This window comes from Physella acuta, unplaced genomic scaffold, assembly GCF_028476545.2.
Source record: "Physella acuta isolate Inbredline_101_S28 unplaced genomic scaffold, ASM2847654v3 ptg000418l, whole genome shotgun sequence".
In the NCBI taxonomy this organism is placed as follows: domain Eukaryota; kingdom Metazoa; phylum Mollusca; class Gastropoda; family Physidae; genus Physella; species Physella acuta.
The window spans coordinates 438,721-495,613 of NW_026731937.1; the positions used below are offsets into that span (position 1 = coordinate 438,721).

Consider the following 56,893-nt stretch of genomic DNA (forward strand, 5'->3'; position numbering starts at 1 on the left):
CGTAGAACAGTAACAACAGTGGTAAATAGTTCGATTAATTCACCTGTTAAATATAGAGTAAACTCCCTTTGTTTGTCAACGATTTTGGGTAGACTTAATGAAAAACTGCAATTCACTATCAAGGCAACAATTATAGCCTAATGCGAATGAGATCATGAATTATGGTATTCAGTAAAAAAACAACATTATTTATCTTAAAAAGTATATGATTTCTTTCGACAAACAGTGTAGATATGTAAATAGTCCTAATTAGCGCTGACATTAAGCCATATTTTTCAAACTACTAATAAAAAAATAGTTGCCACTTGTAAATAAGGCCAAATATTATAATATATGCTATCAAAATATCAAAATATAAGCACATTTTTTAAAAGAATGAAATATAGTAGATGAACTTAATGTTCATGTGAACATTTTTCAAAAAGATTATGCAGAGGTAGGTCTACTGTAAAAAAAATTGAGTTATAATATTATACAATTACTTGAACAGATGTTTCCTAACTATACAGAAAAAAATTATCAAATATTACTGACAATGCATTTAATAAAAAAAAAATAGCTTAATTTACCTAATTTAAAATTTAAATAACTTGGAGTTTAAACTCCAAGTTATTTAAATTTTAAATTAGATAAATTAAGCTATTTTTTTTATTAAAAGGTTTGAATTTCAGATTAAACGTTGAATCTAACAATTAACACAAAACATTGTAATATTGTTTTAAATGGGACGATATTTTAGCAGAAAGTCTTACGCTAATTGTTACACTGTACCCAACGCCCTGCTCCAGTTACTTGACCTTGTTACACTAGTTTACAGTTTTATAGAAAGCTATTTCATTTTGACTACATATTTTGCTACGACAACCATCTTCCTAAAATATTTGTTCTTCATAGATTAAATATTAGTAAAATTGTGTTTAGTTTTTTGTTTACAGTAGTCTGTCTTGTCAGGCTAAACTTTTTGTGATCCATAAAAAAATAAGTCCAAGTAAAATCCCTTTGTAAATAAGGTAGAAGGAAACCAATAAGCTTAGGTCATATGGTTTAACTGATTACCACATAAAATAATGAATGTCTATTAAAGATATATAAGCTATTTACAGATGAGTTATAATAATTCTTGAAGTTAAATAGTATTTTTAAAAATAATTTCTTTCTTAATAAGCAACACATTTTTATAACATTTAACACGTATTAGAAATTGTATAATTCTTACCTTAAGCCTACATAAATAATTACAATACAAACCACATTTTACAGCGTATAGCAGATTTAAAATGTGTAATTTCACATAAAATTATTAATATACATGAATTATTAATTTTTAAGAATTATTTAGGCTACAGTTTGCTTCTCTAGGTTTTCACTTTCTTTCTCATCAAAGCTCACAGACGTTTGTGTTTCTTCTGAGTTTTTCTTCCCCCTGAACCAACTCAGCCCTTTCTTTTTTGACTTCCCCTCTTTTTGACCAGAGTTACTGTTGATGTTTTTCTTGAAATTTAGAATAGAAAAGCCATCTTTCTTTCCTTGTTGTTCAGACTGGATTCTTTGTATTTCCTCTTGTCTTTCCTTCTCTCGTTCTTCTTGTGTTTTCACAAGGTCGAAGTTTGTTATAGGCTTGTCACTAATAGGAACCTTCAAGCCGTCCCTTTGTGCTATCTTTAAAGCTTGCATGAATCCCTTTCTGTAGAGTCTCACCTGTGGTGCAATAATGAGTCATAATTGGAAATAATTAGGTAAAACTAATATAATGTGCAATATTTAAAATTATTGTTGAAAACTTGTGAAAAAATTGATCGATATTATTCAATTTAACTTGCAAGCAGTAAACAAAATACTAAGTAATAGAGATTTTCTAAGTTTAATTTTGTAACTCTATACTACTATGTTCTAACTTGAACTTACTAAAGAATATAATGAGTAGAATATATAATACTAAACAAAACTTGAAAAAAAGTGGTCATAGGTCTATTAGGGTGAACTTACAGTTGGGTTATGCAGAAGTGTGTAGGTGACGTGCCAGTTAAACCTTGCAGCAATATTCACTGGTCGTTTATCTAGTTTATAAATTAAAATAGCAATTAGCTTTTTTATTACAAATATAATCTTCGTTATAATGGGACTAAAAGAATCCATTATAAAAACATTATGTATGCCTATATGAAAATAGTATTTGGGAAATAAATGATTTTTTTTCTGTGATATAAATATGAAAGGTTGCAAATTAAATTCCATTTTCATGAAAATAACAATTAGCCTTTTCGTTACATATATAACATATAATATTTGTTTTATGGTGACAAACAGAATCTTACAAAAAATGATATATATTATTTTATTATATGGTATTTTTATTTGGGATATAAAATTGACATTTGTATGTGACATTGATTTGATAGATCATTAATTAAAGTCCAATTGTATAGTTTATCATCAAAATAATAATTAGCGTTTTTTTTAAATATTAAAAACAGAAAATATAATATTCATTATATTGTGAATAAACTAAACTTTTAAAAAATATTTCATATTATAAAGATTCTATTTGTGATTTAATATTAGATTAATTTTTCTGTGACATTAATTTGATAGTTTACGAACTAAAATTCTTTTCAGAGAATAAAATTTCTAAAGAACTAAAGTAAATCTTTACAGAAGGAAATTTTATGATTTCATTTAACAGCCATACCAATTGCCTCACTGGCTTTCAACTCCAACTTTGTTGTGTCATCAGCATCTGGCATATCGACGAGACTGTATTTCTCTTTCTGGGTGGCACGTGACTTGCTTAAGCTAATGAGGAGTCTAAGGAACACATTCACTACTGGGTGGGTGTGGGCCGCCTCCATGTGTATGTAGCCCTGATAAGCTGCAAAGCCTGTTCAAAGACATTGTAAAAAATATTGAGAAGAACGCTTAAAGATAAAGTAGATTAACTTTCTTCTATGTGTAAAAGATAAGCGAAATTTTAGATGACAAAAATCTTTTATATTCACAAAATTGGAAGAAATAAAAATACGACTGTTTTTTTTATAAAATAAAAATATTAAACGTTTTAAATTCAATTAAAAAAATATTGTTCTTACAGTAATTTTAAAAAGTAGTTGATAATATTAAAGACACTGAACAGTAAATAAATAACATTCATTTAAAACATTAAACGACACAAAAAAAAGAACTATAAATTAGTAGTTTAATACGTTAATGTAATTTTGAAAAACTTAAATATTTTACAGTTTTAAGTATCTAAATGCTCATAAATTTGGAATATTTCAAGATAATTTAATGTAGTAAAAAGATACCCCAATAGCCTAATATGTATTATTAAGATAAGTAGCTAATGTATACTAATTTAGGGTACTGTGAATAGGCCAAAAATTATTCGGAAAAATATTAATATTAAATTTAAACATTTAAATCAAAGAGTGCTTTAAAAAGCCAAACCTGGGTCGAAAAATTCAAATTTCCGGGGCAAGGTGCTGTTATCGAGTCGAGCTAAAAATAGCGTCCCAACCATCATGGCTTTGATTATTCTTAACAGGCAGGAAACCAGTCCCAGGAAGATGTTGTAGAAGAACATGAAGTAGGTGAAGATGAAGAAGAAATTCCTGGGATGGTTATAGTAAAACATTGTCATTGAATGTTCTGACAAGTTCTTCTGTTACTTAACTTTAACCCTTCACTCGTAATAGATACAAGTAACTGAGACTCACCTGTAACACACACACACCTGTAATCAACCCACGTGTAACCAACACACCTGTAACAAAATACTCACCTGTTGTCCAAACGCAAGTGTTGACCACGATCTTGAAGAAACAAAAAAGTGGCCAGCAGTTTTTGAACAATCACCAGACCAATAGCCACGAGAACACTGGGCCTGTTGAAAAGATCAGCTTTAACAGTTAAAAATGGGCATATTCTCGAAATTTATAGTTTTAATTGTTAACAATGGGCCTATTCTTGAAAGTTAAAGATTTAGCTGTTAACAATGGGACTCTTATTCAGAGTAACATTTTTAAATGTACCTGTTTGTTTAGGTCATAGTTTTGACTGTTAACAATGGGCCTTTTGATAAAATTATAGTTTAAACTATTTTAATTTTAAAATTAGTCTAGTAGATGAGAACCACATTTTCTTTAGTCGACACCTTCAGTGCTTTGATATCTGATTTATGTTACTAACATACCTTTATAAAAAAAAAAACAACGACATAAATTGGTAAAGACTAAGTTAGGCCTACATATTTTTACCACAATCCCACCTATACGAGACATCTTGACATAAGTAAAAGCCTTTGAGACTAAAACTTACCATACTTGTAGCACTTTGTTAACTAGCCAATCAGTGTAGCCTTCCATAAGTACCAGTATAAATACAGCAACAATCAGACAGATTATGAACAGGATGACACTGCTGATCAGGTAAGCTTTTGGAAGACATGATATGAAATCATTGATCTTTTCATCGAAAGATTCAGTTTTCAAAGCATATGATGAGGAGAATAAAATAAATATACAAAGTACTGAACTGTGATAGGCTTGTATTTGTTAAAATTAAACAAAGATTTCTACCGAGCATATTCAGCATTAATTGTAACATGCTAAAACACAAAATGCACGCTGTAGACAAATGGATGATCTTACTACAAGCTTAAATTACAGATTTTACACACAGATAAAATGTGATTTTTTTTACACATGTGGTAATGTAACATGGGATGCCTCAGTCGAACGATCGTGTTATCGAAAGCTAAAACGAAAGTCTCGAGTTCGAATCCTGGGATTCTATAGAGCGTTCCTGAATCCACCCAGCTTTATTTAGTACTTGACCCAGTTAGGGGAAACATTGTGGCTGACTACATTATCCCTCTCTATGTCGTGTTCTTGAAAACTCTACTTCATCTGCTCCATGTGAGTAAGGCACGAACGGGAAAAGCTGAATAATGTATCCAAAGAATAGCAAGGAAAGTAGTTAATTTTTCAATTAGTTAGTGAGTAAAACTCTCTACAGTGGTGTAGGCTACTCATCCCACACAATGTAGGCCACTCACCCCACACAATGTAGGCTACTCACCCCACACAATATAGGCTACTCACCCCACACAATGTAGGCTACTCACCCCACACAATGTAGGCTACTCACCCCACACAATGTAGGCTACTCACCCCACACAATGTAGGCTACTCACCCCACACAATGTAGGCCACTCACCCCACACAATGTAGGCTACTCACCCCACACAATATAGGCTACTCACCCCACACAATGTAGGCTACTCACCCCACACAATGTAGGCTACTCACCCCACACAATATAGGCTACTCACCCCACACAATGTAGGCTACTCACCCCACACAATGTAGGCTACTCACCCCACACAATATAGGCTACTCACCCCACACAATGTAGGCTACTCACCCCACACAATGTAGGCTACTCACCCCACACAATGTAGGCTACTCACCCCACACAATGTAGGCTACTCACCCCACACAATGTAGGCTACTCACCCCACACAATGTAGGCTACTCACCCCACACAATGTAGGCTACTCACCCCACACAATGTAGGCTACTCACCCCACACAATGTAGGCTACTCACCCCACACAATGTAGGCTACTCACCCCACACAATGTAGGCTACTCACCCCACACAATGTAGGCTAGCTACTCACCCCACAAAATGTAGGCTACTCACCCCACACAATGTAGGCTACTCACCCCACACTATGTAGGCTACTCACCCCACACAATGTAGGCTACTCACCCCACACTATGTAGGCTACTCACCCCACACAATGTAGGCTACTCACCCCACACTATGTAGGCCACTTGAAACCCTCCATACTTGATGCTACCTAGCTGTAGATACAGTAGACATGTACACATGAATGATGGTATTATCCAAACAAATTATATATGAAATAAGTTACTAGTACAACATAGACAATAATGGGACAATCGTTGTAGGGAATACAGCAACTTACACACAAAGAGGGAGCACTCTTTGTAGAGGCTGGTGGGATGTGACTGTTATCTCCTCTGTACAGGGCATACAAATTTGTTCTGAAAATAAAAATTCAATATATGCATACATACATACAAACATATATACATAAAATTAGACGGATATAGCTTCAAATTTTTAAAATTTAAATATTTATTTTTTCCTTAATGTCTGTATACAAAGGATTTGGTTAAAATAGACTGCTGTGTAGTTTTGAAAAAGATAATCAACACTTTCTTTTCTAACATACTGATTTGTTAGATTTGGTTTAATTACAAAAAAATAGAGAGATTAGTCTGGCTATATATATATATATATATATATATATATATATATATATATATATATATATATATATATATATATATATATATATAGAGAGAGAGAGAGAGAGAGAGAGAGAGAGAGAGAGAGAGAGAGAGAGATGTGTAACATGCAGAGGGATATACATCTGTGTGTGTGTGACATTTATATATATATATATATATATATATATATATATATATATATATATATATATATATATATATATATATAGTTATATTATAAAAAAAATTATATACTAATTTAAAAAAAAAGAAGACAAATTAGTCACCTTTGAAAGCTTTACTTACCTGAAAGATGACATCATGTGTAAGATATTTATTATACTGGTGATACATGCCAGACTAATGGCCACTATTAAAGACCCTGTAGGTAAATGATTACAATGTTTACAGTAGAACATCATTTTCTTCTAGTGTTGCTAAAAGATTACATTATTTACAGTATATAATTGTCCTCTTGTTTTGCTGAAAGTGCTAAAATTACCGACCAACTGTATAAATGCAAAACAAAATTAATGATTATTTTTATACTGTCGAATCAATCCAATGCTTACAATGTAGGGTGTATTTACAAATAAATAAATATATAAAAACTGATAATTAATTAAAACTTAAAAGTAGGAACCATAACCGAGAAAATATCATACATAGGAGAATGTCAGACAGAGTTTTTGCCAGCTCAAGATTTTCTTCCGCAGCGCTCTCCTCGTCGCTTTCTTCGTCGTCCAAAAATCCCAGCAATGATTCGATGATATCCGTCATCATTGAGAACAGGATTATAAGCCTGACGAGTATCTCTACTGTAAGCTGCAGGGAAAAAAATAAAACAACCTATTAAATGTAATAGTCCCTGACGGTTCCAGGGTGTGTGTGTGGGGGGGGGGGGAGTGAAGTACAGAGTTTCATCCATCTACTACCTCCCCACCCCCCCACCCCCGAACGAAATGGATTTTATATAGAAAATATATTCTTTTAACAGTGTTTGCCCCCCCCCCCCCCGGAAATTTTAGTCCGGCCCCACGAAAATGTCAAGTGCCCCTAAGGAGAAAAAAGTCTTGAAGAAACACTTGTGAAGTAGAGTTCATCTGTTTCTTTAATGTCAGCGTATGAAGAGAAAGCATGGCTGGGATGCTTTATCTTCCTTGGGTGGACTCAGGGACTGATTTGAACCCGGATCCGAACTAGAGACTTTCGGGTTAAAAGTCTAACGCTTTACCTCTATTTAATGTAGGCCTATGTAAAAATTATACCCAAAAAAATCGTATAAACACAATTTTACTTTAGGATGCCGAGGAAAACAAAATGTAGGTTAGGTGCCAGAGAATGGAAAAAGGGATTTTTAAACACATTTCTTGGGCAGACTATTGTTTGAAGAAATAATTATCTACAAAACCTAACCACACTAAATAAGTTTCCAATCTTGATTGGTTTTAGTGTCGTCCATAAAAGACGCCTCACTTAAAAGATGCGACAATGTGTAAAAGGCGGTGGGTGGGGGTCAGAAAATAAGAACATACACTTTTGCATTTTAATACGAGTTAGTTAGCACTGTGTTTTGTTAACTGTAATAGAAATTGTTGAATATACTTAATGTTGACAGTGCAGAGGAAATGTTTTAGAAAGAAATCGATGTTTCAAAAAATAAAAATCACTGCAATATTGTGGGAAGAGGGGTTATAAAATGAGGTGTCACGTAGTTTTAGAAGTGGGAGGGAGGGGGGAATAGTGTAGCTTATTATGGTGATTTGTGACGATTGGGTCAAACAAAAAAATATACATACCACATAAATGACACAGGTAGCTACAAACATCACCGACATTAGACGTGATGAATATCTAAAGCCTGAAGAAAAAAAAAATTACATGTTTTTTATATGCCAAATTTTATAAAAAGTTAAAAACAAATGAAATAATCAATCTGACAAATAAAACTATGACATTTAACTAATAAATTAATAGGAAAAAAGAACAAAAAAAAATAAAAAAAAATAAAAAATAAATTTAACATGTTTTATTCTTTTGTTATCTGAGTTAGAGATTGGTGATATTCACAACATATGGAAATATTATGTAAAATATTTGGGGGTGGAGGGGGGGGGGTTTGTACTTTTGCACTATTTTATGTTATGTGTTGCTCTAAAGCCGAGTTTATTTAGTTTTTGTTTTTATTAATTTGAAATTATTTAAAATCTGCGTAAGACTATAGAGTTGTTATGGGAAAGGGAGGTCAAAGAGTAGAGTAGTCGACTGTTGTCTCGAGCTCTGGTGTTTGGCTAGAGAATTAGCATTTCCCTAAGTCTATCTAGCTCTGATGGGTACCTGACTGAAAGTGAAGGTGGCTGGGCATAGTGCTGACATTATCGGTTCATATACTAAGGTAATAGAAATATATGAGCTCTACTTCACCTGCACGTAGGTCGCCAGGTCCGAAAAAGGACAAAATAAAAATAAACATAATTCTTATACAGCTGTATACATGCTGAGGTGTTGGGTGCAAAATGTGTGCAAACCGCACGTAACAAAATACAATAAAAAACTTGACATAAAACTACTTCACCTACCTGTCTGTTTGTGATATATAAGCTCATTAAACTTGTTGACAATCATTCCTTTTATCTTGTTCTTTAAACCAAACACTGCTCTAAACAAATAAATATGCGAAAAGATTATCATCATAATATATATATATATATATATATATATATATATATATATATATATATATATATATATACATATATATATATATATATACATATATATATATACATACATATATATATATACATATATATATATATATATATATATATATATATATATATATATATATATATATATATATATATATATATACGTACACAAAACAATGCTAGATTTCGGATCGCTGGCTCGATTCCTTTGTAAAAACAAAGTCGTCTATGTTTTTTCTTAGCTACACTATCCATTCAAGGTCACAGAAACAAGTGAAATATACTGTACCTACCCCTAGGGACTCCGAATTCTTAAGGGTGTTTTAACCAATGTTTACAATATTTAATAAAATAATGCAAGATCTCAAGAATAAAAACAAAATTCAATCAACGAAATCATCATGGCTTTTTAGTTTACCCAGCTTTAAATTAAGATTTGTGTGTATTGATGAAAGTCTTCTTTACTAATTGAATGATGCTACTATCTAAATACATAGTTCTCTGCATGGGGACCATAGGAGACACCACGCAGCTTAGCCGCCCATACCCCGCTTTCTAGGCATATCGCTACCACTGGCAGGTGCACTATTGTTCACCCCGAATGTTTACAATAGTAGAGCTGGAATAAGTGACGGCTATTAATACGTTTTGCTTGATATTTTCATTGTCGTCTGTTAACGGCAGCGTTCACTGGGCGTGGTTTGGGTGGGGGGTGGGGTGAGTGAGTGGGTGAGGCAGGGGGGTGGGGTAGTTTCGAATTCACAAATTATGAATTGTTGATAAGTAGAAAATAAAACAACTCTGCTACTTCGCGGGTCAGCTCGTAACACGTATTTCAGAAAAATAGAAAAAGCATTTATTCCACTTGATACACAACATGGACAAACAAGTTAGATAACCTAATTCAAGGGAATGAATTCTGTTCTATCAACATCCGAAGTGAAGTTACAAGGGGACGTAATAACTTATTTTTAGAAGTATCGATTGTCGGATGCTGGTTAAAAGGTTTATCTAATTTTCCGTGATGGCATGACTCACTGAGCTGCGTATTGCGCTGTGTTGAGCTTGAGCTAAAAATATGAAGAATGTGTGTAGGATATTTGGGATTTTTAGTTCTTTCTTGTTGTGTATTCATACATGCATAAATAGGCCTACGTGGAGGAAATTTTAAAATTTCTAAATTTAAAAAAAAAAATTGTTTGAAAAAGTAGTATTCTAATATGCATTGTATAGAAAACAAATAATGATGAGCAAATACTGAATTGACAGTAGAATTGTCTTAACTCGATTGTTTCGATTCCTAAGTAGTTTTCATCTTTTCAGTGAAATCCACAAAAACAGCCGTATATGTCCCCTATTTCTTCTTGAAAAATATTCATTAGCTAGTACAGGGGTCTCCAAACTACGGCCCGCGGGCCGGATGCGGCCCGCGATGTCCTCTCATCCGGCCCGCGGAGATCTTTTTGTCCACGGAAAAAAACGTTTGTTGGTGATGGCTGAGAAAATTTACCCAGAAAAATCAATGACATGCATGGTAGAAACTGGCCCCCGAATTGAAATTTTATAGTTAATGCGGCCCTCGGACTGAAAAGTTTGGAGACCCCTGAGCTAGTAGATGGCAGCTGAATGAATAGACAGACAGCAGAATGAATAGACAATCTCTCATACCAATGGTATCAGCCGCTCAATATATGGATATTAGAGCTAAGTTAAGTCTAAGTAAAGAAATAAGTTAGGTCTAAGTAAGAAGTAAGTTAGGGCTAAGCTAGAAATAAGGTCTGAGTTAGAAATAAGATGGGGCTACGTAAAAAAGTAAAAAATAAGATAGATCTGAGTTAGGCCTGAGTTTGAAATAGCATAGATCAATTGAGTTGGTGAGACTTAGTTGCTGTAAGCTTCGTGTTATGTTATTTACCCTAATGTCGAGTATTGGTAGCAAAGTTGTGTGATCGATTGTTTTGGGGGTGGGGGGGGGGGATTCTGGTAAGATGGCTAGTAGCAAAGTAAATGCCAAAGCGAGAGGAAAATAACGTGCCAAAATATTGTGTAGTTATTGACATTGGGTTCTCACTAGGCTTTTCTTTCCTTCTAGTGTGTACCGCACATACCAGTTTAGACATGGAGGTGGAGGGGGAGGGGGGGGTAGATCGATCGAAGGCCACTCATCAGGGTACCGAGCGTGCGTTCTACCGCTATACCAATTCTTCCACTTAAGCCTAGAGGCATAGCGAGGGGGGGGACATATGTCCCCGGGCGCCGACCTTAGGGGGGGGCAAATCGAAAGTTTGAGGGGGGGGGGGGGTGCAAATCGAAAGTTTGTCCCCGGGCGCCGGGAAGGGTCGCTACGCCTCTGCTTAAGCCAAGCGTGTTATGCACGACAAATAGAATTAGGGGGTAACAATAGGTAGACAACTTCACTCACTTGTTCTGTTCAGGTTTTTTCAGCAGCGCCCTGACATGGGCACCCTGGTAGGACTCCTTGATGTCCTCCAGGGTCTCCGTCGTTGGGGGTAGGTCAACAGCTGGCAGGACATACTGGCCTCTGTAGCAGGCGATGCCGAACCGCAGCGGCAAGGAGATGCTGAGGTAGGACAGGCATAGCAAACTCGGTAAGGCGCGGACCAGCAGGAGTGTTCTAGACAGCTGCAATACAGGTGGTGGGCATTACAAGACAAGTGGGCATTACAAGACTGGTGGGGATTACAAGACAGGTGGGCATTACAGGACAGGTGGGCATTACAAGACAGGTGGGGATTACAGGACAGGTGGGCATTACAAGACAGGTGGGCATTACAAGACAGGTGGGCATTACAAGACAGGTGGGTATTACAAGACAGGTGGGCATTACAGGACAGGATTATGGCATTACAAGACAGGTGGGCATTACAAGACAGGTGGGCATTACAAGACAGGTGGGCATTACAGGACAGGATTATGGCATTACAAGACAGGTGGGCATTACAAGACAGGTGGGCATTACAAGACAGGTGGGCATTACAAGACAGGTGGGCATTACAAGACAGGTGGGCATTACAGGACAGGATTATGGCATTACAAGACAGGTGGGCATTACAAGACAGGTGGGCATTACAAGACAGGTGGGCATTACAAGACAGGTGGGCATTACAAGACAGGTGGGCATTACAAGACAGGTGGGCATTACAAGACAGGTGGGCATTACAGGACAGGATTATGGCATTACAAGACAGGTGGGCATTACAAGACAGGTGGGCATTACAAGACAGGTGGGCATTACAACATAGAAGCTGGGCATATGACACAGCACAAGTTTTGGGCTAAATAGCTACGGCTGGATCGTATACCATGTAAAAGGATTTCGTCTACATATACTCTAACTCTATACTTAAAATAGAACTTATTCCTACACCGAAGTCTACTCCTTATCTTAACTTTACACCTAACCCAAACTCTACACCTAAGCCTAACCCTACACCTAACTCTCCAACTAATGTTAACTTTACACCTAACCCAAACTCTGCACCTAAGCCTAACCCTACACCTAACTCTATACCTAACCCCAAAATAGAAACTTATTTCTACACCAAACCTAACCCTACACCTAACTCTCCATCTAATGTTAACATTTTTTACCTAACCCAAACTGTACACCTAAGCCTAACTATACACCTAATTCAAACTTTACACCTAACCCAAAGTGTACACCTAAGCCTAATTCTACACCTAACCTAACCATTACACTTAAGCCTAACTCTACACCTAACTCTATACCTTAACTTCCACCTATTCCTGTACTTAATAATGCATTACCTTAACTGTACATACAATTAGTTATAACCCTACTAATAACTCTAGGTCTGCTCCTAATGCTAATCCTACACCTTAACCTGCACCAAACATTAACCGCACACCCAACCCTAGCCTTGTCCCTATACAACCAGACAAGCCCTAACGGTTCTTACACCATCCATCTGGCACTCTGCGACCTTGTAGATCTCCAGTGCCAGAAACATCCAGACGTACAAGGAACCCAGGCTGTAGGAGAACGCCGTGCCCAGCGCCAGTGAAGCGAACACGGGGAAGAACGTCATGCCGTACATGAACATCGACAGCACGGCTATCAGAGCTGTGGGGAGGGAAAGCATGTGTTTTATATAAATGTTTCGCGTGAGCACATTTAAAAAAAAATGTTTTTCTTCACCATCATATATATATATATGTATATGTATGATGAAGAAAATAATCTTATATATATATATGTATATATATATATATATATATATATATATATATATATATATATATATATATATATATATATACATACATACATACATTTTCTACATATATAAATACATACATTTTAATGATATTGGTCCATTGTACTCGATAGCAAATTTCCTCTCCAACAAGATGGCGTAGACAAGGAAAGCTGTAGCACCAAAAGCACAGCAGTAAGACAACCTAGCTGACCTGGTCAGTGTGTCCATTGGGCTGTTCAAACAGACAGAAACTGGCGGTTTTTTCAGGACATATATCAAAATAATGAATGAAAGCTTAGCAATTACTGCGCCGCAGCATGGTGCCTTGGGCTAGATTGTGAGCACTTTGCGTTTTCGTTTGCTTTTGTGTTTTCTCTGTGTTGTGGTTGGGTTTGTGTGTGCGGTTGGATTTGATTTGTTTTCGTTTGCTTTTTTGTTTGCGTTTGTGTTTGTGTTTGTGTTTTCTTTGTTTTTGTGATTGTGTTTGCGTTTATGGTTGAGTTTGTGTTTGCATTTGTGTTTTCGTTTGTGTTTGTATTTATATCCGCGTTTGTGTTATGTTAGGGTTTTGTGTGTGTGTGTGTTTTGGTTTTGGTTGGTTGTGGTTAGGGTGGGCAATGCCGGTTATACGCTGATTACTAAGCACGCATGTCATGGTCCTTTGCAGATAGGTTTTCAACAGAGGCCAGTGCAGGGCCTGGCCGGGACGGCTAGTTTTAATATATAAATAATTTTTTGTTTTTTCGTGCGGGTGTGGGTCCGTGCTCACTCAAGTAGGTAGGGGAGCAGCGTTTAAGGGAAGATAGTGTGGAGGGAAATTGTGGAGGGGAGAGTGTGGAGGGGAGAGTGTGGAGGGGAGAGTATATGTGGGTAGAGTGTGTGGGGGGGGGGGGGAGCTCCCCTCTAGAGACGCCCGAAAGAAACTGTGTGAGTCGGCTCGCGCAATCTCTGCAGCCTTATCATGAAGGTTTGGACTATTGATCTTTTTTCGGATAGAAGAGACGCTGTAGATCAAGCAACGCAAGCATTGCACATGATGGTAGGTGGCTGTGAGAGTTTTAAACACAGCAAGCCATGGCTTAAATGGTGTTATTCGGTGTAGGGTGGTATGGAGTAGAGCAACGTTGAACAACAGTGAATTTGATTTTCTTGACACTTACTTGTTGCGAATAATCTGCTCTTTTGGGCTTGATTTCGCTGGTTACATAAGCTGACGTAACTTCAGCTTCTTATTTCAATACACGAGTACGACTTGTGTGGCAGTTCTTAGATGTCGGAAATTATGACGTGACTCGTTTTTTTTAATAAATTTTTATAGTCAAAAGTTCTGTGTTCGAGTGTTTGTGTCTGTATATGTTTTTTGTGTGCGTGTGTGTTAAAATAGTGAGAAGGTTCTATAAATATGAAATAATTTAAGTTATGGAGATTTGCGGAGTCTTAAATAAAAATTCTTAATTTGTAGAGGTGGGTCTGAATGTTCTACGTTATAAAAATATAAACACGCCTAAACCTCTTTGAACCCTTATACAACTGCTCTATAAAAGTTAATAAACCATTGGATGATTGTAAATTATAACCTAAGCACCAAGCCTGGAGCCTAAGTTGAGAGAAGCCTGATGTTGCCCATGAATTAGGCCCCCCTCTCTCCACACAGCTGATGGACCCAAGCAGAGGCGTATCCAGGCTTTCGTTGTAGGGGGAGCAAATAGAGCAAAAAAAAGGCGCCGAATTTTTAACACGTTCTATATACACGTTCTATATTATATATATATATATATATATATATATATATATATATATATATATATATATATATATATATATATATATATATATATGTATATATATATATATATATATATATATATATATATATATATATATATATATGTATGTATATATGTACATATATATATATATATATGTATATATATATATATATATATGTATATATATATATATATATATATATATATATATATATATATATATATATATATATATATATATATATATATATATATACATATATATATATACACTACAACCAAAAACAATTAACGTAACACAAACTGTTCTAGAATTCTTGTAAAAAAAATTCTTACATAATAATTCCTGGGAAATTACTTAAAAGACAAGTGAAATAGGGGAAATAATCACTCTCTTAATATAAATGTGTACATATCTACACATTTAATTATAAATGTCAAAACAAATAAATAATTACTTTAGAATATATTGAAATTGTTTAACGCTATTCGTGTTTACAAAATTTTTTTGTCTATAATCAGAATTTAATATATCGTCACCATAAATGCTAAAGTATTACAGCATAATGAAATTTTTAAAAATATAGTTGGTATAAAACCACGCTTTTCAATTGAATAGAACTGCATCCAGAGTAACCGCCTACATTCAACTAAATATCGGTCTTTTAGATCAGTTCATATATTTTAATTAACTACGGCTTCTTTGTGTTCTTTAAAGATCATTTTTTAACATAGTGATAGGTATGGGTTAGATCACTGTATTGATCACACACCTTTTTACTGGTAATTGCAAAAACAATATTTACAGAGTTTTACGTTTAAAAAGCTAAATTTATGGCGGCATGGTACTTTGGCACATCATTACGCGTTTTTCTACATGCACTTAACAGATCAGTGCGGGGTGAGTCTGGGTGGGTGGGTTCAACTTCATTCACCACTGTCCGTTCACTTTAGGTCAATTATCCAACCGGCCGCCCCCCCCCCTGCTCCCCCCCCCCCTGCGTACGCTACTGGACCCAAGGGACAGGGCGTTACCTGTACAGCAGGAGTTGGCGAAATAAAATCAGAGTTGGTAATCCCATGGCCTAAAAGTCTCCATTCCTGTTTTAATTTTGGATTTGTTTTCTCCTAAATTAGTTGCTGTTCCCTAGGTAACAAGCCACTTCTGCTGAAGGTTTGAACTTTGAACTTTCGGTTTCAGCAACCATGCTCTTACCTTACCAACCACTCCGAATCGAAATGATTTTCAAACAATTAAAAAATTTCCAACAAATACCTCGGTTAAGATTTAAAAAAAAGACAAAAATTCTGTGGTAAGAGAGTCTTAACTTTTAATTCATGATGTCGACAAAATATAGAAAAACCCCACCAACAAATTCAACTTTGTGGCCTTAGCACGTGCGATCTAATGCGCATACCAGGTGAAGCTGAAGTGGGTAGCGAATGAAGTTTTAAAAAAATCAGGATGGTAAAATTTGTTATTTTTAAGCGGTTTTTTTTTCAAGACGTCGAAATTTGGAGATTTTTTTAACCAAGCTGTTAAAACGTTTTTTTTTTTAGAGTGTTGGGTATTTTTACATTCTTGATAGAAGAAGTTACGGTATACATTACATTTTTTAAACTTCCTGCTTTCAAAAGTTTAGCATTGACAGCAATTGGTTTTTATTATCTTTTTTTTTTAAAGCTGATGTTTAGTGTTTCTCCAATGTTGTATTTGTATTTGTTGATTACTTGAATTCAATTTTGGTCTACTCTTTGTAAGTAACTTACAGTAGTACATACACATAAACATTGTGTTCGTTGGTTTGTGTGTTAATGTATAAAGCAATAAAATAGAGGATGGGTGCAAAAGTTCCAGACAACCAGATGTAAATATATACAGGACTCACTAGACTAGACCAGGCCGGCCAGTTAGAACGTCTAGAAGTTTCTGTCTGCGTCTTTTGGTGGCGGCCATGAGTAGGGTCAGGACAACCTGGGGAGGGGCAGAAACGTGACGTCAAATTGACAGGTGAGGTCACATTGACAGGTGAGGTCACATTGACAGGTGAAGTCACATTGACAGGTGAGGTCACATTGACATAAACGTGAGGTCACATTGACATAAACGTGAGGTCACATTGACATAAACGTGAGGTCACATTGACATAAACGTGAGGTCACATTACAAGACAACACCCTGCTCCTCCCACAAGACTGTTATATACTCCACCCACTTGACAATCCCATGTCCCAACCACAAGACAACCACTTCATCGACACAGGAGACAACCCCTTCCTCCACCCACATGACAATTTTAGGCTCCACTCACTTAACAATCCCAGGTTCCACCAACAAGAAAACCCCATACTCAATCCACTTAACAACATCCATTCTCCACCAAGAAGACAATGATAGGCTCCACCCAGAAAAAAAACCAATCTCCACCCACAAGGAAACGCGAGAAAACCCCATGATCCACCAACAAAAAAACCATAATTAACCCAATAGAAATAAAAAGAAAATTTAACTAAGCTTACCGCTGGTATGATAGAATATGAGTAGAAAGCGTAGTGGTTGATGTCGGAGACACAATGCCTGGGGAAAATTGATTAGTTGGCATGATGGAATAATATACATTACGTATATATATATATATATATATATATATATATATATATATATATATACATATATATATATATATATATATATATATATATATATATATATATATATATATATATATATATATATATATATATATATATATATATATATATATATATATATATGGATTACACATTTTCGTAAATTTTACGCATATATTTGTGTAATGTAGTATGGTGAGTATGTTTCTTATATATATATATATATATATATATATATATATATATATATATATATATATATATATATATATATATATATATATATATATATATATATATAAAGCTATTCTATGTACTTACGAATCATCGTCATCATCCGTCTCATTCTCTTTCCTTTTCTTAAAAAAATTTCTGACATCGTCGATGAAATCTGTGCTCATTTTCGTACACTCCGACTACCTTTTATTGTATTTTATTAGATGTATTTGATTTTATTAGTTTATAGATTTCTTTGATATATTGAACTTTATCGATACCAGTCACAAGATTAAACCATCTAGTTGACCCTCAACAATTCATTTATTTGACCTGTAAAAACAAGTTATAATTGTTAAATTCAACATCTCAACCAGATCAAATCGATTCATATAAAAAATATAGTATGAAAAAAGGTGTCAAATTAACATAAGAGATGGATGGGATATCACATGCTGGAAATATACAAAATAAAGCTTAGGGCGATATGCCGGGTGGAGGATGAAAAAACCGCATTTTTTAATTTGTGCATGAATCAGCTGGAGCAATATTCTGAGGACGCAATTTTTAGCTGCCCAACTTTTTTTTTTCCATTTTCTTGTGTGTGACTCTTTTTACGACATTTTATTTGCCTTGTTCATTTTTAAATATTTTTATTATATGACTCTACTTTTAGATTATTTTTTTGTTGTTTTATTGCTTTTTACAGTAATTCAAAGCAGCTAAAAATTTTATTGTACGCTATGTTAGGTCATAAAAAATGTATTTTATGATTTTGAATGCGTTTTACTCCGTATAAAATAAGTAAAGATTCATCTTTAGACCTAGCAATACATTGGGCAGACGAAGTAGAGTTCAAATGTTTCTCAACCTCGGCATATGAAAGGATGGTGTGGTCAGCACTATGCCCAGCCGCATTTACTTTCCTTCACGAAAATCAGAGCGGGGTTGATGTTATTATCATTTTTCTAGTTATTTCATATTAAGGATTAAGAGTCTAGGGATTATTCTTCTGGGGATTAAATTTTAAAGGGATTAAGTATCAGGGATTGAGTGTCGGGCATAAAACCTCGGGGATTAAGTGACAGGGTATCATGTTTTCTTTTAAATAATATATAAACAATTAATCAACGGGGTTCACGAATGTATAACAGCTGCTAAGACTGAACAATTCATGTTTCTTATTGAAAGGTACAAGATCTAAAGATAGTCCCACTTTCTATGCAGATATTGTTGATTGAAGTGATACCAAACAGAATAAAATCACCATGTAACATTAGAACTTAAGAGACTCGTATATACATTTATGTCAGTCTGATGGATGTAAAAATTGCTTTGGGTTACTACATTATAATTAATGCTTTAATTGTTTCCTTTTTATTTAGTTACAAAAATCAATTTACTTTATTACGAGAATAACATTACATTAGAAACAATTTTAAGGCTTTTATTGTATTCAAAGATGGAATATAAACATAAATGTAAAAGTAAAGCACCCCATACAAAATTGACGGTCTATGGAAGAAGTGGAGTCCACCTGTTTCTGTTACCTCGGCATATAAAGGGATAGGGTGGTCAGCACTATGCCTAGTTATCTTTGCTTTCCCTAACATGAGCTAAATACCTGTCACAGCTGCTAGGGCTCAGAGACGGTCTACTGACGAACCTGGATTCGAACTCATGACTTACGTTTTAGCAGTCTCGCTCTCTGCCACTAGACCATTACGTCCCAAAGATGGAATGAGGTATCTGCTATTGCTCTATTCCTGCATCTAACGTCCCCCCCCCCCCTTTGCCGTAAATACAAGAAAACTATAAACCATCCCTACTCCCATCTGTGGTATAAATACACGAGGCTTTGCAATAAAAAAAATTAGGATTATATGTTTGTGTTTTGGTATGTTGATGTGGTTATCCTTTCTTCTTTAGATTGTAGGCCTACTGCTAATATAAAGTAAGCAGGCCCTATCAATGTATCATTGGATGCACGTTTGTGGTTTGATGTTTCATTATATTTTGTGACTCATGTTCTTTTGTTATTTGGATGTCTAGGACGTCCGTATTCCAAAAACAGACCAACGGTGTGGACCTTCAGTGAGAATACGTTTTATAGAACACCAGTAAAACACACAAATTTCATGCCAGTGGATACTATGTTGGCATAGTGTTAGCTGTCACACTGACAAACGTGACAGTAATAGCTAGCACACTAACAGTGGCATTCGATACACCGAGCACTGACCGGTACGAAGCCACAACCATTCGCATGTGCCGTTGCCATAGCAACGTTTAGAAAATCGCAGCGCGGGGGTGGACAATGGCTACTCTCGTGAGACGAGATATGAATACAAAAATAATAATAAACTAATCGTCGACCCGTTTAACTCGACGTTCAGTTCGGAAATATGATTCATAACATGTTAAAATATAAGGCGTTGTAATCGAGTGTGGCTGGGCTGCATCAATGCAAAATTGTAATGTGTTTTAAAGACTGCTTTTCATAGAGCAGGATTTGGAATAGTCCCCATGGGATATAGGGTGGGGGTTTAAACATGTTAAATGCCCATGTCGTTAAAAATTAATATAGTTAAGTGGTTTATTTGAAATAGTTGTTAAGTTGTTCATTTCAGATACTTGCAAAGTGGTTCATATCAAATAATGACTAAGCTACACATATGGGCCTACTAGTCAGTGCTATAATAACTCTGGTTTCTTTTTTCTTCTCTTTTTGGAGTTGATATTATCGATTAAAAAAACTGACTAGGCCTACATCTTAATTCAAAAACATTTAAAGCAGTTAAAAAGACTAATTTTGTATAAAAATCAAAATGCATAACAAACGTATCAACATTTTCTTGCAAATATTTTAAAACAGAAATTTTCCGCCGATGACGGAAGAGTGACAGATATATCAAGATATATCAAGATAAATACTATTCAAAGATATTTTTTTTAGCCTGTAGTAGGCCTACTACTTCACGACAAATCAATCGAAATTTCACAGAAACTAGTGAATAAGATCTCATACCTTTGTGTGTAATTTCGTCTACCTACCTGAAACGGTGGGACGGAGTGGTCTATCGATAGAGAGCTGGAATGATAACCCGTAAGTCTCGAGTTCGAATCCGGGTTCAAGTCAGTAGACCGTACCTGAGCAGTGTTTCTTCCAGACTTTTTTCTCCAGGGGGGGGCACTTGAAATCTTCGGGGGGGGCGGTAAACTTTCTTCCGGGGGGGGGGGGGCGGACACTGTTAAAAGTATATATTTTCTATATAAATTATATAAATTTCATTTCGTTCGGGGGGGCGGTAAAATTTTTTCGGGGGGGCTTCGCCCCCCCCCCCCCCCCCCCCCGAAGAGATGCCTGGAAGAAACTCTGTACCTGAGTCCACCCAACTCTGATGGGTACCTAACTCACGTTAGGGGAAGTAAAGGCGGCTGGGCATAGTGCTGACCACACTAACTCTTCATATGCCGATGTCACAGAAACAAGTGAACTCTACTTCACTTGCCCCATAGACTGCCAGGTTTGAAAGGGAAATTTTTTTTTACCTGAAACGGTACTCAAGTTATCGGTATTTTATAAATCAGGAATAGAGTAAACAACCACTCATCGATATTGGCGGTTACTTTAAAATTTGAAAGTAATTTAAGCATAATATGCTATACTTACATGAAACAGCACTCAAGTTATCTAGTTCCCTAGGAAACAAAGTACCACTTCCGGTTACCGGAAATCTTTCAAAATTTGAAAAAAATATTTATCGGCCTGTATAAAATTTCTTCAACACAACTGAAACGGTACTCTAGTTACCGTGTTCACAAACAGACATATACACAGACAAATTTGCAAAATTAGGTTTATCCGACTCAAGGAGATTAAAAATTCGCGATTGGATAACATCTCGATGTAGTTATTTATTAATTTAATTATTATTTTTTTTTTGCACAATGACGGCATTTTCTTTAAACTTCGTATACGAGAAAATCAAAACAAAAAAAGCCTTTTACCTAAAGCTATATTAGTAAAGTATACTGGGATAGTAACATGAAGATTAAACTAGTTGAACAGATTACCTTTATAAGCTAACAATGAAAGAATCGATAAATCACACTAATGTCATCACATGTTACACATACAGTAATCCAATTTAAAAAATAAACTCAGCGGAAAAACTATGAAATTCTGCCCAGCACCTGCTTGTACGGTGTGTAGGCGAGCGATGCGGATGACTGGTCTCGGTTCTCGCTCATCAGTTAGTAGTCAGCGCGAGCTAATATTGAGCTGAGTAGTATTTAGGTCACTGGGTCATTCCTAAACCGTGAGTCGAATACGCAGAGAGTGATCGGTATTTCAGCAGTTAGGCTGGAATTTGGGTTGTCTCCCTTATTTTTATCATACCTCAGTTTGTGAAGACCGATGGGGATATGGGATATTACAGAGATCAGTAGTCGGAGACAGCTGTTCTCTCTACAGACCCCACCCCTCCCCCACCCTAAATAGTTCATATTAGTTCTTCTCATGTGTTCATACATGGTGCCAATATATTACCTGTGATTTTCACCCAAACCCGGTTTTTAGCTCTCACTCAAGCAATAAAATAAAAAGTACTCTGCGTTACATTTCGTAACCTCATAACCAAGTAGATTAAAATCTATACGGCATACCCTTATCCCTAGCAATAACAATTATGGAATATTTTTTTTTGGACTATTTTGTAATTATTTATTTATTTTATTTATTATTAAATATTTATTATTTTATGACAATCGTACTTAAGCTTATGCTGTCTCTTTTAGACATATTTCCACATGAACCAGTGCCAGATTCCCCCCCCCCCCCCCCCCCCACACACACACACACATACACACATACGGACAAATAGGATTTTCAACAAAAAAAATTATGTAGAAAATATAGACGTTGTATACGTTAACAAATGTGCACCGGAAGTTTCCAGAGCCCCCCCCCCCTCCCCCACAACCCCGACACCGGAGAAAAATGTCTGAAAGAAAATATATGCTTAAGCACGAACATAGTCCCAAGTATAACTAAAACCTTAACCAACATACTATTGTTTAGCAGAGCTAAGAGAAATGTTTTACGATTTTCCATGTAGTTATTTATTTTCTTTGTAGCTTTTATCTTAAGTAAAGAACATGCATCGACCTTGGGCAAATTTATACGACAAAAGATAAGAAACCGCCATGAACCATAAACCCGATAGCATGTTCTCATGGTAATAAACACTTCAACCACCAACTTAAAAAAACACAATTTATTCATCATCATCATTTTCCGTTCGTGTCAAAGACACATGCGGCAGATGAAGTAGAGTTGATACGAGCCGACCCGCGGCGTATCACACGCCGCTATTTAGTTTTATTTTCTACTTTTTAGTAATTCATAATTTGTGAATTCGACAGTACCAATGCTGTCACTGAAAATATTTGCTTTATATTACTGAAACCCTCCTTACCCCACCCCCCCCCCTCCGTGAAGGCAGCCTCCTCTAAGCTTATTATATCATCATTAGAAACGTTTTAAAAAGTAATGTGAAAGTCAGCGGTATAAACTGGTTCGCCCAAACATACAAAACAGCAGAGCAGATATTGGAGAACTTATTAATAAAGCAGAGGTGTAGCGTCCCCTCCCGGTGCCCGGAGAAAAACTTTCAATTTGCCCCCCCCCCCCCCCCCCCCCAATAATTTTTTTTTTATATTTATAATTCACAATAGCAGCTAAAATGAGCTTATTTTGGCACCCCTAGGGTCGGTGCCCGGGGACATGTGTACCCCCTCCCCCCCCGCAGCCCATCCCCCACCCCGTCGCTACGCCTCTGTAATAGAGTAAACAGAAAAGGGCTATGTAATGTACCATTGCTATATACGACCGCCACTGTTTTTTATACCAAAATAATTAAACACATCCTTATTCCTTTCGAGTAATGTAATTTGTGCATGTTCACGTCTCTATTCATTAAGGAACGATACTGTACTGCAAATCAAAAGCTGATGAAGTAAAACGGTATACGAAACGAAGAGATCATGGCAGTGGCGTAGGCAAGGGGGGGGGGGGTTAGGGGGTATAACCCCTCCCATGGACTCACACCCCATTTATATATATATATATATATATATATATATATATATATATATATATATATATATATATATATATATATATATATATATATATATATATGATTTTATACATATGGAAAAATATTTGAACCCCTCCCATGACCAATTCCTGGCTACGCCACTGGATCAGGGAATAGCAGTATAGAAATAAATTATTATTAAAATGCCAGACGTAGACATACGTAGTCCTAGAAAAAAAAAGTCGTTTTAGCCAGAAAGGATCCGAACCCACCCCTCCACCACGGCACCGAATCGCCTTACCTGCCGTGCCTCGGGTCAGAAGAGTAGAGACTATGATCGTACACATTCATAGTCAAGGAAAAACCACACAAATCTAGCTAACATGCACAACGAGGTCAGCACTTACTATAAGTCTGCATCCATGTCGGTATTTTATCCAGAAGACGTACTTGTATTTAGACGCTTCCTATAACGTAAACAAAACGAACGACTACTGCTCAGCGTTAACACAGTGGTAAGAGATTCTGGTACACAGGGGAGAAAAAAAAAACAAATATGGCGGTCGCTTGCATAAGAGAACAGCCCGAGTTCTTCCCCCTCTCTCCGTCTTCACACACAGCCATAACTTGACACAATTTTTAGGACAAGGGCGATGACTGGGGCAAGGGCGGTAATTTAGATAAAGTACGGTGGAGCATGGAGAGGGGAATTAGTTCGTATGGATGTGAAGTCGTGTGTAATTTGAAATGATGTGTAAGGATAATTGTAAAGACTTGTTTAGGTTGTAAAGAAATGTGTAATTTGTAAAGACGTTTGTAACATGTAAAAATGTGTGTAATTTGTAAAGTGATTTGTAGTTTATAAAAAATTATGTATATTTGTAAAGTCATTTATAATTTGTAAACGTGTGTAATTTGTTAATCTCTAACGATATATGCAAATATATAAAGATATGTATATTTTGTGAACATGTTTTAAAATTGAAAATATATGTTTATATTGTAAACATGTGTAACTTGTAAAGAACTGTGTAAATTGTACATATGCGTGTATTTTATAAAGAGGTGAATCGTTTTTAAAGATGAGTGTATTTTGTAATGATGCATGCAATTTTTAAAATTAAGTGTAATTTGTAAGATTTGTGTCATCTGTACCGAGGTGTATAATTTGTAAATGTAGCCTGTCATTTATAAAGCTGTGTATAATTTATAAAGTTCTCTTATAGTTTATGAAATAGTGATACATATAAAACTAAAGCTAATGCGACAAGCAACGTGCATCGACACTTGTACTGTAATCAAATTAAAAAAAGGACATTGTCTAGCTCAGTGTCGTATCAAATTTACCCCTGAGGTTTAACAAAAACACTACACATAAGGTACAACACATCCGGTTTTGTGAATGTATCATGTGAATGGATACTGTGACATGTTCTGTGTCCAGTTACATATCTGTTCGCCAACTCAGAGTCAGGTACCCATGAGAGCTGGATAGACTCAGGGAGTCTAGGAGCAGATTTTCAAAGAAGCCATTTCCGTAAAAAATATTTGTAGTAGGTGACAGGATTCCAATAAAGGAATATTAGACTACTAGACTACAAGCGGGTTGTTGTACAACGTTCTTACTCTTCCTAAACAGCATAGCGTAGAATAACGATAAAGACCTATGTCCTCGACGCTAGTATCTTGAACCTATAACAGTAGCGTAGCGAGGGGGGGGGGGGGCGGGGGGGGGGGGACATATGTCCCTGGGCGCCGACCTTAGGGGGCGCCAAAATGGGTTGGAAAAATAAATTGAAAGGTTGAGGGGGTGCAAATCGAAAACTCGAGGGGGGGGGATGCAAATCGAAAGTTTGACGGGGGGGGGGGGGTGGTGCAAATCGAAATCTTGATGGGGGGTGCAGATCGAAAAGTTTGTCACCGGGCGCCGGGAAGGGTCGCTACGCCTCTGACCTATGATAGTGACGACAATTTTATCTTCCGAATTGGTATGCTAAGCAAATTTTACCACTAGGTTTGTTGTATAAAATAAATACAAATGTCAATGAAAAATAAAATGTTAATGTTATTCAATGAAAACATTTTGTTTTTTCATTTTATAACTTTTTATTGAAATCATGTACAGCGTGTACAAAAACAAATCTTAAAATAAAACAGTAGAGAAGAGGGTAAAATATCTTTGCAGCACAAACTCTAAAAGTGATAGTTTTTCTTGAGCAATCACTGCTTTTAATAATATACACATACATTATAATTTACAATTACTTGCCGGATCAACAAGAAAGCTTTAGATGAACTAATATTTTATCATTATTCAATCAACATTGTAGAACTATACGTCGTAGCCTATAGTGAAAAAGACACATTGAGTTACTGGCACACATTTGAATATCATGTACAACATTATTTAGCAAAAGGAATGTAAAATTATTATTATTTTGTTAAAACAAATTATGTAAGGCATAGCTTATTGTAAACGTGTAATAAAGTTATTAAAAGATAGGGTTTGTTTTTAAAATATATGATATTGCTGTTACTTATTTTTATAATATATGATATTGATGTCATCTATTTTTTATAATATATGATATTGCTGTTACTTATTGAAAGTAAAGTTAGTATCGAGAGTAAGAAGAGTGGTGGTATAACATATTTAAACGAAGGTTTCTGCTTCAGTATGGTGGGATAACGTATTATGACAGTAGGGATTGTGGATATCAGGGATTGCGAGTATAAAAGATGATGGTATTAGGGATTGGGAATAGCAAGGATTTGAGATGGAGGGGATCGGCGTAGAAGGGATTGATGTAGAAGGGATTTGGGGTAAAAAAAAATCGCGGAAGCTTAGAAGACGTTAGTTGTGGTGCATGTATGAATAACCTGTTTATTAAATTTAATTTTTATATTGAAACAATTCATTTAAAATCTGGTGTTGTAATAGTTTTTTTGTGTGTGTGTTAAGCCAAGAAAGGATAAAAGAAACAGTAAAGAGGCACCAGCCTCTGAGCATAGTAATGAAAGCCCAAGCTTAATTAGAGACAACTACACATAATGATACATATATTAAAGCAGAGGCGTAGCGACCCTTCCCGGCGCCCGGGGACAAACTTTTCGATTTGCACCCCCCCCCCCTCGAGATTTTGATTTGCACACCCCCCCCCCCCCCCCCTCAGTCAGAGGTTAAATTTTGGAATTAATTGAGTAATAACCAATGAAAAAAGTGACACTAATAGGTATACAATAAAAATAGTAATTAGTTTAATCTTTTTCCTTCACCCATTTTAAATAAATACATTTCATGTTATTATATTTTTAGAATAGGCCTACTAATTAGGAGGATTTGTCATTCAACTTCAGCATAATTATAAATAAACATAAACTATAATAAATAAAATTAGCTAACAGCTTTATACTATTCATGGTTTAATCTGTCAAACCAAAGTAATTCTATTTCTTTCTTTAAAAATATGAAATATGATATTTATCTAACAATACTAAGTTAACGAGGAATAAAATAACGATACAGTGAAGCAGGAGTCAGAAAAGAGATTATGCCAATATCTCTAAATATTTAGTTTTCTGACATGCATTTTCATGTCTATTTAACTAGTTCAATAGAACGAGTCTCCACCGGGTACATAGACAAAGTTAACCCATTAAAAATACAGTAAAATTATTTCACCGAAGTAAACAAGTTAATACCCACAAGGAGAACAGTAACAACAGTGGTAAAGAGTTTCATTAACTCTACAGTTAAATATAGAATATAGAGTAACCTCCCTTTGTTTATCAAAGCGCATTTTATTCCACTAGACTTGGTGAAAAACTGCAAGGTACTATTGAGAAAAAGAAATGTTAGCTAGTATAACTGAGATCATGAATTAAAGGTATTCACTAAAATAATAGATTAGTGTGTCTTAAAAAGTAGATAATTTCTCTTGAAAATAGATTAAGATATGTAAACAGTCCAAATTAGCCACGACAACAGTAGTAAGCTATAACTTTAATCAGCTCAAAAAACACAATGTTGCCAAGGCTAAATAATATATGCTTGTTGTTGTTATAAACATAACATTTTTATATATTAATAACAACATATAAGTACACTTTTAAAATGAATTAATTATGTTAGAAATGCTCATAACATTCATGCAAACAATTTAATGAATTATGTAGAGGTAAACCTACTATTTAAAAAAAAATATTATTTATATACTACATATATTTTACTTTAATCAAAAAAAATTATCTTGATTATTGAACTAATTTAAAAGTTAAATTACTTAGCATTTTAAGGGTGTACATTGCAAACTAAACATTGAACCTTACTATTAACAAAAAACATTGTTACAATTTTTTAAATGGGATCATATCAACACTAACTCTTACACTAATTGTTATAATGAACCCAACCATATGTAACCTCCTACCTGATCTTGTAAAATAATTTACAGTCAAGTTTAATCTAGTTTTTTTGGAAATTTATTTCTTCATACAACTATAGTAGTGCTATGTGTTTTTGAACATAAATAGTCAAGCTTTTTTGAAAATCTATTTCTTAGTAAAGTAGCGTTATGTGCTTTTGCACATAGATGAAATAATACATAGTCAAGCTTTGTTTTGTATGTTTATTGCAGTCTATCTAGTAAAACTAAACTTAGCCTAGGTAAGCTATAGGAAAAATAAGTCCAAGTAATATCCCTTTGTAAATAAGGTTGGAGTAAAACAATAAGCTTAGGTTAACATTTTATCACAGACAATAATGAATAGTTCTATATTGTATTTTAGTTGATAAATAGCTTTTTAAACTAAAACGCTTTTTATAGTATTTAGCAGATTAATGGACACGATAGGCCTATTTTATTTTCAAGATTGCAGACAAAATTATCCTGTAAAACACTATTTTTTAAACAGTTTTTAGCAGATTTAAAAGGTGAAATTTAACAGATATATGTACATGAACAATAAAACTGTAAGAATGATTTAGGCTAGAGCTTCTATAGGTTTCTCCTTTGTCTCAACATACTTTTCAGATTTTCCATCCGCATCGCTGAACTCTTCATTGGTGTCTAAACTCTCATCGTCATCCTGTGTCGTCAGAGATTTGATGTCGTTTTCCTTTTCATCAAAACTCAGAGACTTTTGAGTTTCGACTGCATTTTTCTTCCCTCTGAACCAGCCAAACCCTTTCTTTTTCTTTGTCTTTCCTTCTTTGTGTCCAGAATTACCTTTGCTGTTTTTGTTGAAGTTCAACATAGAAAAGCCATCTTTAATTCCATGTTCAGACTGGATTCTTTGTATTTCCTCTTGTCTTTCCTTCTCTCTTTCTTCTTGTGTTTTCACAAGGTCGAAGTTTGTTATAGGCTTGTCACTAATAGGAACCTTCAAGCCATCCCTTTGTGCTATCTTTAAAGCTTGCATGAATCCCCTTCTGTAAAGCCTCACCTGAGGTACAATAATGAGTCATAATTTGAAATAATTAGGGGCCATTTTATAAACTGAAAAATTAAATAGTATGGTAAAGAACTGCTGTATGCAAAAATTGTCATATTGAAATACAGTTCCCACTAGTATACGAAACACCTTTGAAATGGTAGGGTTAAGTTCTATGTTTAATGCTTTAAACTTCGTTTCATGTACCCAGATGGGAAAGAGGGTCGAATGGTAAACTATTAAAAACACTTTTGAAATGGTAGGGTTAAGTTCTATGTTTTATGCTTTAAACTTCCTTTCATGTACCCAGATGGGAAGGAGGGTCGAATGGTAGAGCATTAGATTGCTAACCCAAATTATCCGAGCTCGGATCTCGGGCTCGAGTAGATAGGATGTCGCCGAATCCACCATGCTGTGTTGGGTACCTAACTCATGTTAGGGACAGTAAATTAGGCTGGGCATAGTGCTGACCATATTAAACTGAGCTCACTAAAACAGGTGAAATCTACTTCACCTGCACCCTGGACAGTAACGTTCGAAAGGATACTTTACTTTTCTTTTTTTGCATGTAACAAACTCTAATAGGTAATGTTTCAAGAGTAGTATAAACAGATGAATATAATGCTGAAAGTACTTTATTGTCATAAATAGGTCTATAAAATTGACTTACAGTAGGATTATGCAGAAGTGTGTAGGTGACATGCCAGTTAAACCTTGCAGCAACATTCACTGGTCTTTTTTCTGTTTTTTATTTATTAAAATATTAGTTCGCTTTTTTAATTATTTATTTTAATTAAATTTGAAATCTTTAAGCAAATATGTTAATGGTTAAATATGGTATTTGAAACATAAAATGAAACCATTTAATGACTATAATTTTGGTAACAAGTTATTAAATCCATTTTGAGTGTTAAACTATTTTTAAAAAAAAACAACGAATTAATCTTTGCATAAGGAAACTTAAGACTTTTAAAAACCACGTGTTTAGAGTCTTACCATTGGCCTCTTTGGCTTGTAACTCCAATTTCATTTTATCGTCAACATCTGGCATATCGATGAGACTGTATTTCTCTTTCTGGGTGGCACGGGACTTGCTTAAGCTAATGAGAAGTCTAATGAACACATTCACTACTGGGTGCGTGTGGGCTGCCTCCATGTGTATGTAGCCCTGATAAGCTGCAAAGCCTGTTGACAAAGAGTATAAGAATAAATATTTTAAAACAAGAACACAAAAGATTATTTACATTAATTTTCATCCATACATGAAATTAAAAAGAAGTTGTTATGAAAAAATTCTTTTCATCATGATCGCAAACTTTACAAATGACAATTCATACACTATTTATTTCATACATAATAACTAATAAATATTATAATACAATAAAATATTATTCTGTTTTATTTTTACGTTTACTAAAAATTGAAACAAATTTGAAATTTATTTACAAACAGAAGTAGTCTATTAAAAATCGATGTTAATGTAAGCTATTTTATTTAAATGTTATTTTAAAAAAATGTGTTTCTGTTGTTAGTAAAAAATATCTTATATGAAATTTAAAAAAAAAAAAACAACAGTAAAATTTTAAATATTTTACTAGAATACCCGTCATCCGTTGGATAACTGTGGGTTTCGGGGGTCATCCATAAAAAAACATCACGTCTGTCACTCAGAGGCATAGCGACCCTTCCCGGCGCCCGGGGACAAACTTTTCGATTTTAACCCCCCCCCCCCCCCCCCAAGATTTCGATTTTCAACCCCCCCCCCCTCAAACTTTTGATGTGCACCCCCCCCCCCCCATTCAAACTTTCGATTTGAACCCCCCTCAACCTTTCAATTTATTTTTCCAAACCATTTTGGCGCCCCAACATATGTCCCCCCCGCCCCCCCTTCCCCCCTCCACCTCCCCCCGCCTCCCGTCCCCCCCCCCCGCCTCCCCTCCCGCCCCCCCCCCCCCCTCCTCGCTACGCTACTGCAGTGTCACTTATCGTCACAAAAAACAGACCCCACATTCAAAAATATGTTTCTTATCTTTTAAAAACACCGAAAACACCGATTTCGGACTATCCCTTCATATACTGACGTCACATGGGACCTACTCAACTCTACTTTACCTGCCCAGTGTCCCGCCAAGTCTCAGACAACATGTTTTTATCGTTTAAAAAACGATTCCAGCCGAGCATGTCTTTGACCACACTATCCTTTCATATGCTTAGGACAAAGAAACAGATGAACTCTACTTCACCTGCCCTGTATCCTGCCAAGTTCAGATAGGCAACTTTATTATTCACATCTAAAAAAAAAATATTGAAAAAAAAATATCATTGACATATTGGTCTAGAACCTGTGCCACCCACATGAGAGCGGGCTACGCTACCAACTTAGCTATTTACTCGTGACGTCACAAATGAATTTTTATACTATACTTTTGAGTCTCGCATAGATCTAGTAGTAGTAACTTTCAAATTAAATTTAATCTTAAATTAGCCAAACAAAGATTTATATAAAATAATTAAGGCCTGAAATAGATTCTAGATGTATTAAGGCCTGAAATAGATTCTAGATGTAGAATTTACATTAAGTCTAGATCTAGAATTTACACTGAGTCTAGTAGTGACCTAGAATCTAGATCTAGGCTAGATTCATAACTTCCCTTCGACAGCTGATCTTTAGATCTAGAGAAATTTATCGTAAAACTAAATGAAAAAGACAGTTGAAAATTGATATAAGTGTTGGAACGTAATAAATACAGCAAACGGACGTATTGTTTAAGTTATAGCCGGCAGAAAATTAGCTTTGTAACGCGTTAAACTTTTGAATGGGCCACAAAGTCTATGATGAGTCCGCCATTTTTATTGAACCAAAAAGTAAACACATCAAGGGACGTCACTATCCCCACAAAGTTTATTCAAAGTATTAACATTTTTAAAAAAATACGGTTAATTTAACTATGAATAAATCAATAAATTAATTAACGTCTTTAAATAAATTTGTGATTAACAGTCTGTCTGCATTAAAAAATTATTCTCTACCTACATACTATTTTACAGCTCTCCAGATAGAGTCAAACATATCACAATAGTCGATCAGGCAAACAAAAAAACAAACAAAAAAACAAACAAAAAAATAAATATTCAAACATGTAAACAAACTTGACTTTTAGTAGTATATAGATAGATGGTAGTGTCTCCCCTTATTCAAGCGTTTTGCCAACAGGGATAATTCAAATTTTACAAAAAAAAAATCTTTAAATTAAAAAAAAAAGATCATATTTTACATTAGTAACACGTAACCATAAAGTAGAAAGCTGTCAAGTTATGTATTAAAATGATATGATTATTGAGGTAAGTAGAAAAAATCCCAACCTGGGTCAAGAAATTCAAATTTCCGAGGCAGGGTGCTGTTGTCCAGTCGAGCTAAAAATAGAGTCCCAACCAACATGGCTTTGATAATTCTCAACAGGCAGGAGACCAGACCAAGGAAGATGTTGTAGAAGAACATGAAGTAGGTGAAGATGAAGAAGAAATTCCTGGGATGGTTAGAGTTAGAGTAAAATATTGTCAGTGAATGTTCTGACAAGTTCTTCTGTTACTTAACTTTAACCTTTCACTCGTAATAGCTACAAGTAACTGAGACTCACCTGTAACACACACACCTGTAACCAACCCACCTGTAACCAACCCACCTGTAACAAGCCTGCCCACCCACCTGTTATCAACCCACCTGTAACCAGCCCACCTGTAACCAACCCACCTGTAACCAACCCACCCACCTGTAACCAACCAACCTGTAACCAACCCACCTGTAACGAACCCACCTGTAACCAACCCACCTGTAAAGAACCCACCTGTAACCAACCCACCCACCTGTAACCAACCAACCTGTAACCAACCCACCTGTAACGAACTCACCTGTAACCAACCCACCTGTCTAAAAGACTCACCTGTTGTCTAAACGCAAATGTTGACCACGATCTTGAAGAAACAAAAATTTCGCCAGGAGGATCTGAGCAATCATGAGCCCAATAGCCACAAGAACACTGGGCCTGTTGACAAAAATCACAGTTTATCCACTAACCAAATAGACATATATGCTCTTAGACTGTTGGTGAGATCAAGGTTTTGCACCTAATAGCAAAAAAATAATCTTAAATATCTTCATTATGTAATCTTCTATGATGTACTTGATAAAAAGTAATGAGTGGTCAGCACAATACCAGGCAGCTGTGGATAACTATCCACACAAAGTTTCTGGACCGATCATAGCTGGATGGGTTCTGGGATAATCTAGGCTCGCCTTCGTTTAGGCCAGCTTTAAAGCTTTGCCGCGTTATCTATATATATAATTCTCTTCTGGGAGACGTTAGGAAACAAGCTGCAAGCGCCTTGCAATCCCCTCTTTTCCTCTCTCTCGCTACCACCCTCCACCCCCCTGTGTTCACGCTAAATGTAAGCCGGGTTTGGTGACGGCTATTAGTGGCAGATACGATTTTAAACTTAGAGGAGGTAACTAAGAGGAGGCTGCCTTCGGGGGGGGGGGGGGGGGGGGGGAAGGGGGGGGGGGGGGGAAGGGGGGGGGGGTTAATGTTTTAAAGCAAATATTTTCAGTGGCAGCATTGGTACTGTCGAATTCACAAATTATGATTTACTGAACAGTAGAAAAAACAACTAAATAGCGGCGTATGATACACCGCGGATCGGCTCGTCCTATATAAACAACAGAATTACCCCCAAACATTTATTGTAGGCTATAGTTTGTCTTTGTATAGTTTTCCTTAAGCCTAGGCCAGCTAAAGTTTAACCATAAAACAGAAATAATAACAAAACTTAATTTCAATAATAATCATTTAAAAAGTTAAAAAAAAACCCACGTTTTCTGATTGAACTAAAAAGTAGAAAATAAACGCTATACATCACAATAATGCAAGCGATCACTCTACTATAAGCGATCAAAAACGTGGGGCGCCGAAGTAAAAGTTATATTACTATTGATTAGATAATACTATTGACTTTTATTAGGGAGCTTGTAGAGAGTCAACAGTATTAGAAACTGTAAGAAAATCACGGCGCCCCACGTTTTTGATCGCTTATAGTAGAGTGATCGCTTGCATTATTGTGATGTATAGCGTTTATTTTCTACTTTTTAGTTCAATCAGAAAACGTGGGTTTTTTAAAACTTTTTTAATGATTATTATTTTCTACTTTTTAGTCTTTGTCTGTTTGTTTGCATTAAAATCTTGCTATCGATTTTATCTTTTCACTTTTTTTGGGTAAACGAAGACAACTCGTAAAAAGACAACTCGTAAAAAAAACGAGAGACCCTTTCTTCTTCGGTCTCAATCGCAAGTGAATGATTGTCAGAGGTTAGTTGATAGCGGTTAGGACGAGGGCTGGTTACTGACTAGAACACATAGATTTGAACCCGTGTCGAGTGGGATAGCAATCGTGTGCCCAACCACTCGACCATATCGTCTCCCCCAAACTGGCCACCAGTGGTAATAGTTACCTCCTGTAAGTTTAAAGTCGGTTCAAACTAAATTATCTGCCCCTAAGCCTGTCGCGACGTGGGATCGTTCGCGTCACTGCGCGCGGCAAGAGAGAGTCGAGCTACGCGTCGCTCGTTTTTTTTCTAATGGCTCGCAGAGGAGAATTATATATATAGATTATATAGCGGTCTAAAATGCTCAATAAAATGTTTCCATTGATCAATTTAGTAATAATAACAATTGAATATTCTATGGTCATCCAAAAGAAAGCTTCCCTGAAAATTTCAGCGCGCTAGCTAACTGGGAAGTGCCAGAAATTTCGATCGCAAGATTTGATTGGAAAAACAAAAAAACAGAGAAAGCAAGTAAAAGAAAACGTGGGAATTAAAAAGTAAGAGAACTTATTACACCTTATTACGACGTTTTACACCTGCCTGAGTCGGAAAAACATAATTTTGCATTTTTGTCCGTATGTCTGAGTGTGTGTGTGTGTGTATGTGTGTCTGTGAACACGATAACTTGAGTACCGTTATAGCTAGGTTGATGAAATTTCATATTTAAATATTATAACAAATTTCTTGTATCAACGTTTCAGCGATTTCCGGTAACCGGAAGTGGAACTTATTCTACTTTTAAATTAAAAAAAAACAACTTATAACTTGAGTACTGTTTCAGATAGATGAACGAAATTTCAAATATAAGTAAAAAATCTACTTTTCTGCCTTCTTTCAAATTATGAGTAATTTCCGTTGGTCGGAAGTAGTAATTTACGCTATTTCCGATTTCTCAAAAAAAAAAATCACATGTGAATTTATTAACTACTAATAATATTCCGCACTATTATTCACAGATTTTTGGCGTTCACTTGGTGCGCAATTCATTTTCTACCCGATTCTATTCTATTTTTACAAGTTTAAGAAAATAAAAACGGATTAAAAATAGTGTTTTTATCCCGAGTTGCCATCCCCCGTAGCGAAATATAACAATATTCGAGAAAGTTTAGGGGAGATAACTCCCGGTTTATTATAAGTACCAAGACAAATGTAGCTACAATAATGCATAAGCTCGTGAAATTAAATCTTACCATACTTGTAGCACCTTGTTAACTAGCCAATCAGTGTGCCCTGTCATAAGTAACAGGATAAAAACGGACAAAATCAAGCAGACTATGAACAGGATGATGCTGCTTATGAGGTATGCTATCGGAAGAAAGAATATAAGCAATTAGCTTTTCAAGCAAACAGTCAATATTCTTAGGATATAAACTGAGTTGAAAATAGTATCAAAAGCCCAAAGATTTTAAGTTGAGGGAATCACTACGGAGCTAATTCAGGGATTAATAAGTACCCAGTCAGTAATTTTAACATGTCTAAAACACAAACTGTCTAGATTATAGATATAATGATGTAGATGATTTTTACAGACAGCATAAACTGAAAAAAATAAAACTTTTTTTTTTGCTACAAATCTAGTAATATCACTAATAATTTACAAGTGTTATGTTTAATAAGTGACATTTCCACTCCGCAGATCACACCATAAATTAGATGATAAGCCTCTGCACAGTCCCTGAGTTCACCCAGCTCTGATGGGTACCCAACCCACGTTAGGGAAAGTAAAGGCGGCTGGGCATAGTACTCACCACACTATCTCTTCATATGCCGAGGTAACTTGCCCCATAGACCGTCAGGTTCTAAAATTGGGAAATTTACTTCAAACCCCCTCCCCCCACAGTAGTATTTTAGTTACTCACCCCAAACTATGTAGGCAACCTGAAACCCACCGTACTTGATACATCCAACCTGTAGGCAGATGTTAGTAGTTAACGAGAAGGCATCAAGGCATCAACAGTATTCAAAACACATTCTCTATACACGTTTCACACAACAATGACAAATATGGTAACATCGTTTAGAGTGGTACTACCAACATTCAGGCTGTATAAACCATGATATATACAACAGTATTTGTAGGGTCACTACTGGTGGTTACACCGTGGCAAGCGCAGTACTGTAATAGGTGGGTCACACCAACACTTACACATAAAGAGGTAGTACTTTTTGAAGCAGCTGGAGGAATGTGACTATTATCTCCCCTGTATAGTGCATACAAATTTGTTCTGCAAAAAATACAGAATAAAAGGAATATATATATATATATATATATATATATATATATATATATATATATATATATATATATATATATATATATATATATATATATATATACATATATAAATTTTAGGGGTTGATTATATATATATATATATATATATATATATATATATATATATATATATATATATATATATATATATATATATTATATATATATATATATATATATATATATATATATATATATATATATATATATATATATATATGTGTGTGTGTATATTTATTTATTTATTTATATATAAGAATATCTAATTTTGACTGGTTTAAGCATTATATACCTGAAGGAAGACATCATGCTTAAGATATTAACGATACTAGTCACGAACGCCACACAAATTGACACAATTACAGACCCTGTAGGTGAAATATTAGACAGTTTACAGTACAGTACTAAATCGTAACTGGAAATGTTAAGGTTAGGTTTGGTGCCAGGGCGATACTGTTAAATAAACTAACAGCAAAATTGCTTCGACATCTGCTAAATTAACGGTCGGGGGTCGGAAGAAATGAATGGAAATGGTGGAGGTCCTATGTTCCAGAGGTAGCTAAGAGGACTAAGTCCAAGTCAAGTCAATGTTGAGTCGAAGAGTGCCGTAGTGGTGGGTTGGGGTGCTATCTTTTCTACGAATATTTTGTGTACCCGTAGAAATAAAACTCTATGTCAATATTGCTAGTTCATTAACACTCTTGTTTCCAACCCTCTATTGAGTCAGATATACTGTAGCAAGGATACGCCTAAAGCAGAGGCGTAGCAACCCCCGGCGCCGGGACAAACTTTCAATTTGGTGACCCCTCCCCATATATATATATATATATATATATATATATATATATATATATATATAATATATATATATATATATATATATATATATATATATATATATATTATATTTATAATTCAATATAGCAGCTATAATGAGCTTATTTTAGCTCCCCTAGGGTCGGCGCCCGGGGACATATGAAATATCGTTAAGATTAATGCTGAACTTACTAGTATACAAATTTTAAAAATTACTAAAAAATTCTAGAGTGTTCTGCTACAAAAACTAACCAGCTGACTCTATTAGAGTTAGTAAAAGAAGGATCAATTATTATATTATTATTATATATATGTTAACCTTGAAACCTCCATAAAATGTTTTTGTTTTCAAGATGGCTGCCGTTGCCATGGCACACATATGTTAAGAAGAGTCCCTGATGCATACAAATATTTTCCCTTAAGTACCCTAACTAACATACACACACATAGATAAACAAGGCTTATTAATTAAAAAGAGTTCCCCCGCCCCCCCCCCCCCTCCAGAGCCTTCGGTAACAAGTAAGAGACGTAACTATGATTTTAAATAAACAAACCGGGAATGATCTCCCCTAAACTTTCTAGAATATTCTTATATAACACTGCGAGGGATGGTAACTCGTGATATAGACAGTATTTTTAAACCATTTTTAATTGCTTGAACTTTTTAAAATAAAATAAAATCTCGTAGAAAATAGAATTGCGCACTAAGTGAACACCAAACAAAATGTGTATTATTAGTACTTTATAAATTCACATGCATTTTTTTTAAAATCGGAAATAGCGTAAATTACTACTTCCATTGAACGGAAATTACTCAAAATTTTACAGAAGGCAGATAATTTATCCATCTGCAATAGTACTCAATTTATAGGCTTTTGAAAAATTGAAGGTATAATAAATTCCACTTCCGGTTATCGGAAATCGCTGAAAAGTTGACAAAGAACTACACATTTGATAAAATACTTATATATGAAATTTCATCAACCTAGCTGTAACGGTACTCAAGTTATTGTGTTTACACATTCACACCCCCCCCCCCCCACACACAGAGAGAGAGAGAGAGAGAGAGAGAGACATACGGACAGGATTGCAAAACTATGTTTTTCCGACTCAGGGAGGTGTAAAACGTCAAGATTTCCAAAAATCTCGAAAAAAAATTTTTTTGCACGATTACAATACTTTCTCTATACGCCTACTTCGTATAAAAAAAAACTAGAACAGTAACGGAGTTAATATCATACATTGAAGAATATCCGTGATTGTCTTTCCAAGCTCAAGATAGACTTCGGCATTGCTTTTCTCCTCCTCGGGACTGGGTTGAATCTCGTTGAATGCGTCAATGATTTTATCAATGGCCTCTAGCACAAACGCTATCACATCCGTCAGTCCATCGAAGATAATGATAGTTCTAACCAGTATCTCAACTGTAAGCTGCAACAAAATTTTAAAAAAATATATATTAAGAAAAAATAAATAAAAGATAAAACATTTTTTTTTAAATTAACAAAATACGCTTTAAAACACACTCGAAATTAAAATAATATATATATAAAACAAGTTAATAAAAAGTCTAGTGACAATTTAAGCGCAATTTCCTTATGTTATCCATAACAATTTTTTGTGACCGAACGCAAGGATATTTTTGAAAACTTTCTTCGGCAATGTTGTTTTAAATTATGACAGGAATCGATTGGTAAATGTTTCAAGTCGCTAAGTGGTCTGGTTGCCGAGATATGGGCCGAAAACTGCATTTGTTCGAGGTTTTTTGGCTTTTCCGGGAAATCCAGGAAGGAATTCCGGGAATTTGTTTGGCCCACCAATCATCCTCGGAACTTGCGTAACATATTTGCTTTGGAACTAGCCCTCGATATTGCTTCGTTGAGGAGGAGATACGACTTAAAGCTGCGGACACACATCCATCCATTCATACATCCAGAAATGACGAGTTAATAATCGCAATTGTCAGTATGGAAATTGCGCTAAAAAGATAAAACATTTTTTTAAATTAACAAAATACGCTTTAAAATACACTCGAAATTAAAATAAAATAAATTTAAAAAAAAATCAAACTTGACACAAATAAGGCTATACAACATACCACATAAATGACACAAGTTCCTACAAACATTACTGTCATAAATCTCGAGGAGTACCTAAAGCCTGAAATAAAGCAGTTTTAAAGTAGTTTTTATTTAAATTATGTTTAAACAACAATCAAATATAACATTAATTTTCCAAGTTTCAAAATATGTGTTACATAAGTTTGCAAGATTATTTAAAAGTTAGTTTACGAACTTCACAAAAGAAAATAACATTAATTTAAATTTTGTTTTAATACTCCAACTTTAAATAACAACGACACATTAAATAAAATTTCAAATTTTAAAATATGTTTCTGGTAAATTAAGTACACGATTTTTTAAAGTTAGCAAACGAACTTCACGAAACAAAACAAAATCATATACTTGACATAAATACTTCAACCTACCAGTCTGTTTGTGATAAACAAGATCATTGAACTTGTTGACAAGAATTTCTTTTATTTTATTTTTCAGTCCAACGACTGGTCTAAACAGATAATAAAAACAATTAACATATCAATTAATACAAATTATATTTTGCTTAGAGGATGAAAAGCAATTTTTTAAAATAATAAAAACAATAATCATATCAATGAATAAAAGTTATATTTTGCTTAGAGGGTGAAATAAATAAATAATTTAAATAATAAAAACAATTACCATATCAATGAATTAAAGCTACATTTTGCATAGTGGGTGAAAAAACAATTAATGTTTTTTAAAAAACAATATTCTGATCAATGAATACAAGTTACATTTTGCATTGTGGTGGAAAAGCGATTAATGTATTTTTAAATAATAAAAACAATAATCATATCAATGAATCGAATTTACATTTCGTATAGAGGGATGAAAAGCAACTAATGTTTTTAAATATTAAACACATTTTAAAAATTGTTTAACTAAGACATATAACAATTAGAGCGCTTCTTTTTGGAACTGATATATCTTTTACTAAACAAACTTTTGAGGCTTTGGAACTAGATCTCCCAGCGAAATCATGCTAACGTTTTTTGAGATCAAAGAACCAAACCATACCTGGTCATATATATTATAATACTACCCTCACCGCTCCGACAAGATGCGTGAAAAGATATATATATATATATATATATATACATCACACTATCCTATCAAGCGAATGTGCTAGGGACTCTCATAACCTAGGTGGGTCACACACATTAAATCCCGATGCTTACTTGTTCTGTTCAGGTTTTTTCAGCAATGTCCTCACATGGGCGCCCTGGTAGGACTCCTTGATGTCCTCCAGGGTCTCCGTCCTTGGGGGTAGGTCAACGGTCGGCAGCAGGAGCCGGCGTCTATAGCAGGCGATGCCGAACCGGAGCGGCAAGGAGATGCTGAGGTAAGTGAGGCACGCCAGACTCGGCAAGGCGCGGACCAGAAGAATAGTTCTGGAGATCTGAAAAAAACCCGTTGGGGATTAAAAGAAAGGAGGCGATCATTAGAAAAAAGAATGTGGGCATTACACGAAAGCCCTAGCCCTACATAGCCCTAGCCTTAAGCCAAGCCCTAGTCTTAGCCGTAACCCTAGCTTTAGTCCTAGTCCTAGTCCTAGTCCTAGCCCTAGCCCTAGCCCTAGCCCTAGCCCTAGCCCTAGCCCTAGCCCTAGCCCTAGCCCTAGCCCTAGCCCTAGCCCTAGCCCTAGCCCTAGCCCTAGCCCTAGCCCTAGCCCTAGCCCTAGCCCTAGCCCTAGCCCTAGCCCTAGCCCTAGCCCTAGCCCTAACCACAGCTATAGCCACGACTTAACCCTGGTCCTAGCTGTGTCCCCATAAAACCCCTAATGATTCTTACACCATCCATCGGGCACTCCGCGACCTTGTAGAACTCCAGCACCAAAAACATCCAGACGTACAGGGAACCCAGGCCGTAGGAGAACGCCGTGCCCAGCGCCAGTGAGGCGAACACGGGGAAGAACGTCATGCCGTACATGAACATCGAAAGGACAGCTACCAGCGCTGTGGATTGGAAAAAACAACAACGCATTTTCATGACTGTTTGGTGTGAGCACAATTTTCAACCCATAGATTTTCTAAACTTCGCCCATAAATAAATTATATATATATATATATATATATATATATATATATATATATATATATATATATATATATATATATATATATATATATATATATATATATATATGTAACTAGGGGAAGTTACCAGAGACATAACGCAGTACAGCGCTGTCAACTTTGACACGACTGATGCAATAACACAGGTGTTGGCTGATAACGATCAGAAAGCCAAGGCGTAGTATCTTGGGAAGCGATACGATAAGAACGCAATACGGTCTGTCAACTTTGATGTGACAGGATGCAGATGGCTTATTAAATCGGACTGTACGACAGAAGCGGCGTAATTAACATTCTGATGCAACGATTAGAATCGATTACGATTACGATTATGATAGAACCGAATACGATTACGAATACGAAGGGGATATATAGGAAGGCGACGGCTGAGCTCGCTGTCTCTCGGTCTCTCGCTCTCTCTCTCGATCAGTCAGTCAGTGAGGCAGTATCAAGTTGGTTATTGAACGGGTTAGCCGTATTGTGTTAAGAAGGACGATAGACATGTGCATTCAGTTATGTGAAGACTAGTGAGGACTGTTGGGGGTCAGTTGATTCAGACTATTATTGTGAAGCATTCCTTTTGATTCATTATATTATTGTGAAGCATTTCTTTGATTCATGTAATAAAAGGATCAATAGCGAACCTGCATCTTCGAGTATCTATACTGTGGTCGATGTTGTGTAGAATGAGTGGTTAGACTCGGTAACATTTGGCGTTGTCGAGCAGAACTCGTTAACATTTGGCACTACAGGCAAATAGTCTCGTTACATTTGGCGCTGCGGACAGGATGAATTCAACTAGACTTGCCGCTTGAGGCACCCATAGTCAACCTTGTTCATAACTGTGTTTCGTGTGTGTGTGAATTCGGACATTCAGGAACAGGGAAAATTGAGGAACGAGGAAAATTTTTCATACACACACGGTAACAAAGAACTCTTTTTTTTTACTCAAGGAATAAAATGTCTACTCTGGACGAGAAGCAGACCCATATTGTGGTCCTGCCCAGAGAGTCCCACATTAACAAATTTTACGGGGACGGTGATCCAGCTTTAACCAACAGGTTCAGTGAAGAGGTCAAAGCGGCCTGGGCCTCGAGACAGATGTCACCAGAGGAAAGATTAAGACTGCTGATGGGCAGTATAGGAGAGACGGTTAGGGCAGAGGTCAAATGCCACGATAAAACCATCCAATCAGATCCAGATAAGGTGCTGGATCTAATTATGGAGACCTTTGGGGAGAGACGGTCGGGATCGCAACTGCTATCGGGGTTCGTAGGCTTAAAGCAAAGAATGGCGGAGAGTGTGATGGAGTATTCACACCGAATGAACAGGGCCTTTGATTCGGTAAAGGGCAAAACACCTGACATTGATGTACGCCTACTGAGGGACCATTTCATCGAGGGGCTAGCAACCCCGATCTTAAGGAGAGAGTTGAAAGAGGAGGTCCACAAAGACCCGCAGTTGACCTTCCTTCAGGTCAGGAACTCAGCGATCCGCAGGTCCGAGGATGAGGACCAATCGAACTGTTCGGTGGACAAAGTCTCTGTGCCGGAACAGAAACAATTCCCACCCACAGGGACCGGCACGGTGGAAACCATGATGGCTCAACTGTTGGCCCACCTGAATAAGGTTGAGCAACGATTGGAGAGGTTAGAAAGCAGGTCAACAGCTGAGAATCAGGAAAAGAACGGGACAAAACAGAGACAGGTTGGACGGCCGCGACCCGCCGGTCCATCGCTCCGGTGGACGGCTGACGGTCGACCAATTTGCTTGTCCTGTTCACACCCGGACATATGGCACGGGACTGTCAGGGGAAACGATCGCCTTATGTAAGGCAGGGCCAGGCTACAGAGGGGCGAGGTTATGGCCCAAGAAACAAAATGATGGGAGTCTGTCCCGAAATGGTGATTACGATTGGGGACATCGCGGTGAAGGCAATTGTGGATACAGGCTCCCAGGTGACGACAATTACGGAAAATTTTTACACCAAATGGATGAAAGGAAAAGACCATAGGTTGAGGTCTGACACATGCATGCGCCTGACGGCAGCTAATGGACTAACCATTCCATACTGTGGTTATTTTCTGGCGGATGTCGTGGTGGCGGGACATAGGTTGAAGCAGGTTGGGGTGTTCGTTACGAAACACAACCTAGAGACAAATGTGTCAAATATACCTTGCCTGTTGGGCATGAATATTCTTGGCCAGTTGCCAGAATTTCTTACAAATATTGTCGGATCGACCACACCAGGTCGGGGATCCAAGTTGGCCAGGTTTGCCAAGACCAGAGGAAGGATATCAGTCCCGGCAAACACGGTCAAGGCAATCACATTACAAATTGGTGATAGAAGCGTGAATGGTGATGTGATGATAGAACCATGTGGCGCCGCACTGAGGGAAGGCGTCGTGTTACTGCGGACATACACATCAGCGGAGAAGGGACTAGTTCAAGGATTAGTGGCAAATGTTTTGGATGAGGAAATTTTTATACCGCCTAATACTCTGGTAGGAGTACCACAGAACGTCGAGGTACTAAGGTCGGCACAGTGCATCGAACTGAGCAATACCAGCAGTAATGAAGTAACAATTAGGTCGGTCAATGTGACGGCCGAGGTGAAGAAAGAGGATGGCCGATCATATACATTCCCGGAAACTGAGGACCCAAAACTAAATGAATTGCTGAATAAGTACAGGGATATATTTGCCTCGTACGAGGGTGATTTGGGTTACACGGAAGTAATAAAACACCAGATACCCTTACTACAAGACAAGCCGGTGGCGCAACCTTATCGAAGATTACCACCAAGTCACTACTCGGCGGTGAAAGCACACCTGAACGATCTACTAAAAAAGGGAATTATTACAACCAGCACTAGCCCGTATGCGGCACCGATAGTAGTGGTAAAAAAGAAGTCAGGGGAGATAAGACTGTGTTGTGATTACCGGAAATTGAACAATATCACAAGAAGGGATGCATTCCCCTTGCCTCGTATTGATGAATGTCTTGATGCGTTGGGGGGAGCAAGATTTTTTTCTACCTTAGATTTGGCTAGCGGCTACCACCAAGTGGCCATGCACCCCAACGATCAACATAAGACTGCATTTATTTCTTCACTGGGACTGTACGAGTGGACCCGTATGCCGTTTGGTCTAACTAATGCGCCTGCTACATTCCAGCGAGTAATGCAGAGTGCTATGAGTGACTTTCTATTTCAAATAATGTTGGTGTACTTGGATGATATACTGGTTTACTCAAAAACTTGGGAGGACCATCTAAAAAGATTAGAACAAGTGTTTCTCCGTCTTAGGGAGATAGGAGTAAAGCTGAACCCAGACAAATGCGGCTTCGGTCTGAAATCGGTACATTTTTTGGGTTATGTGATTTCGTCGGATGGCATCGCCACTGACCCAGATAAAATTGCAGCTGTTAAAGAATGGAAACAGCCAACAACTACAGTGGAGGTCAGATCATTCTTGGGCTTTGCTTCCTATTATAGAAAATTTGTACCTGGTTTTGCAAAAATTGCCGCACCGTTGCATGACTTGGTAAACAAAATGACAAAGAAACACAGTAAGGAGAAAAAGAAAGGTAAAACACAACTGATAGGTGAATTATGGACTGATGAATGCCTGAACTCATTTAAGCTCTTGAAAAAGGCTTTGACAGAGACGCCGATATTAGGATACGCGGACTTTGACAAACCATTTCGGCTAGAAATTGACGCCAGCTCTAAAGGTCTGGGAGCTGTGCTATCACAACAACAAAAGCAAGGTTTCAGGGTTATTGCGTATGCCAGTCGAGCTCTGAAGGAATCAGAGAAGAACATGACAAATTACAGCGCCATGAAACTGGAACTTTTGACATTAAAATGGGCTGTGACTGAAAAATTCAGGGACTATCTATTAGGTGCTAAATGTGTGGTATACACTGACAATAACCCCTTGAGTCACCTAAAGACAGCAAAGTTGGGATCCATCGAACAGCGATGGGCAGCAGAATTGGCACTCTTTGACCTGGAGATAAAATATCGCCCGGGGCGGTCCAATGGCAATGCGGACGCTTTATCAAGGAATCCGTACGAGAGACCGGGCGATGAGGAAGAAACGCTGACAGGAATATGTGAGGTCAGAGCGTCAACAGATATCCCTCACGGGGTGCAAGTGATGCAAAACGGACAGACCGGGGTGGAGCACATATCCACAGAGCCCGGACATATGGACATTAGTGATTTTAATTGCCTTAATCACAAAGAGATAAGAGATGCCCAGAGAACGGATAGTGGCTTACAGCCGCTGTTGAAACACGTCCAGGAACAAAAATTCCCAGGAAGAAGGGAAAGAGAACAATTTGGTCGAGAAACAAAGAAAATACTGAGTCAGTGGGACCGTCTCAGTATAAAGGATGGTGTTCTCATGCGGAGAATTCATGACCAAATTGATGGGACAATACACCAGGTGGTGGTGCCTGGACAATTACGAGAAGAAGTGCTAAGGTTGGCACATGACAGGGCAGGACACCAGGGTCAGGACAGGACGCACAAAATATTACGACGGAGGTGTTACTGGCCCAATATGGAAATGGAGGTCAAACGCCATTGTGAGGCTTGTGTGAGGTGTCAGCATGCGAAAATGCCAGTTGTCAAAATGAGACAGCCATCAGGACACCTACTAGCGACAAAACCACTAGAGATTGTGGCTATGGACTTTACGTCGTTGGAGCAATCATCGGATGGGACGGAACATGTGTTGGTAATGACTGATGTATTCACCAAATGGACTGTGGCGGTGCCCACACGAGATCAGACTGCCAAAACAGTGGCAAAGGTCTTAATAGAACATTGGTTCATCAAATATGGCATACCAAGACAATTACACTCTGACCAAGGAAGGGCCTTTGAGTCAGAAGTAATTAACCAACTGTGCAGCCACTACGGGATCAACAAATCTAGAACAACCACATTTAATCCGAAAGGAAACGGACAGTGCGAGCGGTTCAACCGCAGCATGCATGATTTGCTGCGTACTCTAGAACCTGAACAGAAAAAACGTTGGCCTGATTTTCTCCCAGAGTTGGTATATCTATACAACTGCACCCCCCATGCCACAACCGGCTTTTCGCCACACATGTTGCTGTTCGGACGGGAGGCTCGACTCCCTCTTGACTTGTTCCTAGGAAAAAAGGAGAGTATGACTGGCTCATACACTGCACTGGAATATGTGAATGAACATATGAGACGAATTAGAGAAATGTACAGGGTAGTACAGGAAAGACTAGAACATGAAGCACGGCGAAGGGAACCGCCGGTACAGACAAAGGACCCGCCACTCAAACTGAACGACAGGGTATTACTGCGTAGCCACCCGTTAGGCAGAAACAAAATCCACGACCTCTGGGGACAGGAGATATGGCAAGTCGTGGAGATGCCTAAAGTAGCAGGTGGCCCCTTTAAGATAAGACCCATCGATCACGCCAAACCGGATCGGTGGGCGAATATTGCTCAATTAAAGAAATATTGTCATAGTCAAGAAGAGCAGTTACACACAAGGAAACCCAAGACAATTAGGGAACCGGAAACTATAACGGAAATTCACATACCCATCCCGGAACCATGTCACCATCAACAGAACAACAGCGATACACAAGTGGAGGATAACGGCAACGAGGAGGATCCCGTTCCTCCCAGAAGCAGAGAGACAGTAGACCATCAGATAAGTGGTCCGCGGAGAAGTTTGAGAAACAGAAAGAATACGAAATTTTTTGTCAGCAACCATCAATTCTTTCATGGTCGCGCTGGTATGAGAACAGACTGTTCAAAAAGTCATAAAAGTGAACTGGTGAAGGCACCAAACGAAAAAAGGTGGATGTGAATTCTAGAACTGTTTTGTGTCTGAGGAAGATGATGTAGACACATTTGATATGTGAAATAGGGATAACTGTCAATCTTATACGAATGTGACGACATTGACAGTGAGTGGAACAATACATTTTTTTTACGGTGGTGCGATTGACTTTGAAGGACTGCACCTGCCAAGCGTTGTTTGTGGTTGATAACACACAAAAAAAGGCAGGGGTGGATGTAACTAGGGGAAGTTACCAGAGACATAACGCAGTACAGCGCTGTCAACTTTGACACGACTGATGCAATAACACAGGTGTTGGCTGATAACGATCAGAAAGCCAAGGCGTAGTATCTTGGGAAGCGATACGATAAGAACGCAATACGGTCTGTCAACTTTGATGTGACAGGATGCAGATGGCTTATTAAATCGGACTGTACGACAGAAGCGGCGTAATTAACATTCTGATGCAACGATTAGAATCGATTACGATTACGATTATGATAGAACCGAATACGATTACGAATACGAAGGGGATATATAGGAAGGCGACGGCTGAGCTCGCTGTCTCTCGGTCTCTCGCTCTCTCTCTCGATCAGTCAGTCAGTGAGGCAGTATCAAGTTGGTTATTGAACGGGTTAGCCGTATTGTGTTAAGAAGGACGATAGACATGTGCATTCAGTTATGTGAAGACTAGTGAGGACTGTTGGGGGTCAGTTGATTCAGACTATTATTGTGAAGCATTCCTTTTGATTCATTATATTATTGTGAAGCATTTCTTTGATTCATGTAATAAAAGGATCAATAGCGAACCTGCATCTTCGAGTATCTATACTGTGGTCGATGTTGTGTAGAATGAGTGGTTAGACTCGGTAACATTTGGCGTTGTCGAGCAGAACTCGTTAACATTTGGCACTACAGGCAAATAGTCTCGTTACATATATATATATATATATATATATATATATATATATATATATATATATATATATAATATATATATATATATATATATATACAGACATTAGTAAGTTAGGGAGTTCGACGTTGTAACTTTGCGAAGTGAGGCAGATAAGTTCTCTAAAGGAAAAATCAATGGGAAGTATACAAGCTATAAGATGAAATACTTTGCAACCTTGTCTGATATAGATATTTGGCACTTTTATACTTCGTTACATATATGTATTATAGAAAACCTTCCTAACTTACGCGATCCTGATATTATATAGCTTTTTATAGCTTTGCGACATTAGAAAAATGTAAAAAAATTTAAAAAAAAAAAATTGTAAACATTACGCTCAGTTTTGATTAAAGAACGTTGTACTTAAAATAATGATGGTGTGGATAAGGGTGATTTGTGCACGTAATGCGATAAGTATGCAAGTCGGTGCGAAAAGCCACGTAGTTGTGTGCTTTTATTCTAAAATTAACTGTATTAAATTTCCGTAATTCTAAAACATAAAGTAAAAAAAATTGTAAAAAAGTTGTAAACATTGCATAGGGCCTACAAATTTGACTAAAGAATGTGTGTACTTAAAATGTATGTGGTGTGGGTAGGGGTGAGTTGTGCACATATTGCGATAAGTATGCGGGGGGGGGGGGGGTGAGGGAAAAGTCACGTAGTTGTGTGTAGTTATTATAATCTTTTTGTATTAAATTATTTCGATATGTCTATTACATGAAGGTTAGATAAATGCGATAAACATGCGTGGGGGTGTGGGAAAGTCTGGAAGGCGTGCGTATTTAACTGTATTAAATTATTTCCGTATATATAAAACGTAAAAAGTTTAAAGGAACCCACACAAATTGAAGTTTCACGCTTAAAATATAGATCAATATTGTAGTATCTAAAATAGTATGTTTGATAATATAGGTACCACTGATACTTGTTTCCATACAATTTGTTTGAGCACATGGTAATGCCTATTTATACATCTGGAGGTTATTTGTTTTACATAGGGATAAAAAGTTATGTCATATTCATGCGTTTTAAAGGGGATGGGATGAAGAACGATGATAGTTTGGACGTTTATCGCAATATATGCATACTTTAGGTGGGGTGACTTTGGGGTTAACGTCATTGGGTGATATTTAAAAATGTAGAATTTTAATATCTACACAAAAGACCGCTTCTATACACATGCGACTATATTTTTTTTCAAAATCTATTTAAAGCTTAACTTACCAAAAGGGTGTAGAAATCAATACGGGCCATTTTATCCTCTTGTATCCCGAGGTAATTAAAACAGATGTAGTATTTAGTATGTCCTATGTGTCTTAAACACATACACAAACGGAAAAGATGATGATGAGTGAGAATAATTTTAATTCATGTAGGCCTACGTAGAAAACTAACACTGAACACAACATTGAAAGAAATATCCAAGATGCGTAACTTAGTATGCCACATGTGTCTTGAACACGAACGGAAAAGATGACGAGTCCGAATAATATTACTTTAGAGCACTAAAAATCATCACAGCAATAATATAAATGATGACGGAAGGTATTCGGAAAACAGGGCCCATCATTTATAGTCACGTGCTATAAAATATTTTTAGTATTGGTCACTATAAAATAGCCAATCTTTAAACCGAAACCACGATTGGTGATATTTATAACCAATGAATAGTTCGTTTTTTCTTGATATGGGTGGAGTTTAAATTCTGACCGACACACATGTCAGAATTATTTCCCCATGTTCGCAAAAACTACCCACGCGTCAAGATCGTTCGCCACCATTTCAGTTAGCACCTTTTCCCCCGCCCCTATTCGCACATTGTTGGATCAACGTAGCCCGGAGAATTTTGCTAGACGTCTGTCTGGACATTACCTAACATTCGTCGGACTCGCTTGCCTATTGAATCTTGAGTTCAAGGACAGATTATGTAATAAATAGGCCAGAAAACCTGGCTAAGCACATATTTAATTATAAAAAATCTACGCAAAGGCTAAAAGCATGACTAGATACACACTGGCCAAATTAGTGCGCGAAATAATTTTATTTCCGTCTGCACGCCAATAGGTTTTCAAAAATACCATACGAGTTATTAAAAACATATGTATTTAAAAATCTTAATAAATCATAGGGCCTAACTTAATTAAAATCAATCACGCTTACTTACCCTGCCAGTATGTAAAAACAAAATACATGGGGGGGGGGGGAGGGGTGTTGCGAATCATTTTATACCAGCTTACAGCGGTTTTAATTTTTTTTTTTTTATTCCAATGGATAATACCGCCCCCCCCCCATATCACCAAACCGCATGGTTTTTCTAAATGCAACTAGGCTATTGTGTTTAATTTTAATCTAACTATGCTGGCGGTCCACCTTTGGAGGGTGGGGGGGGGGGGGGGGGGGTTATCGTCCTTAACCACCTACTGATAATGTTTCAAAGCCCAAATAGTTTGAAAATACATACAGCCGCTGCTAAGTAATATTTTGATTTAATTGTTCATAATTTTAAAAATTTTGGGTGTCAATTAGTGTGATTGATATTTTTTTTTCGTTAGCATATTTGTAAACTTAGAAAGCATTATGGTTTATAACAATAACAAGTTAAAATACTGTAAGATAATGTACATAGCAACGTCAACGTTTGTTAAATACGCGGTGGAAAATTATCTATATAATAAATTGGGTCTAATCATTGTGTTTGCATGTGTTTTGCTGTAGGCCTTTCCTTGGTTGGCTTCTCCTCTGTCGGCTTTGTCCAACCATATTGTGTTTTGTTTACGTTTTGCGTCAATCAGAGCCTTTGTATCGTGTCGGCTTTCTCTTTTGATCCTAGGCATTGTTATGTAATGAGCGTGATAAATGTGGTCAGTAAAGGTGGTTTGAACTATTGTTGTGATTAGTTGGGGAGAGCAAGACACATTAACTTTGTCTTTATGCGATTTCACGCTAATTTAAAGTTAGCAATTAAAAATCACTTTTGAAACTGAGATGGTCGAAAATTGTATTAAATTCTGTATAATATTATATAGCAAAAAAGAATTACAAAAACAAAACTACAACTGTATACTAAAATCTTTTTTGTGTGTTATAAATATTACTATATGTATACGATTTACTCATATACATCTAAAATGATTACATTACATTTAATTAAATTGTAAACTGATTAGCATAATACATAAAAGTATTAAGAAGGGGGTCTGTGGGGGTTCTAATTTTAAGGACGTATGAACCACTACTTTCATTTAGCAGTCAAGTAGGATTTGAACGGTATAGTTTATCGGCGTAACTTTAGTATCACGTACAAACTCTGACATCTATAATGCAACTTTATCTCTATGCAAAGATACAGGAAAAAAAGACACAGGAAAAAAGTGACAAATGTATATTTGCATGGAATTTCTTATTAAAAAAAAATATGTATTTAAAAATCTTAATAAACCATAGGGCCTAACTTAACTGTTTTGATCTTTTGCGCTGTTATGTAATGTGCGTGATAAATGTGGGCAGTACCTATTGTTGCAATGAGATGAGGGCAGCAAGTCACATTAACTACGTATAAAAACTGTATGGTATAGGATAATAATAAAACACGAGCTGACGCTGCTCTTTAGCTTAATTCCTATTTTTCAGTAATTCATAACTTGTAAATACGACAATACCAAAGCTGCGATTGAAAATATTAAGCTTTAAAATACTATCAGTAGCTAGTAAAGGACGATTATCCTCACCTCCTTTTCCACTTCTCTCGCTCTCCTCCCCTCCCACCCCACTCCGCGAAAGCAGCCGTCTGTGACGACAGTTTACATGCGACAATGAAAAGAGCAAGCAGAATATTTTATTATCTCCTCTTAGTTTCAAATCTTTTAAAAAATCTAAATTATCTGCCCCTAATAGCTGTCACTACGACTGTAAACAGCTCACCAGACTGGTGGGGGTGGGGCTAGTGATGATATATTCTGTTGAGCTTACGTCTTTGTCTCACATGGTTCCAATGAAGAGAATAATATATATAGAAATTCTACTTTTCAGTAATTCATATTTTTTAAAATTCAACACTACCAATGCTGCGACTGTAAATATTTTGCACGATCATCTTACAAAATCCCTAGAATCAGGGGCGTAGCGAGGGGGAGCGGAAGGTGCGGACCGCACCGGGTGACACCATTTAGGGGGTTGAGACCAAGGCAAAAAATAGCAAAGGGGGGGGGGTGCAAATCAAAAACTAGAAAGTTTGTCCCCCCCCCCCCCCAGTCCCGTCCTCCCCCCCCCCCCCCCCCTTCCTGCGCTGGCTAGAATACATTTCCGAGATAAAAGTCTGGCAAAATTTCTTTATCTATGCCCGAGGGTAAGTAACATCAACTCAACAAAATGACGGGAAAGGTAGGTGGGGCATGAAACCACTGCGAGCCAGTCGGGTACCGTACGGGTGTTACACAACATCAAAAGCTTCGATCGTCGGCTTGTTGCGTCACGGACTAGTGGGGGTAAGGTGAGGCTATGGATGTGTCAGTGTCTGCCCTTACCCACCCCAGTCCATTTTGGTAGATTTGGCGAGCTATTTACCGCCACGTGGTCCAGCGTATTAATTTTTTTTTAGTCAACCGAAGATAAGAGCAACGAGTTTAAATTTAATTTATTTTTAAAGCCATTTTTTACAAAAAAGTAATGTACAAAATCAAATAATAAAACGTTACGCCAATCACATCAGTATTGTTTTATCAGGTTACACTAGTTGCAGCTATCCGGATTAATTTCTAAAGAAGATTAATTTTGACGATTAGTCCTGAGCCGTAAATACTACTACAACTGTCTTTTGCCGTTTCAATAGTTTAAGACAAAGTTATGAAACATGCCTGTCAACTTACATTCTCTCCCTTTCCTCAGACATCTACTATATTCTCCTAATATTGTTTATACATTTACCCCCGCACCGAGTGGCGGGGGGGGGGGGGGGGGGGGGGGCAAGTACTGATGAAAGAGGAAATACACCATATTTACAGTAAATTGGTATTCAGTTCTTTGAAGACATATATTAATTATATACAAGAAGAGGGAGGAAATATTTACAGTAAAATTAATCATCCAAACAAAAAAATAAGTTGGATACATATTAAATCAATAAATAATACTCTGGTGTATATTTTCCCTAAAAAATTTGGTGTAGACAAAACTGAGTTAAACTGTTTCAATAACCACAGCTTACAGGGGAATGGTGTGGTCAGTGTTCCCCGCCCACACCTCACGTCCGTATTTTACACCAAAGGTGGGCCGCCAGCATAGTTAGATTAAAATTCAACACAATAGCCTAGTCGCGTTTTGAAAAACCAAGTGGTTTGGTGATATGGCGGGGGGGGGGGGGGGGGGGGAGGATGGGTATCCATTAGAATCAAACAAAATTAAAACCGCTGTAAGCAACACCCCCCCCCCCACACACACATGCATTGTTTTTACACACGGGCAGGTTATGTAATTTGTAATCCGGACATTTTTACCGATTATTGATTTAGTACGTATTACACGAAAGTAATAAATCTGGTAGCTTTGGTCTTTTAACACAATAAACATATTTTTATATGAGTAATGCAATCATAATATTCTGTAGAAGATGTTTATATTAAGCGTGATTGATTTTATTTAAGTTGTTTTACGTTCCGCTTGAGTGAGTTATCGGACTTCCTAGCATAACAAACAAAACCGTCCCTTCCCCCACCTGTCCACAACAATACCCTCATCCTATAGATTAAATGATGGACTTTTGCGGAGGAGCGGGAAATCAGTGAGGGGGAAATCGGTAAGGGGAGGGGGTTTAGAAATATGTTGATTTATTTGTTAAGAATTGTAAAATTGTGTATGTCTATTGTTGTGGGTTGTATATTTTGATAGCATAAATTATTTATAGACGATACAAGCATTATGGTTTATATCAATTGTAAGTAAAAATACTGTAAGATAATTTATACAACAATCTCAACTTTTGTTACGTATTTAATTAAATACGCCGTAGAAAAGTTAATTATAAAAGAAATTTAGACACACCGTGTTTTGCCGGTAAACAGGAAAAAAAACACAGAAAAAAAGTCACAGTTTTTGCTAGGAAAAAAAGTCACAGAAAAAAAAGTCACAGTGGAAAAATTTTATCGGAAAAAAAGTCACAGAAATAAAGTCACAGAAAAAAAGTCACAAAAATATTTTTAGAAATATTTTTATTTTTTTTGTTTAGAATTGTAAAATGTTGTATGTTTATTGTTGTGGGTTGTATTTTTTATAGCATAAATTATTTATAGACGTTAAAAGCATTATGGTTTATAACAATTGTAAGTAAAAAATATTCTAATATAATTTACACAACAATCTCAACATTTGTTACGTATTTAGTTAAAAACGCGGTAGAAAATTTAATTATAAAAGAAATTTAGGCAAATTTTGCCGTAGGCTATTCTCTGGTCGGCCTCTCCTCAGTAGGCATTGTCCGAACATATTTTGTGTTGTTGTCGTCATGCGTCAATGACAGCCTTTCAACCTTGTCGGCTTTCTGTTTTGATCCTAAGTTTTGTTATGTAATGAGCGTGATAAATGTGGGCAGTAAAGGTGGTTGAACTAAACATCTAAACATAACTATTGTTGCCATGAGTTGAGGGCAGCAAGTCAGATGAACTTACCATTTCACGGTAATTTAATGTTGGTATTTAAAAAAAAACAGGATTAAAACCGTGGACTTTCGAGCATTCTATTAAACGCTACTAATCTTAGGTTTAACATAATTACAATCTAATTATAATCTTCATACTAAATATTTTTAGATGAATTATAAAAATTACTATGCGTATACAGCCTACACACATTACATTTAATTAATCCTAAGTTAATTTGCACTCTCTGAATATTTAATACATAAAAGTATTAACAAATCCCATGCAAATATATATTTGTGACTTTTTTTCCTGTGACTTTTTTTCCTGTGACTTTTTTTCCTGTGACTTTTTTTCTGTGTTTTTTTTTTCCTGTGTTTTTTTTTCCTGTGACTTTTTTTCCTACAATCGTTTTGCCGTAGGCTATTCCCTGGTCGGCCTCTCCTCAGTATGCATTGTCCGATCATAATTTGTGTTGTTGACATTTTGTGTCAAGGAGCCTTTGAACCTTGTCGGCTTTCTGTTTTGGTCCTAAGAACGTTTAACCAGCCCCCCCCCCCCCCCCCCCACCTCAAAAGAAATGACGTCATCAATACTCTATAATAAAAACACAGACATTACGGTCTAATTAATGTGTCTAATTTTTAAAGTGTTTACCGTGAAGAGTTTCTTTTATGCATCTCATCGGGTAGGGGCGAAGCCTCACCCCCGGTAGATCGTCTATGCCGACCTCCCCTCCCCCCTCAAAGAAATGACGTCATCGATAATCAATAATCAAAATACTGACATTACGGCCTAAATTATGTGTCGGCTTTTTTCACGGGCTAGTGGGGGCAGGGTGAGGCTATAAAAAACAGGGGATGGGAACATGGTATTAGAAAAAAATATTTAGACAGGTAAGAGGGGGGTGGGGGACAGAAGAGAAGCCAACCAAGGAAAGGCCTACAGTAAAACACATGCAAACAAAATGATTAGCCCCAATTTATTGTATAATAATTTTCCACCGTGTATTTAACAAACGTTGACGTTGCCTATTTTCTGTGGCATTATTTCCTACCAAAAAACTTTTTTTTTAATTTTTTTTTTCCTGTGAATTTTTAAGCGCTGATGTATGTATTTTTAAACTATTTGGGCTCAGCGGGACTTAAATTTCGAAAATAGCAACTCATCAATGCGATCACTAATGTGTGTATTTTTAAACTATTTTGGCTCAGCGGGTCTCTATACCACCTCTTCACCCCCCATGCCCTAGTTGACCTTTTTGTTACTAACCGAGAGATAAGAAATTTGGCAGAGAACGAGTTTATAAGGGAAGAATGTAAATTTTACCAATACCTTGACGAAATCTCTGAACCTCCATAAAATAGTTTGATGTAGATTGGCACATAGACGTAGGGG

The 56,893-nt window shown here is 36.6% G+C and overlaps 2 protein-coding genes across 2 annotated transcripts; both read right to left on the bottom strand.

Annotated features, from left to right (window-relative positions):
• Positions 1–1,335: 1,335 nt before the first annotated feature.
• LOC131942664 (receptor for retinol uptake stra6-like) lies at positions 1,336–17,413 on the bottom strand. Its single transcript, XM_059302564.1, has 16 exons — positions 17,357–17,413; positions 16,929–17,014; positions 13,369–13,502; positions 12,971–13,134; positions 11,452–11,672; positions 8,898–8,977; positions 8,118–8,179; positions 6,984–7,143; positions 6,625–6,700; positions 5,991–6,069; positions 4,315–4,460; positions 3,779–3,880; positions 3,445–3,608; positions 2,690–2,878; positions 1,987–2,057; positions 1,336–1,698 (listed from the first exon to the last, which is right to left on the bottom strand). The coding sequence occupies exons 1-16, from the start codon at positions 17,411–17,413 to the stop codon at positions 1,336–1,338; spliced, it is 2,154 nt and encodes a 717-aa protein (XP_059158547.1).
• Positions 17,414–28,973: 11,560 nt separating this feature from the next.
• LOC131942665 (stimulated by retinoic acid gene 6 protein-like) lies at positions 28,974–41,940 on the bottom strand. The gene is made up of 14 exons (XM_059302566.1): positions 41,785–41,940; positions 41,172–41,392; positions 40,380–40,459; positions 39,990–40,051; positions 39,133–39,322; positions 37,368–37,443; positions 36,947–37,025; positions 36,660–36,708; positions 35,991–36,105; positions 33,365–33,466; positions 32,787–32,950; positions 30,420–30,608; positions 30,094–30,164; positions 28,974–29,435 (listed from the first exon to the last, which is right to left on the bottom strand). The coding sequence occupies exons 1-14, from the start codon at positions 41,926–41,928 to the stop codon at positions 28,974–28,976; spliced, it is 2,004 nt and encodes a 667-aa protein (XP_059158549.1). The 5' UTR covers positions 41,929–41,940.
• Positions 41,941–56,893: the final 14,953 nt, after the last annotated feature.

Bases quoted from the DNA above. Each gene is read 5' to 3' on its own strand.
- LOC131942664 (XM_059302564.1), bottom strand. From the start codon at position 17,413: ATGGATGTTGTTAAGTGGATTGAGTATGGGGTTTTCTTGTTGGTGGAA. The intron at 13,135-13,368 runs GTATGTATTTAT...CCCTCCCCACAG, and splicing joins TGGACCAATATCATTAAAAT to CTCTGATAGCCGTGCTGTCG. The intron at 1,699-1,986 runs GTAAGTTCACCC...ATTGCACCACAG, and splicing joins CACTTCTGCATAACCCAACT to GTGAGACTCTACAGAAAGGG.
- LOC131942665 (XM_059302566.1), bottom strand. From the start codon at position 41,928: ATGTTCATGTACGGCATGACGTTCTTCCCCGTGTTCGCCTCACTGGCG. The intron at 36,709-36,946 runs GTAAGTGTTGGT...ATCTGCCTACAG, and splicing joins AAAGTACTACCTCTTTATGT to GTTGGATGTATCAAGTACGG. The intron at 30,609-32,786 runs GTTGGGATTTTT...CTTTGTCAACAG, and splicing joins ATTTGAATTTCTTGACCCAG to GCTTTGCAGCTTATCAGGGC.